The sequence below is a fragment of the Sus scrofa genome, chromosome 18, assembly GCF_054392235.1.
Source record: "Sus scrofa isolate SSC_HxYL_T2T_F1_AM1 chromosome 18, Sscrofa_HxYL_maternal_Yorkshire_Landrace_v2.0, whole genome shotgun sequence".
Classification (NCBI taxonomy): domain Eukaryota; kingdom Metazoa; phylum Chordata; class Mammalia; order Artiodactyla; family Suidae; genus Sus; species Sus scrofa.
The window spans coordinates 29,009,548-29,070,495 of record NC_139400.1 but is presented as its reverse complement, the minus strand read 5'-3'; the positions used below and the strand labels follow the sequence as shown (position 1 = coordinate 29,070,495).

At 51.3% G+C, this 60,948-nt stretch overlaps 1 protein-coding gene and 1 non-coding gene across 2 annotated transcripts; both read left to right on the top strand.

Moving 5' to 3' along the window:
- Positions 1-3,076: 3,076 nt before the first annotated feature.
- LOC110257533 (uncharacterized) lies at positions 3,077-53,666 on the top strand. Its single transcript, XM_085005613.1, has 8 exons — positions 3,077-3,102; positions 3,768-3,942; positions 4,047-4,114; positions 36,896-37,072; positions 37,758-37,964; positions 45,749-46,537; positions 48,131-48,235; positions 51,542-53,666. Exons 1-6 carry the CDS (start codon positions 3,077-3,079, stop codon positions 45,777-45,779), a joined length of 684 nt encoding a protein of 227 aa, XP_084861739.1. The 3' UTR covers positions 45,780-46,537; positions 48,131-48,235; positions 51,542-53,666.
- On the top strand, positions 37,841-37,924 carry MIR129B (microRNA mir-129b). The gene has a single exon (NR_038601.1). It is a non-coding gene; the product is annotated as a microRNA mir-129b (primary transcript).
- Positions 53,667-60,948: the final 7,282 nt, after the last annotated feature.

Here is a 60,948-nt window from a genome sequence, read left to right as displayed (position 1 = left end):
GCTGTGGTTTGCAGCAGCTTGGTGTGGGATCTCATTTCCCAGACCAAGTGTTGAGGGACTGAACCTGGGCTGCAAAATGCCAAAACCTAACCATTAGACCACCAGGGAACTCCCCTGTAGGGTCTTTGTTCTTTTTTTTTTCTTTTTTTTGACATTTTCACTTTCCTCTTTTGGAGGCCTGTTTTTTTAAAAGCTTTATTGAGTATAGTTGATTCTCAAGGAGGTGATCATTTCTCTTGTACGACAAAGTGGTTTGGTTGCACGTGTACACCCATCCATTGTCCTTCAGATTCCCTCTCTACACAGATCTTAATTCTTGACTCCGTTGCCATGTTAGTCACTTGACCTTTGGGGGGCTCAGAACGAGGCCCCAGCTGGGAATGGAAGAACTGGATGCCTCTTCTCCTGGCTGATCTGTGTTCCACAGGAGTCCCAGGTCTTCTCTGGTTGAACCTGTTCTTGCAAACTAAGTGGGGGCTGAGTGGGCCACAGAGCAGCCTCTGGGGAGACAGTCTGGCAGGCTCCTCTCTAGATCATTTCTGGTCCCACTGCCATCAGCAGCCCCCAGTGAGGTCAGCCACTGTTCACTTGGGCCCCCTGGGAGGCCTGGCGTGAAGGTCAGCTCAGCAATGAAAACTGTGGTCCGGTGATGAACAACATGCTGATCTTCCCAGCCTAGGGGTGGCGGGAAGGGTCAAGGTCATGATTGTATTGGACCGGCCAGCCAGAGTGCTCAGCGCATCAAAGGAATCTTTCCAAGAGCCTCAGCATTCCTTTAGCCTGGCTGAGGGCAGCCTCCACCCCCACTGGGTCCTGCTCCAGCCCACTGGGGTAGTCTGAACTCAGGGTCCTGTAAGCCAAAGGTTGTAGATCTCTGGACATCCCAGGGGCCTAGAGGTAGCTGGGGCGGAGGCTCTGGTTGACCAAGGAACCCGGGCCACACCTACCTGGGTCGGTGGGATTCTCCCCTTTTAAGTAATTTAAACAAGGGCCGAGCAAAGGCCAGAAGGAAGCAGGGACAAAGGAGCAGCTGAGACCCTTCAAGGTGACCTTCTAACTTGGGCTCTTGCAGCCCCTGCTGCCTCAGGGCCCAAGCAGCCAGCGAGGCCCCTGGATCCCAACGACCCACCAGGCCCCCCTGTGTTCCAGTGGCCACCATGTATGAATATCCCAACTGCCTTCCCCCCACACGTCTCCTCACAACACAGTGGCCACCTGAGGCAGCCCGAGTGAGAATCCTTGTCACCACATGGCCCCTGAGATGGCAGCAGAGACACACTTGAGGAGAGGTGCATCTTGGAGGCAGAGTGGGTGCCACTGCGTGCGGCTCCCTGCAAGGGGAGCTCCTCGTTCCCCATTTGGGGCGCAGGGAGTGTTCCATTAGGGGACCCTGGAAGTGCTGACTGCTGAGAAGCAGCGCTGGGGAAGCCCTGCAGCCCGGATGGGGTTGGGCCACAGGAAGAGCCAGTCACAGGCCTGCACGTGTGTGCAGGGGGCTGGCAGCGGCCACATTTCCACTGACTAAAAGGCAGAGCCCCTTCCTCACTCACGGTATCCAGTTTACTGCTGTTCGCGGAGCCGTAGATGCTGCTGAGGACCGGGATGAGACTGGGATCTCACCTGCAAGACCCTGGCTTTTCTTTCAAACAGCTGATGGGCAGACTTTGATTTTGACTCCAGTGGGTTCCTCCCTTCTCTGACCCCCCTGTCATACTCCCAGGTTGCCAGACAAACCCCGCACTCTCCCCCAGGGTGGAAGAAAAGCAGGAAAGGTGCCTTCTTCTTCAGGGCTGGATGGGGTGAGGCATGTCCAGACCGAGTCGCTGAGCTTTCTCTCAGTCCAGGTTGGCAGAGCTCTCACCATCAGCGTCACTGTCCATCTCAAGCCAGGCCCTCGGCTGAGAAAGGAGCACAGATGCCATCCTTTAGGGGGGCTAGGGCACTTGATGTTACTGTTAACCCACTGTTCCCGGACCAGATTCCCTTAAAAATGTCACCAGAGAGTGTGCATATATCGGGGTGTGTGCCTTCCACCACTGCTGAAAAAAAAACCACCCACAGAGGGGTCAGGACCAGAAATAGAGTATGTCATTTCTCTAGCACATTCTAGATACCATCTTTTGTCATCTTTACCACAGCCTATGGAGTGAGCTTAATGGCCTGGTTTTACAGATGAGGTCACGGCCCTTCCGGGAGGGAAAGGCATGTACAGAGAGAGAGAACAGGGAGCTCAGCAGGCGTGAGGCCAGCCTGGTCCTCTCCCAAGCTTGCTTTTCGGTCTGGTTCCTGTTTGATAGGTACAGCTGGCTTTGTCCAGCGAGAGCAGTGCCTGGTTGCCTGTGTATCACCACCTGTGGTCAACAGAAACAAAGGCCAAGAGGGGATACGGGGTCAGGGGGCGTTATGTGAGAAGCATCCCTCCCCCCACCCCACCTCCGGGCCTTGCTGCAGGAGCAGGTGCTGCGTGAGCCAAGTCACTGCTGTGAGCTCTGCACACACGCACACAGGGACGGAGTCCTTGGGAGACTTGTCTCCAAATCGCAGCACACACCCCCTTCCCGGCAGGAGAGAGCGGAGGCGAGAGAAGCCCCAGGGGAAAAAGCAGAAAGGAAGGACCTCTCTGCGGCCTCTGGGAGGAAGGGGAAATCTGAACAGTCTCAAAAGATCCTCCCTGCCCCTCTCACCTCCCCTTAGTTGCACTTGGGAGCCCGCCGAGCCCTCTCCGTCCAGCGGGTTCAGCCTTCGCGCTCGGCGTTCCGAGGCCTGGCGCGCCGCCTCCCCGCCTCCGCCCAAGGCTAAACGCCTGCTGTTTTGATCAGAAAGAGCGCTCTCTCAATCTCACAGAGGCTGAGTCAAGGGCCCAGTCACAGGAGGATGGAGAGAGCTCGGTAAGGAGCCTCTGAAGCTGGGTGCTCACGTTTTAGCCACGTCTCCTTCCTGCGTGCCGGGCCCGGCCAAGAGAGCTGGAGCGGGGTGACGATCGAGAAGTCGATCGCTCCCCAGCACCAGCGATTCTGGAGACTGTGACAGCGACCCTGATTCCCCAGTTTTTCCTTCCGAAATCAGTTCTCTCCCAATGCGGGAGAGTACGGGGGCGCCAAAGTGTGGCTCGACAGGGACAGGGTTTGCTCTCGAACACGGGGTCCAAGCGCGGCCAGGGTAGAAAGCGCAGGTTGCCGCCTGCCACCCGAGAGGAACACCTCGAGCTCGGGTCTATATAGGCGGGTGTGGGTGGGTGCGTAGAGGGAGGGCGCCCCCAGCCCCGCCGGGCGGTGCGGGGTCGTAGGGTGGTGGGAGGGAGTTCGTCCTTCAAAGCCAGAGGACAGAAGGCCCTGACCGAAGACCTGTTCTTTTGCCCCCGGGGATCTGGCCACACACACCCCAGCAAGTCCCTGAAAGAGCCCGAATGCTGGGAGTGCCTACCCGAGGTAGACAGACCCAGGTGTGTTGTGCAGCGTGTGTGTGTGTGTGTGTGTGTGTGTGTGTGTGTGTGTGCGCGCGCGCGCGGCAAGAGGGTCTCGGCGTCCCCCGCACTCTCTCCGGGGTTCTATATTTTGCCATCCTTTGTTCTCAAAATAGTAGGCGAGCGCGGTTGGCTCTGCCCTTGGAACGGGTGGGGGCCGTTGCGCGCTAGCTCGCGCGCTCAGAGTTAGCTACAGGGTTACAAACAGTCTCTCCCTGCTCCCCCGGCCTGAATTAATGTGTTACTATTTTGGGCGCGCCAGTGTTTCCAGGGGAAACCTAATGACGCAATGACGTCAATGCAGGTCACCAGCAGACTCTCCGGGAGGGAGGGCGGGCGGGCTCCCGGCTTTCAGGCTCCGCGCAGGCTACCGGGCGGCAGGGCGCAGACGAGGTGGCGAAGGCGGCGAGCGCGGGGGCGCGGGAATCCCGGCCAGGCCCAGGGACCAGAGGGCGCTCCCTCCCAGCGCCTGGACCCGGGTAACTTCCCACCTCCCCGGACGGAGTTTCTCTGCTGCCCACGGACATGAGGCGGCTTGGAGGGCAAGCGGGGTGACCCCTACTCCCACCCCACCTTTCTCCAGGTGGAGCCAGAGGAGCCAGCAAGTCCGGACTCGCTGAGGGGGCTCCACGCGGGTCCTCCTTCACACAGGTACGAGCAGGTCCTCAGGGTGTCCCCAGCATGCGGGAGGGAGACACACACTCTCGCCTGTCCACGTTCCTCGTGTGTTCTGGCACCACGACTGCAAGTCTGGGGAAAGGAGAAGGGGTGTCTGAGACCTCGCGGCTCCTCCTGTCTCCCCCACCTTTCTGAGCGTAGGAGTCTCCTCTGTGCTTCTCTCCAGCACCTTATCAGGTGGCAGGCTAGAACTGGGGCTTCCCACTGGCTGGGCCTCCCTTGGAGGCGCCATCTGAGGCCGGGAAGCTGAGTGGGAGGGACAAGCAGGCCAGACTTGGGGATGTGAGACTGAAGTGGAGCCTCAGTAGCCTGGCCCGGGAGCCGGTTCCCCCGGGCGCAGGGCGTGTGTATGGAACTACTTGTGTGTGCTTGGTGTGTGCCTGTTTTGGGAACAAGCCGTTCGTCCATGAGCTGCATATGTATGCGCTCAGGGGAGTCTGCTGTGTGAGTGTATCTGTGTCATACATATAAGAACACCTTACACACCTCTTCATGACCTGTAGCCGGGGTTCCTGCCTGGAGTGTAGGGGGCCAGCAAGGGACTACCCCAGGTCCAGGGTCTTTTCCTTGCTCATCTGCTGCATCTGGCCCAGATTGCACCCTACCCCCAGTCAGGCTGTGGCCTGCTTTCTCGGAACTGGCTGTAGCTTAGGCTGAATGCTTAGAGCTCAACCTGCCTTCTCGCTCCAACTCACTTGTGCTCTTCTCCCCTTGGAGCGTGAGTAAAAGAGGTGAGGAATCCCTTTCCATCCACCCCTTGTCATTTAGGGCAAGGCTCAGGCTTGCTCACTGCTCTCCATTCCCTTGGCCACTTCTCTTCGTTTTCAGCACCAGGGTCTGGACAGCTCCATGCCCTCTGCCCTGTGCTGCCTCTTGAGCTCCCGCTACTCTGGCCTCTCTGGCTTCTAACTCCTGAACCCAACCCTAGATCTTCCCATCCCACTGCCCCCAAATAAATACACGTGTCAGGACCTTGCCTCCCTCTCCTGGACGTCTGTCTGGAAGCCCGAAGGGGTAAAACCAGTCTGCGAAATCTCCGAAGCTGACTGCCAGGCGTCCCTGCATTGTGGCTTGGCTTCCTTCAAGGGGGTAGTGCCCTGAATGAGACTGCTAAGGCCCTGCCACAAGTTCCTCTTTCCCACTTCAGCTTGTTAAAATAAGCCAATAAAGCCAGATTCCCTCCCCGCCAAACGTGACCCAGCCTTCAGAAAGCAAAGGCAGGGTCCAGGATTTTCTGGATTCTCAAAACACAATTGGTGACCCCTATTACTGCTTTCCAGACAGCTCCAGCCCCGCCCATTCCTCCTTTCCTAAACCTAGGCCTCGCTTAGCCGAGAGGGAGTAAGGATGAATCCTGCCCACCTCTCTACCTCCCCCAGCAGTCAGAGATGCTTTAGCTGAATTATCATAGCTCTAGGGCTCTGGAGGGAGTAACGCCTGTGTGAGTCCTCCCCAGGGTGCCCTGCGCTGCCCGTCAAGCCACCAAAGTAATTGTTGTGGTGGCAGCGCTCTGTGTGGACCACACTCACTGGACTCTGGCCGCCCAGAGACCTCTGAGATGGTCCCCACCTCACACCACACTTGAAGTGGAATTCAGGACTCAGCAGGTGCACCTGTGGCTCTCTCACTCCTGGTTTCCTTTGGCTGATGATAGCACATTGCTAGAATATTGTCCCAGACACCTCTACCTTGCTCAGGTGTCCTCTTATTGTCATCCCAACTCCTCCAGCAAGAAAAGAATGCGTCTGCATGATGTCCCACTGATTCAGCGATGAATGAAGGAAACAAAGGAGAAGTCACCTTTCTCTCGCCTGCTCTCCCCCCGCCCCCATTTCGAAGACCTCGGGCAGCCCAGGAGCCATAAGCTTCTTTCTCCACTTGGGAATCAGAACATTCCTCTTCCTTAAAGGTTCTCTTTGCTCAGGTAGCAGAGATTAGGCCAGCCTTGTCATATCTGACCACCGGGGCAGACCCAGATGCTGCCTTTGTCCTACTGAGCCTAGAGCCCAAGAGGAGGTCTGGGCTTAGGAAGGAGGGTGTCTCTTTACAGAAGCTCTGGGACCTGGAGTGAGGGGTGCACATGGTCAGCAGGAAATGGCCTTCTCTTTGAAGAAGCTGTTGTTCTGCTTGCTTCCGAGCTAGCAGAGTGAGGAGAGAAAAAAACTCCCAGGTGAGGAACAGGGGAAAGAGAGAGAGTTACTTACCCCAGTCCACTGGCAGTACCTTCTCATGGGGTAGAAGCCTAAGCCCAGAATCTACAGCATCCTGAGTTTCCATGGGCCTCAAGAGGGGTCAGAAAATGGCCATTCTCCCAAAGGAATGACTTTTCATGACAGAGCTGTGTCACTTGGTCAGGGAGGTAGCAGTGTGGGCAAAACAGGCAAAGAGCAAAAGGATGTGGCTTCCACTAACAGACAGTGCCCCTACCTTATGCCCCGGGATTTTTGCAGCTAACACTTGGTCCTTTTGGAGTAGCAAAATTGCCACCATCTGCCTAGCCCCACTCTTGGCTACTTTCCAAACATCCCTGGCTCTCTGGCTTCCATGTGTGCTCAGTTAAGTAACATCTGGCCGTGGACTCCGGGGGAAGCTGGTCAAGGTCAGGCAGATAGAGGGATCTGCCCCATGGATCTGAGCCTACCTTGTCCTCTTGTGAGCACAGAAGGGACCTGGGGAGGAGAGTCAGGGAAGGTGAGGGGCCCCACCTGGCCAGAAGCTTGTGTGGGACCTTGCACTGGGTGTACAGGAGAGCCCAGGTCTCTGAGATTGTCCTTGCCTGACCACAGGCATCACGGGCCAGAGGAGCTTCCCTTCCACTCCCCCAGGTTAGGTGCTCGGCAGAGAGCTGGACTGACTCAGCACCATTCCCCGCACAAGGGACCAGATTCTCCTTTTGGCCCCATCCTGATTGTTTAAGCAAGTCTTTATGATGAATGAGTCTCATTTTCTCCATCTGTGAATGGGGATTCGCTGAAGCAGAGATGGTCCCCATAACTTGAAAATTGACTTGTTCTGAGGGTGCCTTGTTCTGAGGGTGCATTAACATCTGAAATCAGAGAGAGCCAGGAAAGCTGTCTTTGAAAATATAGGGGTTCCTGAGAGGCTCAGGGTGCCTTGGAGCATAGGAAAGACTGACCCCACATCCAGCGGTACCTTTCCTGCCTTGTGGCCAGCTTCTCAGCCTCTCCTTATGGATGGAAGCCCAGGCCCCATTATAGCAGAGAGAAATCAGGGACTCACGGCTATGAGAGAGGTGCCCACAGGAAGCATGTGTGAGGAACAGCTCCAGGCTGGCCAGAGTCACCCAGCAATAAGCCCCAGCTCAGGACTCCAGCTGGCAGCCCCCCATTCTTCAAAACAAAGGCCAGGAGACCTAAATGAAGACAGTCCTCAAGTTTCCTCTTAGGGCCGAGAAGCTCCAGGTCTTCCCTTCCATAGGAATCACGTGGAGGCCTCCTGATCACCTCACTGCCCATCGGTGGGACCCCCCAGGCCAGCATGGACTGAGACAAGGCCCCTGCATTCTCCTCCTATGCTGAACTTCCTGGGAAACATGGATCCCATGCTCAAGGCCAACCTTTGGATGCCGCAACCCTGGGAAGTGAGAGTGGGAGGGTCACCAGAGGGGAGCAACCCCCATGCGCAGTGCTTCTGCTTCCCCAGAGGCTGCAGGTCCCAGGGTTGGCACTGACAATGGGTTGGGGGGCAGGGGTTAAGCTCCACGTCTCCTGTCTATATGACCTTGGACTAGTCATTCTCTGCACAGCACGAACACTGAGATAAAGCATCCTCCCTAGCCCGTCACAGGGAAGTAGTTAGTCTGATGAGGACAGTGAAGGCAAGTGTGTTGTGGCGGGGTGTATTAACCCTAAAAGGCTGAGAAGACCTCAGAATGCTGTCTCCCCAAGTACTATCTGGCCAAGTCCTGCTGGCAGGGTCTCAGCCCCTCCCTGTGCATGAGCTGAGCACCACCATTCAGGAATACAAAGAAATACACATGTGCTAAGTGTTATGAGATGGTTGGACATACAACACCTGACAACAGACAGATGAGACTGGCAGCAGTTCATGAGTCACACACTCATAGCCTTGGAGGGGAGAAGGGGGGAAGGGGGGAGGACACAGCATGCCATGAGGGACCACACGACAGCCATATGACAGTTACACTCAGGAGCTGCCCTCAGGCGTGGAGCGAGCCAGCAGGGGCCCTGTAGTATAGGCTTTGCAGTGAGAAGAGGGTGGGTGACCCCGGATTCCTGAGAGGTTGTGATTGGCTCATTGGGAGGTTGTGGTTGGCTCATCTGAATAATTTCTTGGGCTGGCAGGGAAGTGAAACCCATTAGGTTGGAGACCAGGTAGGGTGCAGCTGGGGAAACCAGCTGAGTGGGAGCCTTTCCAGATAGGTGGGGGGCTAGGAAGAGCAGGGAACTCAGGCTTTGGGACACAAAGTCATGGCAGCACTTGAAACTGTAGGCCTTTTAAGCCAATGCCGCAGGTCCTGTGCCCCATCTCATGTCATCTTCACAACGCCCTGTGGGAGAGTTACAGTTCACAGATGAGGCGTCCGAGGCTGAGTAATTAGCCAAGACCATCCAGATCAGGCTTTGTGCCTGTCTCCTGGCTCCAGAGCCGATGCTCTCCTTGTGCTGTCCGTCCGTGAGAACACCTACAAACCACAGCTACTTCTCAAAGCAGGCACAGTGAGTGGGGCTGACTCCAGGCTGCCACTCCAGAGGCCCTGGGAAAACCCTTTCCTTTTCAGGGCAGAATTCTGTGCAGCTTTGCTTCTCCTAGGTGGGTTGTAACTAGACAGAACCAAAAGCCCTCTTTGGCTCCTCTTGATCCTAGATTGTGGGGCTGAGGAGTGGATTTGCACATTGAGTCATTGTCATTTCTATTCTGATGGTCAGGGTGGGGACAAGGTGTGGAGTAGAACTGACCACACTGATGGGAGACCTGGCTCTCAGCCCTGTTTGGCTTTAGACAAACTCATCCTTCTCTAGGCTCAGACTTCTCAGCCAGAGTAACCAGAGCGGGTTGGTTGAACTGGAAGGCTCTTTCAGTTTTGTTGTGTTGTGAACCTCAAAGACTCAAACTGTGGATTATAAGGCTCCATCCTCGCAGGCAGAGGCATTTGAGGGCGGGTGGCAGAAGGGTATTTTTTTGTTTTGTTTTTCTAATTCTTTTTTTTAATTATAGTTCATTTACAATGTAGCATCAATTTCTGTTGTACAGCAAAGTGATGCAGTCATACATTCCCTATCTTGTATTATCTTCCATCATGGTCTATCCTAAGAGACTGGATATAGTCCCTGTGCTATGCAATAGGACTTAATTGTTATTCATTCTAAATGTAATAGCTTGCATCCACTACCCCCAAACTCCCGGTCTGTCCTCTCCCTCCCCCTCCCCCTTGGCAACCACAAGTCTGTTCTCTACTTCTTTGAGTCTGTCTCTGTTTTGCAGATATGTTCATTTGTGCCATATTTGAGATTCCACCTATGTGATATCATGCAGTATTTGTCTTTCTCTTTCTGACTTACTTCACTTAGTATGAGAATCTCTGGTTGTACTCATGTTGCCTCAAATGGCATTATTTTGTTCTTTTTAATGGTTGAGTAGTATTCCATTGTATACATGTACCACATCTTCTAAATCGATTCATCTCTTGATGGACACTTAGGTTGTTTCCATGTCTTGGCTATTGTGAATAGTGCTGCAATGAACATAGGGATGCATGTATCTTTTTGAATTATAGTTTTGTCTGGATATATGCCCTGGAGTGGGATTGCTGGATCATATGGTAGTTCTATATTCAGTTTTCTGAGGAATCACCTTACTGTTCTCCATAGTAATTGTGCCAATTTACATTCCCACCAACAGTGTAGGAGGGTTCAGGAGGGCATTTTAGTTCTCTTAGAGCTGGGGGGAGAGTGATGGTGGCTTAGCTCTTTGGGATGAATAGATGCTGGAATGCTGGCGTGTGAGTCAAGACCCTCCCCAACCCTTAGCCCAGCCAGGGTCTCATGTGCCTCAGGGAATTGGCTGGGCTCTTTCCGGAAGAGGCCAATTTCCAGAAGATACTCTAGGGACTGAGGAGTTTGTGTAATTTGGTTTCCAAGAAAACCAAAAAAGAAATCTGTCCAATTTTCAGAGCCCGGAAAGCCCCAGCTCGGCCAGACGGCCTCCGCATCCAGGCCCGTCTCACAGGAGCTCCTTCCTGTTCCTTTTAACCCTTCCTCCCCTTCCTGGAGGGTTGCTGGATTTATCAAATAAATATGCAGGATGCCCAGTTCAATTTTAAGTTCGGATAAATACAGACAGTTTCAAGAGTCCCTGGTACCAAGGACCCAGAACTTATCCCCTGCCCTTCTTCACACCTTGAGGCTCTGGATTTTCTGCTGCATCCAGAGGCAGGAGTGTGCCGGCTTGGTCTGAGGCCTCTGTATATGTACAGATGACAGTGATGAAATACAAAATAATATTTTCTGAGGAAGCCGAGCCCCCGCTCAAGCAGCCAGGGGTGGGGAGTGAGGTCAGCCTTGAACCTCTTTTTTTGGTGCACCTTTCCTGAGGCAGCAGCATAGATTCACAGAGACAGCTCACGAGAGAGGAGTCTGGTGCAAAGCCGCAGGGTCCTTGCAATGGGTCAGGTGGCAGCGCTGCGGTGTGTGCGGAGGACAGCGGGTGGGCCGTGTCCCTGCGCAGGGCCGGCCAGCCCACTGTGCAGCAGCCAGGCTGCAGGCCAGAACGCTTTGCAGGGGTTGTGTTTGATTCCACCTCTCAGTCTGCCCACGAGTGCAAATCCTCATGACTTCCCCTCTGGTGGCCTGAGCGGCTACGGAACCATCTGCTCCCTAGCTGGGCCTGCAGCTGGGAACTCATGCCTGACAGAGACTTCTCCTGGCCGTGGGCCTCCGTGGCCAAGCGAATAGGGTGGGAGCACAAGCAGTGACCGCAAGTGAGAGAAGGGAACAGACTCATGGGCAGGCCATTTTCCCAATTCTATTTCCCATTCCAGTCCAGAAGCTTTATTAAAGATTGGGATGAGGAGGGCATGTATTTTTAATGTCATTTTAGTGAGAAGACTAAACTAACCTCTCCAAGATTATGATAACGGGAGAGCCAAGCCTGGGCTTTGTCTTCACATCTACCCAAAGCCTGGACTCAGGATCCCTCAAACCCACAGCCATTTCTCAGAGCCAGAGCCCAAAAGCAATGGCTTGCAACTCTGGCTTCATCTTAGAATCACCTGGGGCTTTATTTATTTTTTTCTTTTTTTAGGGCTTCACCCACAGCACATGTAGATTCCCAGGCTAGGGGTCAAATCAGAGCTGTAGGTGCTGGCCTACACCAGAGCCACAGCAACACGAGATCCGAACCGTGTCTGCGACCTATATGACGGCTCTGTGGCAACACCAGATCCTTAACCCACTGAGCAAGGCCAGGGATTCAACCCGCATCCTCATGGATATTAGTTGGGTGCTTAACCCACTGAGCCACAGCAGGAAGTCCCACTAGAGGCTTTAAAAACATTCAGGTCCATGGAGATCCCTGGTGCTTTGTGGGTTAAGGATCTGGCATTGTCACTGCTGTGGCTCAGGTCACTCCTGTGGTATGTTTTTGATCCCTGGCCCAGGAACTTCTGCATGCCATGTGTGCAGCTGAAAAAAATAACATTAATTTTAAAAATTAAAATTAAATTAAAAAAACCGTAAAACATTCAGGTCCAAACCCCAGAGAGTCTCATTTAATTGATCTGGGTGGAGCCCAGGCTTCAGCAAGGGAGTAAAGGCTCTCCAGGTGATTCTAATGAGCGCCCGGGGCTGAGAATCATGGCTGGCAAAGTCAGATCAGGTGTCCCCTGACTTTTCTGTACGTTAGAATCACCTGGGAATCTTGACTAATGCCGCCACCTGGCTCCCTCCCGCAGCCGTTCTGCTTTAGTGTGGCATGGTAACACTCTCTAGGTGATTCTACTATTCAACAGGTTTGGGAGTTCCCATTGTGGCTCAACAGTAATGAACCCAACTAGTATCATTGAGGATGCAGGTTTGATCCCTGGCCTCACTCAGTGGGTTAAGGATCCGGTGTTGCCATGACCTGTGGTGTAGGTTGAAGACACAGATAGGATCCTGTGTTGCTGTGGCTATGGTATAGGCTGGCAGCCACAGCTCTGATTCGACCTTCCATCCCTAGCCTGGGAACTTCCATATGCTGTGGCTCTAAAAAAAAAAAAAAAAAAAAAAAAGACAAAAAACAAGCTTGGAAGCCATTGCCCTGGGGTAGGGCCTGGCTCCTCTAAGTGTGGTCTGTGACAGCAGCATCAAGATCGCCTAGGGAGTTCCCGTTGTGGTGCAGTGGTTAACGAATCCGACTAGGAACCATGAGGTTGCGGGTTCGGTCCCTACCCTTGCTCAGTGGGTTAACGATCCGGCATTGCTGTGAGCTGTGGTGTAGGTTGCAGACGCGACTCGGATCCCGCGTTGCTGTGGCTCTGGCGTAGGCTGGTGGCTACAGCTCTGATTCGACCCCTAGCCTGGGAACCTCCATATGCCGTGGGAGCGGCCCAAGAAATAGCTAAAAAGACCAAAAAAAAAAAAAAATCACCTAGGAGCTCATTAGAAATGCAGAAGCTCAGGCCCCACTCTGGGCCTGCTGACTGAGAATCTGCCTTTTAACAAGGTTTCCAGGTAATTTGCATGCACACTCAGACTTGGCCTAGGGAATGATGTGATGAAGAGGCAGATGGGGCATAATTTTTTAATCAACACATCTGCTCGTTCATTTATTCGGTCATTAAACTGACAGTCATGGAGTGCTTACTGTGTGCTAGCACCGTGCTGGACGCTGCTTATTCAAAGATGAATAAGGCTAGGCGTGCGGTGAGAACAGAGCTATCAGAACCTAAGGAAGCAGAAAGGACCTACTGTGTGAAAGAGAACAAGGAAAGGGGCCCTTGGCTCTCTGGAGAGCAAAGGGCTCATCTTACAGGGGGAGTGTGCTCGGGGGTTATGGAGGCTCAGGCTGACTGCCACAGAGGTGGGCCAGCAGGATGGAGAAGGAGGTTCTGTGTCCCTCCAAGGAGCCTCTGCTTTCCCATGGACACTGAGTTGCCCATGGGGGCTGCAGAGAAGACAGAGAAGGGCGGCATGACTCAGACAGGTCTTCTGCAGAGAGCTGTGAAAGACAAAGTGGGAGAACCAGAGTGATGGGAATCTGGTGGCCATGGAGACCAGCAGGGACGCTTAGAAGGGGGACCCAAAGATGAGGGGGTGGCAGAGGGGATGGAGAGGAGGACCAGGTTTGGGAGAGGGTTCTGAGGGAGCATCCACAGGACTTAGGGGTAGATGGACCTGGGTTGAAAGGGAGAGAGCTTGAGCATGACTCAAGTATGGAGTTCAGGCAGCAGAGTGGAGGTAGGGCGACCATCCTGGGAGGCAGAGCACGTTTGGACAGGCTGAGAGGGGCTCTGTGCTTGGGACTGGAGCTCAGGAGAGAAGCTGAGGCTGGCTGGAGACCTGGGAGTGAACAGCATCCAAGGGCTGTGAAGCCACAGCATGGGTGAGATCATTGAAAGATGGAGAGGAAGGGGAGAGGGCTAGACAGAAACCTAACTATCCGAGGGGAAATTGGAGGGAGAAAAGAAGGGGACTGGAAGAAGGGTAGCCAAGTGGGAAGGATCCAGTAAAGGCAAACACAGTATACCACCTATATGTGGACTCTAAAAAAATACAATAAACTAGAGAATATAGCAAAAAAGAAGCAGACTCACGCTATCGAGAACAAACAAGTGGTTACCAGTGGGGCGAGGGAAAGAGGGGAGGAGTCAGATGGACCAGAAAAGAAAAAACACCGAAATAGAGGATGCCTGAAAATGACAAGACATTCCGGCAAAAGAATCTAGTTCATGGAGTAAAACGCTGCCGAGAATTTTGGAGATGAAGACTGATAACTGGATTTCCCCCTGGCAGGAGTGGTTTGTGGGGAGAGGGACCAGACTGCAATGGATCTAGGGTATTGAGAAAGAGGACACAGAAAGTATAGATTCACCTCTGACACTGGTGGGAAGGGGGTGGGGGCAGACAGAGCAATAGTTTAAAAAGAGAGTAGGACGAAGGGGTTTCTGTTTCCTGTCTAGGGTGGAGAAGATGAGCCTGTTTCTGAGCTGGGAGGAAAGAGTTCAAAGTGGTCTTTAAAGAGGGAGTTCCTGTCGTGGTGCAACGGAAACAAACCTGACTAGGATCCATGAGGATTTGGGTTCAATCCCTGGCCTTGCTCAGTGGGTTAAGGATCCAGCATTGCTGTGAGCTGTGGTGTATGTAGGTCATAGATGTAGCTCAGATCTGATGTTGCTGTGGTTGTGGATGTGGCCAGCAGCTACAGCTACAGTTGGACCCCTAGCCTGGGAACCTCCATATGCTGCAGGTGTGGCCCTAAAAAGCAAAAAAAAAAAAGAGGAATTGTACTTCAGAGCATCACTTTGAGTTGGGTCTTCGTTTGGAAACACCTCTCTGAGGGCAAAGCTCCCACAGCCACTGAGCCACTGAAACAACACACTGGTATCCATCAGCACTGGCATCTCATTCATGCTGCTTCTACACAGCGATGTGAGCATCTCACAATTTCATTCTACCAGCGTCATCATGCATGAGCATTTCTATGTTGAAGCACGTATTCCTAGATTATAATTGTGTTCTTTTGATTTTGATATATCAATTAGGGAATTGTATTGTTTTTTTTTTATTTAATGAAAAGTTTTTGGTTTGTTCTGTTTTTGTCTTTTTAGGGCTGCACCCATGGCATATGGAGGTTCCCAGGCTAGGGTCGAATCAGAGCTATAGCCGCTGGCCTACACCACAGCCACCGCAACTCAGGATCTGAGCCCAGTCTGTGACCTACACCACTGCTCACGGCAACACCAGATCCTTAACCCACTGAGAGAGGCCAGGGATCGAACCTGCGTCCTCATGGATGCTAGTCAGAGTCGTTTCTGCTAAGCGATGGGAACTCCTGGAAGATTCTTTAAATTCCATAATGCTTAATTTTCAAAAATTTCACACACGATTTCATGTAATCCCATCTGACTCCTCCCCTCTTTCCCTCGCCCCACTGGTAACCACTTGTTTGTTCTCGATAGCGTGAGTCTGCTTCTTTTTTGCTATATTCTCTAGTTTATTGTATTTTTTTAGAGTCCACATATAGGTGATATACTGTATTTGTCTTTCTCTGCCTGACTTATTTCACTTAGCATCATGCCCTCCAAGTCCATCCATGTTGCTGCAAATGGCAAAATTTCATTCTTTTCTATGGCTGAGTAGTATTCCAGTGTATATACCACATCTTCTTTATCTAGTCATCTGTTGATGGACATGTAGTTTGCTTCCATACTTTGGTAATTATAAATAATGCTGCTAGGAACATTGGGGTGCATGTATCTTTTCAAATTAGTGTTTTTGTTTTTGTTTTTTTTTTTTCAGATATATTCCCAAGAGTAGAATTGCTGGATCATACAGTAGCTCTATTTTTAGTTTTCTGAAAAACCTCCATACTGTTTTCCTCAGCGGCTGCACCAATTACATTGTATTGATTTTTTTTTTAAATTTTAAGTAGGTTTTACTCTCTATTATTTTATTTCAGCATGATAAAGAGGATATTCCCAACTATTGGCTATAAAAGAGAGTGCTTTAACTCTAGTCGAGTTAGAAAAGAGTCTAGGCTAATCTCTCAGCCAGTGAGTTGAATTCTCTCTACAACTACTCTCAGGGCTGCTTGTCCAGATCTGCCTAAACATCTCTGGGACAAGGAATTCGTCCCCTGTCTGGAGAGTCTGTTCCATAATCAGGCAGTTATCTGAGCTGAGAAATGAAGGGGCGGCTTGCATGTAAGGAGTTGAACCTGGCATTGAACAACTCCCCCGCATCACTCCTCCTGCTTATGTCCTCCAAGGCCACATCAAAAGTGTCAATCCTTCTGCGTAAGATCCCTCTGATGTTTGTATGTGGCCAGAAACCCCACCATATCCCCTTATGTCCCCCTCACTCTCTTCTCTTCTCCAGACAGAACGTCTGCCAGCCCCTCACCATCCTGTACATGACAAAATATTTGTGCCCCTTGGTTATTCTGGCCAAGCCTTTACCATATTAAGCATGCGGGCTTCAGAAGACCAGTCAATTCCATTCTGCTGAGTGGATACTTTACAGACTGCTGCCCTAGGCCGCTCACTGTGCTCGGCTCCGGGGACACAAAGATGATTGAGAAACAGCTGTTGTCCCTGGGAGCTCAGCCAGTGATGAAGCAGTCACATGAAATGGTACATTGGCATCTTCCTATCTCCCTTCTCTCCCAAGACCCCTCTAGACCTATAGGCAGGGGGATATTCTTTTTTTTTTTTTTAATGCAATGATGAAGAGAGGCCATCAGCAGATGAGAGGTTTCCACAAAATTCTAGAAGACTAAGAGCAGGTGCAACAGTCCTGTAGAAGAGTGGTGAAAGCATCTGCTTAAAGAGCTCAAAGAGAAGGGGCTTATTTACTCCTGTGAACCCCTGAAAACTGGTCCCACAGGACCGGGCCTGGCAGAAGGTAAGAATGAGATCAGGTACCGGAGTAGGGAGATTATTTGAAAGTCTGCTTCTGTAACTACTCACTTGTATCACCAAACAGATATTTACAACCAGGACTCTATCCCTCAGCCAGGTGATTAGAGGTGTCTTCTCATGAAAATTGAATGGCTCCAGAAAACAGCCATGTAAAGGTCCCCACATGACAGTCGGCTCCTAGTGAGAACCCAAAAGCCCAAACTCAGCTCCCGAGGAACCCCCCCCCACCCACACACACACAGAGCTCCCAAATGACATTTCGGTGTCTTATTTTTCAATGTGTGAATAGTACAGCCCAGGATAATCCACCCCCAAGGAGACTCGCCAATATAACGAGGCTGAGGGAAACACAGAGAAGGAAGACCCCGAGGAGATAGAAATGACATGAGAAACAGAAAAGAACTCACACAAAACAAACACAGCCTCCAACTGATGTCCATAGAGACAGTGCCCAAAGGGAACACTCAGAGGACCAGAAAGTGCTCTTGGAAATTAACGCATTTTAAGAACGGCTGCCAAAGTACAATGTTCAGCTGAATTAAAGATAAGATGAAGGAAACTTCCTGGAAAGCAGAAGATAAAAATTCGGTAGACTTGGAAGGCGAAGTTGAGGAAATAACCCAGAAAGCAGAATAACAAGATGGAAAAGATAATAGAAATGAAAAGAGAATCAATCTGGTTGGTTCACATGGGACTAATAGGAGTTCCAGAAAGAGAAAACAACGAATACTGAGGGCAGGAAACTATTGCATCAATCATATAGGGAAAATGATCAACCCTGACGTTTAGAGGACTTTTCAGAGTTCCCAAGTCCATGCAGGACAAAGAATAATCAGCAGTGTATGTCAACCTCAAATTTCGGTATGTCTAGAACAAAGCGAATAACCCAAAAATATCCAGAGAGGAAATAGAAAATCCCCGTGAACATTACAGTAGCATGAGAATCCTCAGTGGCGACACTAGACCCTAAAATGTAGACCAGACGTTCAAAATTCAAAGGGAAAATAATTTCAACCCGGGATTCAATTTGCGACACATCATCACCAAACATTGGTAGAGAATGACATCTTTCAGATTATGTAAGAACTCAACACACCATTTAAGGAAGTTATTAATAATGTAGTCCACAGCATGAAGAAGGAAACCACGGCTCAGCAGGTTACCAACCCGACCCGTATCCACGAGGATGCAGGTTTGATCCCTGGCCTCGCTCAGGGGGTTAAGGATCCAGCGTTGCCATGAGCTCTGGTGTAGATCACAGACACAGCTCGGATTCCACGTTGCTATGGCTGTGGTGTAGGCCGGCAGCTACAGCTCCAATTAGACCCCTAGCCTGGGAACCTTCATAGGCTGCGGGTGCGGCCCTAAAAAACAAAAACAAAACAAACAAAAGAAGGAAACCAAGAAAGGTGGACAGAAAACTCTGGAAACAGTGTCTGAGTAGCTGGGAGATATCCCAGGCTGACAACTGAGCCCAGGGAACTGCGGTCCAGTTGGGAGCCTGAGGCTCTGGAGGGGGCTTATGGAAGGGGGTCTCCCCAAAGTAGGGACATTTCATAAAGTACCTCATATGCCAGAGCTTCTGAAGAAAGCACAGGGAATTGTTTCAAGGAGATCATGACAAAAATAAGATGAAGATAATTAGAAATTTCTGGAAAAGCAAAAACCTCCACACCCCAAATTTAAACCTTGTCCCCGGAGTTCCCGTCGTGGCGCAGTGGTTAACGAATCCGACTAGGGACCATGAGGTTGCGGGTTCGATCCCTGGCCTTGCTCAGTGGGTTAACGATCCGGCGTTGCCGTGAGCTGTGGTGTAGGTTGCAGACGCAGCTCGGATCCCGCGTTGCTGTAGCTCTGGCATAGGCTGGCAGCTACAGCTCCGATTAGACCCCTAGCCTGGGAAACTCCATATGCCGCAGGAGCGGCCCAAGAAATGGCAAAAAGACAAAAAACAAACAAACAAAAAAAAAAAAACCTTGTCCCCTAATTGATTCTGCAGTGGTCAAGTTTACATGGTCACAATAATGTAAACGCTATTTAACCAAAGATGAGGATAAAATAGGAGAGGCAGGTGTGGGCAGTGTAACATAAGCAAACCCTCATCTGTAATATAAGAAGTAAAAATGATGTACAAATTTGACAAAGAAATATATATATGCTTATATATATAAGCATATGCAAACATGTGAAAGCAAATACCAGGTGAAATGGTTGAAAAAGCTAAAAGCGGTTGCCCCTAGGAAGTGGGACTGGGAAGGGAGAGGAGGTCCTGGGTTGGTTTTTATTCATGATCAGCCTTTTTATACACTTTGTGATTTTTTTTTGTTTTGGTTTGGTTTTTAGGGCCACACCTGCAGCATATGGAAGTTCCCAGATTAGGGTTTCCAATCAGAGCTGCGGCTGCCGGCCTCTGCCACAGCCACAGCAATGCCAGATCAGAGCCTTGTGTGCAACCTATGCCGCAGCTCGCAGCAATGTGGGGTCCTTAACCTACTGAGCGAGGGCAGGGATGCTAGTCGGGTGGGTTCTTAACCCACTGAGCCACAATGGGAACTCCACAGTTTATATCAGTTTGATAAGCATACAAACATACACATACACACGTTTTTGTTTATTTTGAAGCCTGAAATCAAAATGTGTAAGTGGTGAGCAGCGTACTTTGAGTGCAGGTGCCTGACAGGTGGAGGAGTTTGGGGGGTGGTTGGGATGACCAGCACAGGCTGGTCACGAGAGCAGAGTCCGAGATGGGCTGCGGGGAGGTTGGGGAAGGCTGGGTGGAGCCAGGCCCCTGTCGCCCTGTCAACCCTGGCAGGAGCTTGGGCTTCAGCCTGGTGTCTGTGGGGAGCCATTCATTTTAAGAAGGAAAATGACACGGTCGAATTCGTGTTATGAAAATACACCTGGACTGCAATAAGTCTGGAAACTGGGTCTAAAAAGAGGCATGAAGAAGATGGAGTTCCCGTCGTGGCGCAGTGGTTAACGAATCCGACTAGGAACCATGAGGTTGCGGGTTCGGTCCCTGCCCTTGCTCAGTGGGTTAAGGGTCTGGCGTTGCCGTGAGCTGTGGTGTAGGTCGCAGATGCAGCTCCGATCCTGAGTTGCTTGTGGCTGTGGCGTAGGCCGGCAGCGGTAGCTCTGATCCAGCCCCTAGCCTGGGAACCTCCATATGCCACGGGTTTGGCCCTAAAAGACCAAAAAAAAAAAAAAAAAAAAAAAAAAAAAAAAGTTAAATAAGAGAAAAATAAAACACTACATTAGAAAACAGGAAGTAAAATTGTATCATTGTTGTAATATGATTGCATACCTTGAAGACCCAAGAGAATCAATGGAAAGAAAGGTGCAAGTAGTAAAAATTCGGTAAGATTGCCGATACAAAATTATTATGGCAAATTAACAGCGTTATTATATAAAACAACCAGAAGTTTCAAAATACAATGGAAAGGTAAACCCCTTGTAACAGCAATAAAGGGCAAGGTCCATCCTCAAGTGTTTTAAACATTGTTGAGGAACCCAATAGAAGAAATCGCGAAATGGGGAAAACCTCCTTCTTGGGTTGCAAAATGTTGATCCCAAGTATTACAATGATGTTAGTTCATCCTAAATTAGCTTTTACGCTTAAATATCTAGATAATCCCTAGATAATGTTTTTCCTTAGAACCAGGCAAGCTCTTTCTTTCTTTCTTTTTTTCCTTCCTTCCTTCCTTCCTTCCTTCCTTCCTTCCTTCCTTCTTTCTTTCTTGCTTTCTTGCTTTCTTGCTTTTTAGGGCCGCACCCATGGCATATGGAGGTTCCCAGGCTAGGGGTCAAATCAGAGCTGTAGCCCATGGCCTACACCACAGCCACAGCAACGCTGGATTGCTGACCCACTGAGCGAGGCCTAGGATCTAATCTGCGTCCTCATGGATACTCATCAGATTCATTTCCTCTGAGCCATGACGGAACTCCCAGACAAGCTTACATATAATATGCATGTGTGTGTGTATATATATATATATATATATATAGTATATATACAACAAAACAAAAAAGACTGGTTGGAGTTCCCGCTGTGGCACAGTGGGTTAAGCATCTGACTGCCTCAGCTCAGGTGGCTGTGGAGATGTAGATTCGATCTACCACTGACGCAGCTGTGTGGACTCAGATTTGATTCCTGGCCTGGGAATGCCCATATGCCATGGATGCGGCCATTAAAAACAACAACAACAACAAAAGACTAGTTAAATCAACTATTTAAACATATACCAGAGTTCCCCTTGTGGCTCAGTGGAAACGAATCCAACTAGGAACCATGAGGTTGTGGGTTTGATCCCTGGCCTCGCTCCGAGGGTTAAGGATCCAGCATTGCCATGAGCTGTGGTGTAGGTTGCAGACTCGGCTCAGATCTGATGTGGCTGTGGCTGTAGCATAGGCCAGCAGCTGTAGCTCCGACTGGACCCCTAGCCTGGGAACCTCCATATGCCGCGAGTGCGGCTCTGAAAAGTGCAGAAAAACCCCAAATCAAAACACAAAACAAAATAAACATATATCTCTGCACTGGAAAAAAGCACATATAAGCAAGAACAAAAAACAAATGATAAATTACTAAAAGATATTTGCAAACATAGGAGTTCTTGTCGTGGCTCAGCGGTTAGCGAACTGGCATCCATGGAGACGCAAGTTTAATCCCTGGCCTCGCCCAGTGGGTTAAGGATCTGACGTTGCTGTGAGCTGTGGTGTAGGTCGCAGACATAGCTCGGATCCCGAGTTGCTGTGGCTCTGGCGTAGGCCGGCAACTACAGCTCTGACTGGACCCCTGGCCTGGGACCCTCCATATGCATTTTTAGGTGTGGCCCTAAAAAGACAGAAAGACCACACACACACACACAAAGATATTTGCAAATGTACATGGCAGACAAGTGCTGGCTTTTTTCTATAGAAAGAACCACTACCAAAGTAAAAGATGAAAAATCCAGTTGAAAAATGATCAAAGGATTTGAATAAAGTTCATAAAGAAAAATCCATGGTTCCTGTACAGATAAAAAGATGTTCAACCTCATGTATGATGAGGGACCTGAAAATGAAGAGCACAATGAGATGTCATTTTTCATCCATCAAAACTCAACGAAGATAAAAAAGAGCATAGTGTACTGGCAAGGATGGGGGCCATTCATGCGTTGTTGGTAGAAGAGATTGGTGTAACCAAGATTCACGGTCAAGTGGAAAAGGAAAGGAAAGAGCAACGTGTCTACACCTACCATCTGCGTTTTAGAAAGTAAACACCTATATTTGGTATAGGTTTAGTGTAGCTTTGGAAGAATACAAAAGATACAGGTCTCCTCTCTTTCTTCCTCCCTCCTATCCTCCTTCCCTCCCTTTTTTCTGTCCCTTCCTTCCTTCCACCATTTTTTTTTTTTTTTTTTAATGGCTGCATCCATGGCATGTGGAAGTTCCTGGGCCAGGGATCAAATCTGAGCCATAACTGTGGTAAGGCCCGATTCTTCATTTTATTTTGTTTTTTTCAAGTACTTTAATTCTTAGTTTTATTTTAATTAAAAATTTTTTTATTAAAGTATAGTTGACTTAGCAATGCTGTGCCAGTTTCTGCTGTACAGCAGAGTGACCCAGTTATACATATATATACATTCCCCTTCTTATGTCATCTTCCATCATGATCTTTTACCCACTGTGCCAGCCCAAGGATCAAACCCATGCCTCCATAGGGACCTGAGCCCCCTGCAGTCAGGTTCTTAACCACTGTGCCACAGCGGGAACTCTTCTTCCTTTTTACAAAATAGGAATAATTTAATTTTTTCTAATTATAAAAGTAATATTTGTTCCTCATTTTAAAAAAAAAGAATCTGAAAAATACAGAAAGGTTAAAAAGAGAGTGAACCACTTTCAGTCTTAGCACTCAGAAAAAGCAAGGGTTGGAGTTCCCGTCATGGCACAGTGGTTAACAAATCTGACTAGGAACCATGAGGTTGCAGGTTCGATCCCTGCCCTTGCTCAGTGGGTTAAGGATCTGGCATTGCCACGAGCTGTGGTGTAGGTCGCAGATGCTGCTTGGATCCCAAGTTGCTGTGGCTCTGGCTCCGATTCGACCCCTAGCCTGGGAACCTCCATAGGCTGCGGGAAGTGGCCCTAGAAAAAGCAAAAAGAAAAAAGAAAAAGCAAGGGTTAACACTTTGGTGTATATTCTTTTAGATGGTTTTTCTTGATATGCTTTTTGAAATGGTATCCTACCTTGCACCCTATGTTAAATCTGATTTTCCTCACTCAACTGCATCCCTTTCCTCCTATTGGAGTGGTCAAAATTTGTATCGCTTTCTAAGAGAAGTGTGTGTTAAGGACATTTTTCCTAGTATGGATTTTTAATTTGTATAAAGTCTACAACTTTTTATTTTGGAAATATCACACATATATAAAAGAAGGCAAGATGGTGTCTTCTGTCTATCCATTACCCAGCTTCAGCTGTTACCAAAATATAGCCAATTTTGTTTAATCTATATCCCTCCCAGCTTCTTTCTATTATTTTGAAGCCAATCCCAGATATCATATAATTTTATCTGAAAATATTTTGACAATATAGTGTCTTTGACATATGGAAAATTTCAATGTTTCAGTAAATCAAATCAAATTAGAAGAAAACAGTCTTTATGAAATCCCAGCATGATTTCTTAAACAGCATATTCTTCCCCCACTGACTCGAAATGCCAGTTGGATTTTCTCTTCTGTTCCTTTGATCTGTCTGTTTATTCTGACATCCGTACCTTCCTGCTGCAATTACTATAGGCTTAAAATATATTTGTTCATATTTGATCCAACGAGCATCAGGGGAGGCTCTAATTCAGTCTCCCCCCACCAATTTTCTTGCGCATTTCTTCACATTTATTCATCCAGATTAATGTCAGATTTATTTTATCAGCTTCAACTCAAAAACTCAATTGAGATTTTGATTGCACTTACGAGAAATGTATAGATGAATTTGGGGAAGATTGACGTATTTATAATATCAAGCCTTCTTATCTTAAAGCCAAGTATGGCCCTCTTTTTACGTGAGTTGTTCAGTAAAGTGTGAGAGCTTTTCTTTATGAGGTCCTGCACTCTTCTTGTTAAGATTTTTTCCCCTGATATTTTGTATTTTGGTTGCTATTATGACTGCAACCCTTTTTTTCCCCTCTTGTATTTCCTAGCTGGTTGTTACTATTATATAGAAAATCTGATAAATTTTTCTATATTTCTTTTGTAACTACTTGCCGTAATAAGCTTATTAATGATAATAATTTTCACTTGATCCTTTTATTTTTCTATGAACTTTTTATCAAGTTTTTGACTCTCCCTTTATTTTTTTTTTATTATTATTATTCTAATGGCTGCACCCATGGCATATGGTGTTCTTTGGCCAGGGATTGAATCCCAGCTGCAACTGCAGCCTACTCTCAGCTTGCAGCAATGCCAGATACTTAACCCACTAGTGAGGCCAGGGATTGAACCCGCGTCCTCACAGAGACAACATCTGGTCCTTAAGCTGCTGAGCCACAATTGGAACTCAGTAAGGGGCCTTTTAAAAATATATACCATATTTCATCAAATGCCTTTTTAGCCTCTATCAAATAATCATATTAATTTTCTCCTTTAACCTATTTCTGAGATAAGTTGCATTGATGGATTTGTTAAGGTCGAAAATCTTCCAATTCCTGGAATAAGTTCACTCTGTCATTTATACTATTATATTTGTTACTCTTATGCTGGATTCTATTTGTAATATATATTTTTTTCCCATTAATGTTGGCATAGGAGACTCCAAATCACTCTTTCAAAATGCTTAGCTGAGAAGGGGAGGAAGAGAGAATGAAGCTGTAGAACTCAGAAGGAAGGAAGTATGTGTTCCGAGCCTCTGAATAGGTTTGGGGGGACGTGGCCGGGGGAGAGGGAACTCTTGAGGCTGCAAGAGAAAGAGGAACTAGAACCAGAGCCGACGGAGAGAGCAGACAGTTTGTACCGGCGCGCCAGGGGCCAGGTGGCCCTGAGCAGGAGGAGTGGCAGTCTGTGTTGAGACAGGAGAGCAGGAGCCCAGGGTGGGTGACAGAGGCGGTCCCAGTTGTCATGGGGTCAAGGAAGCATGGTTGTCCTCCAGGGTTGGAGGGTGAGGGCTGGAGGCACAGGGTGGAAGCTGAGCACAGCTCCTGAGAGAAACAGGGCAAAACGAAGGATCGCTCTGGATGCTGGGGGCCCGGCTGAGGTTAGAGAGCTTGACTTTGGAGGGGCTTCAGTTTGCAAGATGATGGAATTATTCTTCCTCGGAGCAGTGTGGGAGTGGAAGGGGACTGCAAGGTCCATACGAGGTTGGGTTCTCTCACCCGCAGCACATGGAGGTTCCCAGGCTAGGGGTCGAATCAGAGATGTAGCCACCAGCCTACGGCCTACGCCAGAGCCACAGCAACGTGGGATCCAAGCCGTGCCTGTGACCCACACCACAGCTCACGGCAAGGCCGGATCCTTAACCCACTGAGCAAGGCCAGGGATCGAACCCACAACCTCATGGTTCCTAGTCAGGTTTGTTAACCACGGAGCCACAGCGGGAATGCCCCGAGGTTGGGAGGTCTGCTGGGTGACTGAGGAAGGCAGCTGGTGGGGCCATGGAGCCGAGCAGCCTCCACAGGTTGGCAGGGGATTGTCAGGCGCTAGGAGGACACACGCGGCGCGGCAGGCCTCTCCACGGGATGGCTAGCCTAGGTTGTCTTTTTTAAAATTTCCACCTTGAGGCAAAATTTTCCATTTTTGCCCTGTCACAAAACACACAGAATGCACCATGGCTTAAGCCAGATAACTTATGTAACTGATTTCATGCTCTGCCACGTTTCTGACAGTTACAGAACGTCGGTGCAGTTGGGACATTGTGTTGGGACCACAGGACATGTGTTGTACTTCCGGGGGCGGGCGGATGCTGAGACTGGGAAGTGGTTCAGGTGGTCTAGAAGAAAGGCCTCGGTGGGGACAGGGCAGCTGGGAGCCGGCCAAGGGTGTGAGTCCCTGAGGTGACAGACCTGGAGAGTGGCCCCGGGCCTTGAGGCCGAGCTGTGGAACGCGCCTCCTACAAGGATCTTGAGGTTCCCCCCCCACATGAGGGAGCAGCTGGCCTGGGTCTCAGTGAGTGTGGGGGGGTGTCCAGGGAGTTGGGGGGTGAACAACACCGAGGAAGAGAGGCGGGTGTGACTGGAAGGCAGACCCTGCAGAGCAAGAGCGGGGGCGTTGGGAACATGGCACCCTGACTCACCCCGGGCCCTGCGGTTGAGCCCGGGAGGCCCTCGGAGGGGAAGGAGGCCGCCCAGAGAGGGGAGCGACCCACGCAAGACCATCCCCCACCCCCACCCACACCCACCCAGCTCGTAAGCCGCAGACCTGGGGTACACAGCAGGGTCTGTGGCTCCCTACGGGTCGGCAGGCAGGTACCGCCCCCCACTCCTGCAAGAACCCATCAGAGCTGAGCCCAGGGCCTCCACCAGCCCCCCGAGGGTGGCCTCTGGGTGGCTCGGTTAAATGTCCAGCCCTGAATGTGCCCGTGCAGATGGGGAGCACAGGGAGAGAGCATCCTTCTAGGACCCAGGCGCTCTGCCTCAGTATGGCCCAGCCGGTCTCCTTTCCTGGCAGGTTCTTTGGGGGCTGCCCCTGCCCCTCCCGGATGGAAGAGGTGCCCTGAGTGTGGGGTTTGGCTCTGGATGGACCGCGTTCACATTTGACTGGAGCTCTTGCCAGCTCCGGAAGCTTGGGCAAGCAGCCACCTTCGTTTCAGACCTACCTGCAGAAAGAAGATGGAAGATTTAATCTAGAATCTGTATTTCCCTCCCCTTGACCCATAAACTTCTAAATAATAAAATAAAATACCTCGGGCTGTTGCCTTCCAGCTTTCCCCCTCCCCTGCCCCTCGTCAGGTGCTGAGGGCTCTGCTGGTTCCTCTGCCTGAAGCTGCTCCGGGACTGAGGGACTGAGGCAGGCCGCCGGGCTGCTAAGAGTGGGGGCTGGTCGTGGGGGTGCTCACCCTCCCGCCCCTCCTGCTCCCCCCGCCCCACATCACACTCTCCTAGCCGGACACCCCCCCATCACCAGCCTTCCTCAGCTCTCTAGCCTGATCCCCTCATCTCAGCCTCAAGTCGGGGCCCTGCTCTTCAATCTGTAGCTTCTTAGATCTGTAGGTGGGTGTTTTTCACCAAACTTGGGGAATTTTTAGCTTTTATTTCTGAAAATATACTTTTCTGCTCATTTCTCTCCCTCCTTTCCTTCTGATTCTTTTTATGTTAAATTATCTGACCTCATCCGCCCATGGGTCAGTGAGTCTCTGTTCCCTTTTTAAAATTGTTTTTCTCTCTGGTCTTCGATGGGATAATTTCATTTGATCTATGTTCAAGTCCAACAGCCCTTTCTTCTATAGACTGCAAGCTGCTGTTTTAAGTTTACCCAGCGGATTTTTAATTTTAGGTCTTGTAGCTTTCAGTCCTAAAATTTCCATTTGGATCTCTGTTTATAGTTTCATTTTCTGCTGAAATTTCTACATCTGTTCACTCATTATAAGTATCTTTTCCTTTTAAATGCCCGAACATATTTGTGACAGTTATTTAAAAGGTCCTATCTAATAATTCTAACATCTCTATTATTCCAAGACCTGCTTGTATGGGGTCTATTTTTTTTTCTTTCGTCTTTATTTTTCTTTTTAGGACCGCATCCAAAGCATATGGAGGTTCCCAGGCTAGGGGTCCAGTCGGAGCTGTAGCCGCCAGCCTACGCCACAGCCACAGCAACGCCAGATCTGAGCTACATCTGTGACCCACACCACAGCTCACGGCAATACAAGATCCTTAACCCACCAAACAAGGCCAGGAATCAAACCTGCGTCCTCATGGATGCTAGTCAGATTCATTTCCGCTGAGCCACGACAGGAGCTCCAGGCCTCTTTTTCTTGATTATGGATCTCATTTTCCTGCTTCTTCTCATGTCTAAAATGTTTTCATATTGTACTGCTGGCCATTATGAATAAGACATTGCAGGGAGTCTAGCTTATGTTGTCTTCCTTCAAAGGGCATGGGTTTGGTTATGGAAGACATTAAATTGCGGGGGACCCTCTGGATCCTGGCAGGCCAATGTATTTTTTTTTTCCCAGACAAACCAAAACTTGAAATTTAATGCCCCTGACATCTTATGTTTGGTGTATTTTACCAGAAATTTTTATTTATTTATTTTTTATTACTCAATGAATTTATTACATTTATCGTTGTACAATGATCATCACAATCCAGTTTTATAGAATTTCCATCCCACACCCCCAGCATATTTTTTTTTCTTTTTTTTTTGAGTCATCTCCTCCAGGTCCATGGCTCTGAGTATCCGGTTCTGAACCTCTAACCACCACCCTGGTATCAGAAGTTCAGCTGGGGAGTTCCCTTCGTGGCACAGTGGTTAACGAATCCGACTAGGGACCATGAGGTTGCAGGTTCGATCCCTGCCCTTAATGATCCGGCGTTGCTGTGAGCTATGGTGTAGGTTGCAGACGCTGCTTGGATCCCTCGTTGTTGTGGCTCTGGCGTAGGCCGGTGGCTACAGCTCCGATTGGACCCCTAGCCTGGGAACCTCCATATGCCGCGGGAGCGGCCCAAGAAATGGCAAAAAGACAAAAAAAAAAAAAAAAAAAGTTCAGCTGGGTGCTAAAGCTCAGGGAAAAACTTTGGTCTAAGTTTCTCTTTTGTTTAAAATGTTTTCCGGCACCAGGCCGTGCCTCCCTCAAGCTGAGTTCTTCACCTCCCAGTTCTCTCAGAATCTCTCACCTTGTTTGATCACCACTTAAAACCTTGTTTTTGTTTTTGTTTTGTTTTTTTATCTTTTGCTAGCTTGGTCTTAGACTTTGGCCCTTACTCTGAGTCGTGATCGTTAGCCCTCAGGTGCTGCCTTTCAGGGATCACTCCTGTCCACTCCAAGTACTTGCTGAGGTCTTGTGACTTTGGGCTGGACTGGAATTTGGTCTCTGAGCCCTGCCTGACCTCTAGGAACGGTACGGCAGCCACTCTCTGCCGGGCTTGCTGGGGGTTCATCCTGTGCCGAGCAGCGCAGCCCTGGGTCAGGCACCCAGGGGAGACACGGTCTCCTTGAGCACAGCTCCCTTCTCATCACCAGGGCTGCCGTAGCACCAAGTGCCACAGACCGAGTGGCTTAGACAGCCATCCCTCACAGTGACGGAGGCTGGAAGTGTGACACCGAGGTGTCCCTCTCTGTCTTCAAATTTCCTCTTCTTCTAAGGACTCCAGTCAGGTTGGGTGAGGACCCGCCCGAAGGGCCTCACTGCAACTTCATCATGTCTTTTAAGGCCCTGTCTCCAAATACCGTCGCATTCTGAGGTCCTGGGGGTTAGAGCTTCAAGGTGTGAACTGGGGGAGGGGGCACAGTTCATCCCATAACAGCTTTCGTGCCCCTCAGATCCTGGCCCCTTCAGCATCCCTGAGCTCTGATCTCCGCCAGGTGGAGAGGGTCTGGATAGAAATCTGAATCCAGTGGGGGCCTCAGCTCATGCCCTTCCCGTCACGATAATCGTGGTCTTGGCGCTGCCTGCAACCTGATGGTTAAAAGCAGTCGCTTCGCGTGTTCTGGTCCTAGCGGCTCTGCTGTGGCCGGAGTCAGAGTCTGACAGCTGCTTTTACCTCCTGTGCCCCAGCTCAGGAGACAGGGTTACTCATGATGCCAAACAGACTTTCCTCTCCCACATCCGGGAGGGTCACAGTCACGCCACAACGCTCAGCAGGTGGGTGGTGTTATGCTGGCACACTCATCCTGAGTGTCCCTCCCAGTGCCGCCCTGGTCTCCACACCCCGTGGACCTTGGATGGGGATCGGGTGCCAAACACCCCCTTACTCTTCTCACTGCCTTTTCCTCTCATGGCTTTATTTGTCATCCCAGGAAGAAGAAAGCCAAATTTCCACAGGAGGTTGTTTGGGGGGGGCAGACAGGCAAGGAAATAGAGAGAGGCAGGGGCAGGAGGAAGACAGAGATCTAGAGAAAGGCTCCGTTGTGGCTCAGCGGTTATGAAGCCGACGAGTATCCATGAGGATGCAGGTTCAATCCCTGGCCTCTCTCAGTGGGTTAGGATCTGGCCAGCATTGCTGTGGCTGTGGCGTAGGCCCTGGCCTGGGAACTGCCGTATGCCACAGGTGCAGCCCTAAAAAGAAAAGAAAAGGAAAGGAAAGGAAGGGAGGGAGGGAGGAGGGAAGGAGAGAAGGAAGGAAGGAGGGAAGGCAAGGTCTCCTCCTGGGAGAGAGCAAGGCAGGGGGCAGGCAGGGCTGGTAGGAGGGCAGCACTGGCTTCTCTTTGGGGCTCCACACGGGCCTGTGCTTTGGGCCCCAGGTTTGAATGACTCTGCAGCCTCATGACTTTTCATTCATTCTCCCAGAGTGGTGCCAGGGCCTAGGGGCTGACTCACAAATAGTGGAGAAAGCCTGAAAGCGGGTTTATCCCTTGACTGTGGGTGGGAAGGTCCAGGGTTGTTTTCCAGGGCCTGACACACCCTGGTCCTGCACTGCCCACATCCTAGAAACCTGTGCCGGTCACCAGAGGATGTCTGGGCAGCCGGGGACTGGAGCGGAGGGCAGGCTGCGACCTCCCTCCTCTCGACGCCCCCTCCCCCTCTCCCCCCACCCCCGCTAGCTCTCTCCCCCACAGTGGAAAATCTGCCCCAAGCCTCTGCTCCCATTTCCCCAACCCCAGACTCCCTTCAGACCAGCTCCCCTGTATTTGCTGAGAACCAGCTCCCAGCTACTTGGATGTGTCCTTGGTCACAGCTCTGAGCCCTGGACGCTCTCCGAGGACTCTTGCACTGCACAGCTCCCTGAACCACTCCCTGGGGTTCAGCATGCTCCCCTGCTGTGCCACTTGTGGTGTTTCTTGCTCCCTCAAAATCCAGAGTGATGCTTCCAGGCCTGGTCTCCACTCTAAATGGAGAGGAGCGTTCCCTCTGCACATGCAAGTATCTGACCTTGGGGAGAAGTTCTTTCTCCCCAAGGTCAGAGTCTGGAAACTCCTAAGGAACCGAGGCAGCTTTCAGATTTTGAGGTCCTCTTTTCAAAAACCAGCCGCCCAGATCCAGGGGTGGGAGGGGGAGGTTCCGTTTCTATTAACATCAGAAAGAAACAAATCAGGAAACGCTAAGATTATTAATAGAATGAAATTCTATAAACTGCAGTACCTTGATTCACCGGCCAGAGTATACAATAGTTATTTTTATCTGAATTATTTCCTGAACAAGAATAAGATTCAGATGTTAAATTAAACAACTGTTACTCCATTTAGTTTCATTTTATGGTTAATGAAACTGTGAGGACAATAGGATCTTACAATAAATCCGGAAAATATTATTACTGAGTGTCTATAAATGAATGGGTAAAACTGGAATAAGGAATGTTTCTATTTTAACACGAAAAAAACCATAGACGTGAAATGGAGACGATGACAAGAGACAACCTGTAACCAAGAAGGTGATGAATCAAAAAATAGGAAACTTGGAGTTCCCACTGTGGCACAGTGGGTTAAGAATCTGGCATTACTGCAGCTCTGGCACACGTAGGTTACAGCTATAGCTTGGATTTGATCCCTGGCCTGGGATTGCCATGTGATGTGGGTGGAGCCAAAAAAGAAAAACGAAAGAAAGAAAGAGAACTATGAAGCTAAAATGAAGAAAGAGGAGTTTGCGTCGTGGCGCGGTGGTTAACGAATCTGACTAGGAACCATGAGGTTGCAGGTTCGATCCCTGGCCTTGCCCAGTGGGTTAAGGATCTGGCATTGCCGTGAGCTGTGGTGTAGGTCAGATGTGGCTCAGATCCCGCATTGCTGTGGCTGTGGCATAGGCCGGTAGCTGCAGCTCCAATTAGACCCCTAGCCTGGGAACCTCCATACACCGTGGAAGCAGCCCTAGAAAACGCAGAAAGACAAAATAAATAAATAAATAGAAAGATACAGAAAACGTGATTCAGCAAGCATTGAAATCACAAAGTAAAAATGCCTGATTTTACCAGGAATTCTATTACACAGGGATAGATTGGAGGCACTGTTGGAGCCCTTTGGGAAGGGAGGGTCAGAGGAGGTAGCAGCGGTTATAACAGGAAAACACGGCCCCGCCCTCCACACCTTCCTCCTCCCCCTCCCTCTCCATCTTCCTTCCTTCATCCCATCAACACCGCAGTTGACAAAGATAGACAAAATTTCTGTCTTCATGGGTTTACAGTCCAGTGGGATAGACAGATATTAAACAAGCAAACCCAAAAAAATCACACCGGTAAATACACACTTGCAAAAGGAGATGAAGTGCTGGCGAGAAGTGTGGGGTGCTATGCAACAGACTGAGTGGATTTCAGCTGGGTGCTCGGGAAGGTCTCTTAGAGTGAAGCCAGCCCCGCAGGCTGAGTGGGAGTCAGCCAAGTGGAGCAGGAGGGATGGCAGAGGGGACAGCAAGGGCAAAGGCCCCAAGGCAAGCTTGGCGTGTTCAAGGAGCTGGAAGGGTGCCCATGTGGCTGGAGCCCCGGAAGACGGGGAAATGGACGCAGGAGTAGCCCGGGGAGCTGGGCTGGGCAGGTGATCATGTGTGAATTTTATGTTAAGTGTGGTAAGAAACCATTTAGGGATTTTTTTTTTTTTTTTTTTTTAAGGTGGGGAAGGACATGAGCAGACTTGCACTTTAAAAAAAATTGCAGGAGTTCCCATCGTGGCTCAGTGGTTAATGAATCTGACTAGGAACCATGAGGTTGTGGGTTCGATCCCTGGCCTCTCTCACTGGGGTAAGGATCCAGCGTTGCCGTGAGCTGTGGTGTAGGTCGCAGACATGGCTCGGATCTGGTGTTGCTGTGGCTCTGGCGTAGGCCGGCAGCTGTAGCTCCGAATAGACCCCTAGCCTGGGAACCTCCATAGGCCGCAGGTGTGGCCCTAGAAAGGGCAAAAAGACAAAAAAAAAGAAAGAAAGAAAGAAAAAGAAAAAAGAAAAAAAAAGAAATTAAAAAAAACTGCAGAGGAGTGAGTGGACATGGAGTGACCAGGCAGGATTTTACTGTGGTCAACGAGGTCACCAGTGCAGGGGGTCTTCCTAGGGCAGGAGCGGTAGAATGGGTGGATCCAAAATACATTCAGGAGTTTGAACTTAAGACATCTTAGAGATAAGGAGTGAAGAAGTGGAAGTGCCTGCCATGGTGGCCTCTACATTTTGGGCAGAACAGCTGCGCGTAGAGGGGGCACCGTCTCCCTTGTGTGTCTGAAACTGTCCTGATTTATAATGAAGGGCTGTGAGCACTGGCCTTGGAGAGGGGCACAGGAGGCCTCCAAGGTCGTGCAGAGCTGGGACTGGAACCCAGGGGCTCTGCTTCTGCCCAGTGAACGGTGCCCTGTGCAGCCCCACCTCCCTCCCCGGCTGGGCATCCATCCCCCCCATCCTCCACCCCGCTGCCTGCCGGGAAGCACTCCTGCAGGAGCATTCTGCTGCTGCTCCTCCTCCCAGCCAGGGCTGCAGGGACAGTGCCAGGGAGGCCTCCACGCTCCAGCCTGGAGCACAGTGGCCGTGTCCACGTGCCCGCCTCCCTTCCTCCTGCTTTGTTTCTCCTCTCTGGGCGGCCTCCAGCTTCTATTTCTGCCTCGCTCTGTCCCTTCCGCCCTTCATATATCATGGTCATTATCAAGCCCTGCCTGCACCTCGAGAGCTGAAAGTGTCCCTCGACGCGGTGGGTCTTCGACTTCTGTTTATTAAATTGGACTGCAGGTCCCCTCCCCCTGAATGTGCCCCTCTGGCTTCACCGCTTTGAACCCCTGCCCCCCGGCCCCTGCCTCCAAACGACCTGGATGCTGTCTGCTCCTGACTGTCGCATCCCCATCAATTTGCTGCAGCCGGCCCGCCTTCCATCTTCTGGGTCAGATCCCCCCATTACCTCCTATCAGAATTGTTGCAAAGCCTCGAGCTGTGCCCCCACCTGCAGCACCTCCCTCCTCTAATCAATTTCATAAGTTTTTCAAAAACCTTCGGAAGCTGCCCATTGCCCGCTGGCAGAAATGCCTGGCACCAAGGCCAAGCTTTGTCCATGGCTCATACCTTTTCTCGCTTCTCCCCATCCTGCCCCAACAAACCACCCCCATCCTCCACCCCCAGCCTGTTTCCACTGGGAGCCTTTGCTTCTCCCGGTATCTCTCTCTGCCTCGAGGTCCCAGGAGTTTGAACCCTCCTACTCTCCCGAGGGCAGCTCCCATAAGGCTCCTTGGTGAAGCCCCCCAGTCTCCGTGTGCTCACCCCCACCCTGCCTGAAGGATTCTCCTCTTCCTGGGCACCCGCAGCACTGGCACCTTCTCGGGCACCCATTGCTGCCTACCTAGCCTGTCCCCGTTCGTGCTGGTGCATTGGCAGAGCGGGTCCCCTGGGAGATGGGCTCCCGCGGGGGCTGAGGAGCTCAGTGGAGGATGAGTTTTGTCGGAGGGGCTCAGGGCATCCAGGAAGCCATGTCTACACCTCTTTTCTAAGTTGAGAGCCCCTGACAGACAAGGACCGTGCCAGGCTCATCTCTCCATCCCCAGCACCCCGCATGGGTATGGCATGGGGCAGGCACTCAGCCAACATCTGCCATATGAACAGCCAGGGGGCAAGGGAGTGGCCCTGAAGCACAGGCAGCAGGAACTGGGGACAGGGATTAGGGAACCCGGGGAAGGGCCAGGAGGGAGGTGGAACTGATGGAGAGTGAGCAGGGAGAAGGAGGAGGAGGGAGGTATCCTGGGGGCGGGGGGCAGCTTCCTCGGGATGGGCTGGGGTTGGGCTTGGACAGGGTGTCTGGATCTGGTGAGGCTGGTCCTGTCTCTAGACAGTGAGGAAACAGAGGGGACTACCTCCCCGCTCCACCCCGCACTGGACCAAGGGTGCTGGACGGGCCCCTCTCCCTTCCATCAGCAGGGGCGTGGCCTGAGGAAAGCACTCTGAGAAGCTGGGCCAGCCTGGGTGGGAAGAGCTGGAGCAGGAGGGCCACCAGAGGCCCTCTTCCCATGCGTCACCCCACGTGTGACACTTTCCAATCCCAAGGGGCACATTGGGAAGGTGAGGATTTCAGCAAAGTACACAGCTTACTGCCAGGGAGTGAGGGGCCAGGATCAGAACAGCCGGGCCAATCCTGGGGCCTTGGGGGACTGGGGTGTGTGCAGGGGATGCACAGAGTCAGCATCAGAGAGGTCTTTGGAGGCAGAACCTGGAAGTGTCTGGAAGGGGGGCGCAGAGGGGAGTCACAGCCAAGATGGAGGAGATCACTGAGGGCTGAGTGTGGATGAGAGGAGGGAGATGCAGGGTCCACACCCCGGGTGAGTCTGGCACAGGGGGGCGAGAGGTGAGGGGCCCGCTCTCAGGATGCTGCCAGCACAGGAGTGGCCAATGGGTTAGGACAGGCCGGGGAGGTGCGGCCCTGGAGCCAAGGGAAGATGTTTCCAGGAGGGCCAGGCAAACAGTTGGGTCCAAGGCTATTGACAGGTCATTTGAGACAAGTGTGGAGGATCAGCCTCTGGCCCCCCAGCATGGCCATGATGGTGACCTTGATGGGAGTGGTCTCAGGGATGCAAGTGACTGCAAGTGGGAGGAGGTCAAGTAAAGTAGCAGATAGCTTTTCTGGCAAGGTGGGCGGTCACAGGGGTGGGGGGCATTTGACCAGGGGAGGGCTTTTATTCGGAGGGGAACTCTGACCAGTCGGGGCAGAGTGGGTGATGTCAGGTGGCCAGAGGGGTGGGCTCCAGGCACAGGGGAGGGGAGGGCCTTGGGTGGGAGCAGGACAGCTCACCATAGGTCAGAAGGGGAAGAGGTCAAGGGGCTCAGGTGCACTCAGGTGAGGAGACCAGGCAGCAGGAGCATGAGGGGTTTCTGTCCCACCCACACACAGGACACTCTGCCCACTTTATTTATTTATTTACTTACTTACTTATTTTTGTCTTTTTAGGGCCACACCCGCTGCATTGGAAGTTCCCAGACTAGGGGTCGAATTGGAGCTATAGCTGCCTGCCTGCACCACAGCCACAGCAACGCAGGATCAGAGCTGCCTCGGCAACCTACACCACAGCTCACAGCAATGCCGGATCCTTAACCCACTGAGCGAGGCCAGGGGTTGAACCCACAACCTCATGGATACCAGTCAGGTTGGTTTCTGCTGCACCACGATGGGAACTCCTCTGCCCACTTTAGAGATGGGGGAGCCGAGGTGTAGAAAGTCTAGGTACCACTATTAGGCAGTGGAACTAGAACTTGACCTGAGATTCAAAGACTGCAGCTGCTCCCCAGACAGGAAGTGGGAGAAGGGAAGGGGCAGGGCAGGGGCTGTCGGTGATGGTCTAGCTCCTGTCGTGTCCTAGGCCAAGGGCAGAGGGTCTTTAGGGCATGGACTTTAGGGTCCCAGCTCGGTTCCAGCTGCGTCTCAGCCACACAGTGGCTGCGGCTGGACAGGCCAGCTTCCTCCCCTGGGAGGGGGTGTTAAGAGTACTCACTCAGGGCGTGGCTATGAGGATCGGGTGAGCGGCTGGCTTGTAGGGAGCCCTCCACAGTGGAGCATTGAGTGCTGACATCAGAGGGAGGAGCCTGGGAGAGGCGGCCTCAGTTGATGCCCTGGAGAGGGCCCGGTGGGGGCAGAGGGGCCATGCAAGCTGGGAGGGCCTGCCTTACTCCCTGGTGGCCCCTGGGAGCCCTGCCTCACCAAGGCTTGGGTGGCTCAGCCCAAACCCTCCAAGTGTGCCTCCCCCACTCTGTCAGTGTCGCCCAGGCTGCACCAGCGGAAGTGGTGCTGGAGGGTCAGGTGGGAACCATGCCCATGGGGTAGAACAGGGTGTGGGGGTCCCTGGGAGCAGCCCAGAGCTCAGAGCTGGCTTTGGGTGAGCCCCCCATCCTGAAGCAGCCACAGGCCCTGGTCCTCACATCGCAGCTGAGTCATCACCAGATGTGGAGTCTCCAGGGGGAGCTGAGCACCGGGGAAGGGGAGGCCTGCTCTCTGGGCAGGGAAGGGCTTCCTCCTCTTCCTCCCGAGAAAGCAGGCTCCGGTCTGGGGCTGCAGTGAGCCAGGCCCAGGCCCACCCACGCAGACACCTGTCCTCACCGGCTCAGGCACCCTGTGCTTTCCACCGTAGCCTGACCAGGGGCCCACTCTCTCTGGCAGGGCCCCCAGGTCTCTTAGACTCATTCAGGAAAAGCACAAGACAAAGCATCGCATCCCGAGCTCTGCCGTGGACCGCAAGGCCGAAGCTGCGTCTCTGCAGACCTGCGGTGTTGACCTGCATGCGACTTCCTCCATTCACCTCAGCACCTGTGGCCTTTGCGGGGGGCGATTCTCCAGGTAAAGCGGGTAAATCCCTGGCCAGGCTAGCTCAGGGGCTTCTGGAAAGCTCTGCGGACTCCCCTCATTAGGGAAGCAGGAGGGCACTGAGATGTGGGGGCTTAGCTGCCACCTTCAGGAAGCAGCTCATTTGACACGAGCAGGGGAGGTTTATCAGGTTAAACCTGCTGGCACTTGACACCTGACTTCACCATAACAATCTCATCTGCTGAAACCGAGCACGCCGGCAGAACAGACCCGAGGCCCACGCCTGCAAATTCAAAGGTGTCTGGCCTCAGAGGTCTCAGCCAACAACATTGTCTTGGGGCTCTTGGTGTTTTGAAGCTTCGGGAGAGTTCCCAGCAGGGCCTGGGTGCGCCGATGCTGCAGTGCCCCCCGCACCCCCCCACACACCAGCCAGACTTTCTAACTGAACCCCAACCACAGCAGGAGACTAAAATCCTCCAAGGTCAAAGAGAATAGAGGGAGGCGTGGTCCATGAAGGGAAGACGTGCAGGTGCAAACAGTCCCCTGCCTGGGGATGCACAACTCCCCTCCCAGCGCTGCCAGCCTCCCCCCCAGATGGAGCAGGTGAGGACTAGATTGTGACCTTGGGTGGGTGGAGTGAAGGATTACTCGGATTCCAGCTGCTGGCTGCTTCCTGGGGCTCTCAGCTCTCTCCTCCCTTCTCCCCTCTTCCCCCCAGGTCCTGGATCAGCCCCCTTAACAGAAGGCCAGCCCAGCCCTGGAGGGGGGCGCGTCCCCTCCCGCCCCAGCAGAGCTGCCGGCCCCTTTGGATCTTTTTGCGGTCTGGGCTTGCTGTTCCTCTCTACAGTAGTCAGGAAGCCCTTACCCCAAAAAGTATCTGCGGGAGGCCTTGTCTACAGAGAGGACACCACCCCATGGGCTCCAGGTAGGTCACACACCAAACCCACAAGACAGCAAGCGGAGCGTTTAACCTGGCCATCCCTTGGAGCTGCTGGGTGACCCTAGGAAAAGTGCGGAGCCTCTCTGTGCCTCAGTGCTCAGCCACGCCTTCTGTCCTTTACCTGTGGGCAGAGTCTATGGGAGATTCCACAAGGTAAGAAAAAACAGGAGCAGCTCAGTTAAGGGTGGTGAAGGTTACGTGGTGGCTCGGCTCTGGCCTCCTGTCCTGTCTGGAGGCCGCCTCCCTCTGGGCTCCTTTTGGGGAGTTATCTCCCCCACCCTGTGGGCACTCCTGGTGGGGCTGTCACTCGAGGCACTCACTTTCCCCTGCCCACACCACAGGCCTGGGGATTGGAATCCCGTGGGGAGGGATTCGAGATTGGGATTCAAAAGGGTCTACACAGATTTGAGTAGCAGCTGTGCTGATGGGAAGAGTGGGAGCCACCTGTGTCCCCCGAAATGCCTGGTACCTGCCCTTCCCTAGCCTGGACCTTCAACTGCCCCCTTCATCTCGCGAACCGCCCCAAATCCTTCCTGGACAATCCTTTATTGCTTTAGTTAAGCGCGCAGTGGCGCCGCTTGCCTCCAGATGCAGGGACCTCTAGAGGCGGGAGGTGGCCTTGCTCGCCCTGGAGAAGAGGAGGGGCGGGGCCTGAGGGAGGCCCACCTGGTGTCAGCCCCGGGGACAGAATGGAGGACAGGGGTCACAGACAAGGAAGGCTTGGGTTAGCGCCTGAGGAAACGTTCCCAAAGGTTGGGGTGAAGGACAGAGGAGGACCTGTGTAATAGGACAAAAGCGAAATAAAGAATCCTCAGTATCTAAATGGAGGAGAGGGTAGGTTATGACCACTGCAGGTGGCTGTGGATCGTTGTCCCTCCTGCCAGCTGCTGGGTGTCTGGAGACCGTTGCTGTGGTTGCAGTGAGCCCACAGCAGGCCGGGGATGGCCACACAGGCCTTTGTCTCACGTCCCACCACTGAGCGGAAGGCCCCCTGCGAGCTGATGCTGTTCCAGGAAAGCCACCCCCCCCACCCCACCCCGTTCCTCCTTATCCGGGATCCTCCCACCCGCCCTGCGTGGCTGCTGTGCGTGGGCAGCCCAAGGTGAGGGGCATGGTGTCAGCCCCTCCCCAAGCCCATTACCCATTTCAGGCCACACCAGAGCCACAGCCTGCAAGAAACAGGTGGCTGGAGGCGTCCTTGCCCATGCAGAAACTGCTGGAGACCAGTCTAAGCCAACACGTGAACTGGTGTGTGGCCCTAAGTTCAAAGGTGCTGAGGGATCCCAAGTGGGGCTGGGGGTCACAGGGTGGGGGCAGGTTCAGGGAGGGGGGCTGGGTGTGTAGGTTTTCCAGGGCAATTGCTGTAGGTGTGTGAGGTCAACTGAGCCCCCACCCAGACCAGTCAGACATCGGTGGGGGGGATGGTAGGATGGTGACAAAGGCTACAGAGCTGACTAGTGTTGTGACTGCCGGAGCCCCTGTCCCTGGTGTCACCCCGACCTCCAGATCCCACCCAGCTGCAAAGCAGGTCATGCCCTGTCACCTGCCCACCGGCCAGCACGTGGGGAATGCATATGCGGCTCAAGGGTGGCACTGTGTGGTCATAATGGGGTAGTGCGCCCCACAGCCTCCAAAGCTCCATCTATTGAGCCACTCCCGTTACTTTGGTTAGTGGTGCTGAGTCCCACACTGCAGCAGGAGGGCAAGGCCTGCAGAGCTTACCCATGTAAGTGGAGTTTCTTTGCTGCACAGTCCTGAGGGCCTCAGAGCCCGAGAGGGGTAGTAGAGAGAAAGCGAGAGATGGAGGACGAGATGGGGAGGGAAAGGTTGCTGGTGTAAATCAATCAATCATCTATCTACCTATCATCTATCTGTCTATCTATCTATCATCTCTCTATTTATTTGCTTTTAAGGCCACACCCTTGGCATATGGAGGTTCCCAGGCTCGGGGACTAATCAGAGCTACAGCCGCTAGCGTACGCCACAGCCATAGTAATGTGGGATCCAAGCCACGTCTGCGACCTACACCACAGCTCACAGCGACGCTGGATCCTTAACACACTGAGCGAGGCCAGGGATTGAACCTGCGTCCTCATGGATCCTAGTCAGATTCATTTTCACTGAGCCACGACGGGAACTCCCATAGGCCTGGAACTTTCAACATGAGTTTCTGGGTCCATGTCCTGGCATTTGTCTGTCCCTGGTCCTTCATCTGAGCCCCCCAGGCTGCAACTCAGATCCCTGCCCCCTAGGGAAGCTGTTCCCAGGAAAGGGATTGACCCCTGCGCCAGTCCCTTTCCTTCTCCAGGGCCTGGGGAGAGGGAGGATTCAGACGGGGCTCTTGTTCCCGATGTTAATGGAAAGAACCTGAATTTCAGAATCAATCAGATCTGGATTCAGCTCTCAGATCCTTCCTGTATGAGCTGTGTGACCTCAGGAAAGCCCTTTATCCTCTCTGTGAACCCCTCAGTGTCCTCACCTGTAACCTGGGGTTATGATGCCCGTCTTGCGGGTGTGGAGAGGAGTCACCGTGGGCACAGTGAGCGATCAGGGCCCTGGAGGAGAAGGCGCCCAGCTCTGAGTCTAGGGGTGTCAGCTCTGGGAACTATCTGCTTGGCTGCCTGGACAGTGCCGTGTGTGTATGTACTCACTTGGCAGTGAGCTGTTTGATGGAAACCAGCCGCGGTGCACACCCCCTACCCTAACAGACAGGAGGTGTGCAGAGCCTGGGTATGGTGGCCCAGATTGTGAGGGGGTTGAAGCTATGGGGAGGAACACAGCTGCTTCCAGAGCCGGCGGGGCAAAAGCTGAGTCTTAGGGAGAGGGAGGAGGGGGAGGGTAGATGGCAAGAAAGGAAGGGAAGGAGTTCCCTGGTGGCCCATCAGGTTAAGGGTCCAGCATTGTCACTGCTGTGGCTCTGGTTACAACTGTGGTGCGAGTTCGATCCCTGGCCGTCTCTCCAGGCAGCCAGTGTTCCCCTCTCTGGCTATTCAAGGTGCCCCAGCAGCACCTGGGCAAGGCGCCCCAGGGTGATGGAGTGTCCCTGCACCAGTCCCCATCCTCCTTCGGACCTCGGCTTCTCCATCCAAAAGAGGAAAGAAAGCAGGATTTCTCCTCTCTGGTCCCCACCCCTCCCCTCCAGGCCCAGCCACACCTGCTGTCCTGAAATGTGGGAGCTGTGAGAGTGCAGGAGGGGCGTGGGGACCAGGCTGAGACAGAACACCGAGCTCTGGAGGGAAAGAGTCAGAGAAATTACCAGCAATGAAACCTATAGGTTGACCCAAAGCACAGTTTGAATAGAAATGTCAAGCGCACCTGAAGTTGTTACACCCTGTAATCCTGATGACATATAATCCTGTATACCGACTTGATAACATCGGGCGAGAGTGTGTGGCAACACCGCTGCGTGTTAATCCTGCCTTTCTCCCCCGGGGATGAGCTTTCTCCTCCCAGCAGAGCCTACAGAGCCTCTCTTGTTCTCCCCAGGGGTGGCCTCATCGAGGCTGGGCCTGGGGGAGTGACAGCCGGAGGACCACGGCGCTCCCAGAGGAGAGCCGTCCTTTCACCCGGAGGGGGTGGACACTCGTCATTTGGGGCTTTCATTTGTGCTTAGACTGGGTGTAGCCCGAGCCCCGGGGAGTTGCTGAGCCCCCACCATCAGCCTCTCTTCTCTCCACCTCCCTCTCTCTGTCCTTTTCTTTTCTTATTCCTCCTTTCCCATTTCCTCCCCTTCTTTCTTTCCCAGCATCTAAGGCTTCTTCTGCTAAGGACACCCCGAGACACCCCCTTCAAGAGCCGCCAGGGACTAGCATGCACCCACCCCGTGGTTCTCTGTTCCTTAGCTGTAGGGCCTGGGGCTGGGGAGGGGCAGCAGGCTGTTGCAGGAGCTGGGAGCCACATGGTTAGCGGTCTCTGGGCAGGGGGCTTTCAGGGTAGGGGGTCAGGACATCCAGGCCATAGCACCTCCTCACACTGCTCCCTGGGCTTGTTTTATCTGCAGTGCAGCCCAAGCAAGTCCCCAGGGCATAAAGCTGCCTTTCGCTGGGAGCAGGAAATCTCATCTGCGGCTCCATGTAAGGAGATGGGATTTTTTTTTTTTTTTTTTTTCTGCACCTGCAGCATATGGAAGTCCTTGGTCCAGGGATCAAATCTGAGCCGCAGCTTCAACCTACGCCACAGCTGTGGCAACTCGGGATCCTTAACCCATGGCACCACAGAGGCAACTCCAGGAGGTGGGATTTTTAAGGTGAAAGTTGCAGAGTCATTCACACCCCCACAGTCCTGTGCTCACCTGTCCAGGTCTGTGGTTCTGGAAGCATGGGCCCTGGGCCAGCAGCTTCAGCATTACCTGGGATCTTTTTTTTTTTTCTTAATTTTTAGGGCCACACCTGCAGCATATGGAAGATCCCAAGCTAGGGGTCGAATCAGCGTTGTAGCTGCTGGCCACAGCCACAGCCACAGCCACAGCAACTAGGGCATCTGAGCTGAGTCTGCGACCTACATCACAGCTCATAGCAATGCCAGATCCTTAACCCACCGAGTGAGGCCAGGGATCGAACCCGCATCCTCATGGATACCAGTCAGGTTTGTTTCCACTGAGCCCCAATCGGAACTCCCTGGGATCTTATCAGAAATGCACGTTTTCGGGTTCCAGCACCAAGGGTGTGCTGAGATGGTTTGCATCCCCTTGGGCAAACCTGAAGTGCACATCTCCCCAACTCCACTTAGTGAAGTCACACGGGGGCCTGAAATCAGCCAAGGTGGGGATATTTACACCGGCAAACACAACAAATCAGTGCCTATTTTCCTTTCAGAGAACAGCTTCCAGCACACCACGGAGCCCCATCCAGACCTACTGAATCAGAAACTCTGGGGATGGGGCCCAGCAGTCTGGGTTTTACTAAGCTTTCCAGGCGATGCTCAGGCACGCTCAGGTTTGAGAAGTATCCAGTGGGTCAGCGCAGGTGGAATCACAAATCTTGGGACTGCGATAGAGAAGGGGTGGCCGAGGAGCAGGGTTTCACTAGGAGACTTCGGGAAAGGTAAAGAAGGAGAGAGAAAGGAAACCAGACTCCAGGCAGAGGGGCAGCAGGCATTTAGCAGGAAGCCCTCCGGGGCGGAGGTGAGACTCCAGCCCCCAGACTGAAGAGGTGCCAAGGAGGTTGAGTGCAATCTGCTTGGAGAGTCGTGGTTTCTCCAGGTCGCTGAATGAGATCAGGAGGCTCAGAATAACTGGCTGGAAAAAGGCCCCTTTTAACGCTACTTCCACAACAACAGCAAATGCACAAGCACTTAGTTAGAGACACAAGGAAGGGACATCCCAAAAAGTTTCTTTTAAAGACCAGATGAAAATGGAAAATCAGGAGTTCCCTTGATTAAGGAACAGTGGGTTAAGGATCTGGTGTTGTCACTGCTGTGGCTCAGGTTTGCTCCCTGGCCCAGGAACTCCCACATGCCATGGGCATGACCAAAAAAAAAAAAAAAAAAAAAAAATGGAAAATCACAGTACCATACCCACCTTAGCTCATGTAAATGGGTGCAAAACGCCACAGGAATTTTCTTTGTCCAATTTTGACATATTTCAAATACACAGAAAAATACAAGGTGTAATATAACAAAAGCCTGCGTCTACTCCAAGGAATAGCAAATGTTAACGTTCTGCCACATTCATATCAGATTCGTGGAATAAACTTTACAAATTCGGCAAAGTCCCCTCTGCACCCCTTTTCCTTCCTCCAGCACTGACACGCCCCTCCTGAAATGGATGGATGTTCTTTTCATACATGTGGTCCTACTTTACTTCATATGAATTACTCATAAATTATACCTCACAAGGCTTTGAGTGCCTCTTAATTCACATAAGTATTGTCACACCGAACCTAGCATTCTGGAAATTGCATTTTTTTTTTTCCACCTAACATTATGTTTCCAGGATCTACTCATGCTGATGGGGGGAGATCTAGTGCCCTCATTTTAACTGATGAATAACCTTAAACTTTGCAGATAGACCACAGTTCATTCACTCACCTACTCTTGGGCATTCAAGTTTGTTTCCAATTTTTCACTGTCACAAATGATTCTGCAGTGAACAGATTTGAACTTATTCCTCCAGGGCACATCCCTAGAAATGGTGCTGCCACCCTTGAGAGCGTGCCTTCCCAGTGGTACTCGTGTTGCTGAATTGCTCAGTAGCTTGGCTGAAGCTACTTCCACAGGTGTGGATGTGATATGCCCTGGAATAGTCACACTTCCACAGGTGTGGATGTGATATGCCCTGGAATAGTCTTTATGCGGATGCTCTGGGAGTGAGTTCTTTTCCAAACATAAGACCAGTTCTAAGGGATTTCCCTAGTTCATTCCTGATCTTTCTTTTCCTAACTCTCGTCTCCATTTAAGACTTTAAGTCTTTTTTTCTAAATTTATTTATTTATTTATTTCCTTTTTATTTATTTATTTATTTTTCCTGCTCTACAGCTTGGGGACCAAGTTACACATACATGTATACATACTTTTTCCTCCCATTGTTGTGTTTCAATGTAAGTATCAAGACATAGTTCCCAAGACTACATGGCAGGATCTCATTGTAAATCCATCTCTTAAAGTCTTAAATTCTCCAGCCATTAAGTCTTCTCCCAATAGGGTGTTCCGGAATCTGAACCTAGTGGCCCAGAAGGAACGCCCAGTATGTGTGTTATAAGGTGGAGTGATGTGTGTGTCTGCAGGTTTGTACCAGAGCCAGCAGTAAGGACTGGAAAGGGCAAGACTTTGCACGACGTCTTTTCAACAATCCAGCGAAACCAGGAGAGGGAGTTCCAGTTGTGGCTCAGTGGTAACGAACCGGACTAGTACCCATGAGGATGCAAGTTTGATCCTTGGCCCCATTCAGTGGGTTAAGGATCTGGTGTTCCCATGAGTGGTGTGGGTCGCAGATGTGGCTGGGATCCCGAGTTGCTGTGGCTCTGGTGTAGGCCAGTGGCTACTGCTCTGATTAGACCCCTAGCCTGGGAACCTCCATATGCCATGAGTGGGGCCCTAAAAAGCAAAAAATGAAACAAAACAAAACAAAAACCAAACCAAAACAAACGAACAGAACAGGAGAGAAGGGGGTACCTGCTGTGACCCAGAATCCCTCTCATGCTGTGGTCCTCTTCCTCCACCTCTTATGTGGTGTGGGTTAAGGGGAGAATTGTCACAGGATATCACCCTACTGTCCCATCTTCCCTGTGCTCCTATCCCCACCCAACTCCAAATACTTCTCTAAGCCACTCAAACCCACAGGAGTAGGAAAGGGGTGCGTTGTTTGGGGGAGGGGCAGTCCCACGTGCCCCATCTGGGGGAAAGGGCTGACTTTTTGGACCTGAGCCTAAGCGCTTTCTGTCCATGCCAAGGGCTGCCTCCTGCATCTGGGCCTGTGGGGTTAGAAGAGCTGCCAAAATCCTGAACTGGGCAATGACAGTGGACAGCCTAGATCTTGGCCACTGACTCTGCCTCAGCCCTAGGGTCATTCGGGACGTCTCTGGAGTTCCTTCCCCCCGCCAGGCCCTGGAACAGCCATCCAGGCTCTGAAGTAGACTTGAGAAAGGCATAAAGAAACCCCACAAGTCCCCTGTTTCAACCTAAAAGCCCTTCCAGGGGCAGGAACCCCAAGTGAGTGAAAAAGTACAATTCACCATTAAGCGGGAGTGTGGAGAATCCGATCCAGGGCTGTTTCTGGATGGGACTTGCCCCCAACACTTGCAGTGCAGCCAACAGGAGTTGTTTGTTTGCAGGTGGTATTTGTCCTTAAAAGACGAAGCCTGAAACCCTTTGCCTCCTTGTTCCAGAGATCCATTCGGCCCTAAACAGCCAGCCTTCCTTCCAGGATTGCCTGTAGCCCTGAGCAACAGGTGGCTTATTTCAGGCTGAAGGACAAGAGGCCTACTACCCCTGTGCCAAGGACGTCCCGCGGGGTCCTCACCTTTGAGCCCCGCCCACCAACCAATGAGGACTCACAGAGGTGACGTCACTACATCCTGTTTCCCAGCCCAGCCGGGAGCATGGGACCCGGTGGGGAAAAGAGCCAATGTAAATGACGGATGCCACGACCATGTTGGTAAAGACGTGGAAGGCAAATGAGTCAGCAGCAAGTTTAAGCAACGAACAATTGCACCACGGGGTGTTTCTCAAATTCTTGTCTACTTTTAGAAAGTATGCAATGCCATCCGGTTGAGCGTCTTGGTTCTGAAATAGCTACAGAAAATGTTAAAAATGCTGTGGGTGAAGATGTGCCCACATGTATCGCTCTTCTAAAACAATAGTTAACAATGGCACAGCGTGTCCTCGGCACATCTTTTCATCTTGCTGTACCTTAGTTTCCTCACCCGGAACATGAGCGGAATGTGTGCACATTGTCTTGGGAGATTCCTTTCGGTCTGACGGTCCATGTTATGGTATCATGCTCACAGTCTTAATACTCAGACTGGGTCTACACAGTGCCAAGACCACTAGCCAGTTCAGTGAGTGTGGACAAAATGTTCTCTCCAATCAATTCCTTGGCACCATGTGGCTAAAACAGCCAGGTAATTGACACGATTTTTCATTTCACAAGGTGTTGGTCTGACATCATCTTGACCAGCAGTTCTTCCACGGTGGCGTCCCGACACGCTGCATGTCTAGAGCAGTTGTGAGGTGTGTCATTGGCATTTACTATTAATGATGAACTATTGAGGTTCTCAAGTGATTGATGCATTTTTTTTTTATTAGAACAGATTCAATGTATCTCTACGATGAGACCTCTGTCACTTACTTGCATTCAGATATGCCTCCCTGTGTGGAAGAAGGGGTGGAGTTACAGCTGCCAGCCAGGGATAGCTTGTAGCCCTGAGCTACATGGTGGCTGCCCATGGAAGGGTGTCGTGTGTCATGCCTTTGAGTGTCGTCTGTCACCTGCAGCATGGCATTTGAGCTTGACTGGTGGAGACTCTTGATACATAGTCAGATATCAAGTCACTAGAGACCCAGGTCCCAGAACAATCTGATCCAGATGCGGATTGCTGCCAGCCTCCTATGATTCAGCTGCCGCCCAATAAAGAAAGTATTGAAGAAAGCCCTAAAGGAAGGGCCTGTTCATCTCGCCAGTCTCTTAATCCAAAAAAGGGCATCATTTCACCATAATCTGTTCGTGGTTGGGGAAGGGGGGGGTGCAAAGTAATGGTTATTGAGCATGCAGGTGCCAAGTCCTGTGCCGGACACTTGCAGCAGGTTTTAATGCGACTTGCTATGTACTTTTCGTTCTCTGCTGTCCAGTGGGTCAGCACATCCTCCCCCTTGTGCTTTGGACTCTTCATGTGATATTCTGGCCAGTAAGTTGTGAATAGAAGGGACACGTGTCACTTCAACGCCGGGCCATTGAATTGCCGGTTTTGGATCCTGCAGAACGCCTCTCCCTCTACCATGGGAACTGGCATCAGTCCCGTGGCTGTTCTGTCTGCAGCCTGGGTCCTTGGGGACGATGAGGCAGAGCCCCTAGCCAACTGTGATGCATGTCAATAAGGCATCACATGCGAGGATAAAGTAAAACTTGGTTGGTAGAAGCCATTAAGATGAGAGTTGCTCATGACTGCAACACAACCTAATTTTGTGCTGGCTGGTGCAGTGTTTTATATAACATGGCACGGCTTTAGAGTCAAAAAGACCCAGGCTGGACTCTTAACACTGACTGACCTTGAGCAAACCCATAACTTTTCTAGCTTCAGTAAAATGGTAGCTGTGATTTCTATCTCATGCTCTTATCCTGAGGTTTGGAAATAGTTTTGTTTTTGTTTTTTGTTTTTTTGTCTTTTTGCCTTTTCTAGGGCCACTCTTGTGGCATATGGAGATTCCCAGGCTAGGGGTCTAATCGGAGCCATAGCCACTGGCCTACACCAGAGCCACAGCAATGCAGGATCCGAGCCGTGTCTGCCACCTACACCACAGCTCACGGCAATGCTGGATCCTTAACCCACTGAGCAAGGCTAGGGATCAAACGCGCAAACCTCATGGTTCCTAGTCAGGTTCGTTAACCACTGTGCCATGACACGACGGGAACTCCTGGAAATAGTATTTATAAAATATCTAACCCAGGATTTGGCATATGTTCAACAGCAATTAATTTCATTTCTTCCCCCAAATAGGCCTATGTGTGACTAGAGATGGTGGGAGTATAAGAAAAAGGACAACTCATTATTGATGTTTCAGATGCCGTCATGTTATGGATGACACTGGCAGGGACCCCAAGGGTAAGTGGACATGTGGCGTCATCTGTCCCTCCCCTCCCCTGAGCTCAGAGAAGCTCTAGAAAGGAGAGGAGGACCCAGGGGTACTGTTTACAATTCAGTCTTTCTATTGCCCCAGGAAAGGTAGGTTCCACTTACAGAAGTGATTGTCCATACAGTCAGCATATAAAAGAAAAATAGGGCAGTAGAGGAGTTTCCACTGTGGCTCGGAGGGTTACAAACCTGACGACTATCCATGAGGATGCAGGTTAGGTCCCTGGTCCCGCTCTGTGGGTTAAGGATCCTGCATTGCCACAAGTTCGGTGTAAGTCACAGATGCGGTTTAGATCCCATGTTACTATGGCTGTGGCGTAGGCCGGCAGCTGCAGCCCTGATTGGTCCCCTAGCCTGAGAACGTCCATATGCCTCGGGTATAGCCCTAAAAAGCAAACAGTCTGGAGAGCAGAGTACAGAGGGAGGGAGAGGAGGAGACCCTGCCTGGGGCAGGGGATGGAGAGGCCCTTTGGCTCTTCCTTCTTCCCTCCCCACCAAGCCTGCCCTGACAGAGCCGCAGAGGCACATCCCTTCCTCCCCAGGCGGGTCGCTCTGGAAGCTGTCAGGTCGCAGGGCCAAAGCTTGCTGCAATTCTCATTATATTTAATTTGGTGGAGTGTGTTACCTCCAAGCCCAGTTGCTCCCAGATCTGTTTTCCTCTGAAATGCCACTTCATGACCATGAACTTGGAATTACAAACATTCAGTGGCTACCACGTGCTGGGGCTGCCCTTACGCCTGCCATCAATCTGGCCCTGAATTGCTCTTGGTGAACTTTTGACTTTTCCCAGGCAGAGCAAGGGCCCATGAGAACTCCCATGGCCAGTGGGGTGACTGATCTCCAGCAAACGGGTGATTCTTCTAAGTTGGGAAGGTTCAGCAGAAGCATGTATTAGATGGATGTGGGTCTGTGCTCAGGGGTTTACAGCATGATGACACTGGAAATGATTGTGGAATTGGGTCCTAGAGGGGCCAGGCAACCTCACCTTGACCAAGAGTTCAGAGGTACTTCTGATTAAAATCTACAAAACAGCAGCTTCTGGGGCCAGGAACAGAGAAAGCTGTGGTGTGCTGGAGCAGACTCACACTGGCTCCTGTTGGCCAAGTGTGAACTACTCAGGAGCTTTGTGAGCTGCTTTTTATTTTTTTAAGTTTTTTTATGAAAACACTTTTTTTTTTTTAGAGCCACACCCATGGCATATGGAAGTTCTCAGGCTAGGGGTCAAAACAGAGTTATACCTGCCAGCTTACCCCACAGCCATGGCAATGCCAGATCCAAGCCTCACCTGCGACCTACACCACAGCTTACAGCAACACTGGATCCTTAAGCCACTGAGCGAAGCCAGGGATCAAGCCTGCATCCTCATGGATACTAGTCAGATTCATTTCTGCTGCACCACAACGGGAACTCCCTGAGCTGCTTTTTAAACCACTGATAGCGTGAAACCTGTTAGGGTGGGAATATTTACACCATGGAAACTGGCACACTCTTCAAATCAGGGCACTTTTTTTTTTTTTTTTAAGGAGCCTGTTTACCAAGATATACATGGCTTCTTGCAAAGCCATTCTTTTTGTTGGAAAAACTCTTCCAGGGATAATGTCAGTTTCATATATGGGAAGAACATAGCCCTCTGGAACCCTAGACAGCCATGAGGACTCAAAAAAAAACCAATGTTGATAGAAACGTTGACCAGGTAAGGGGCTGGGGCTTCAGTCTCCGGAAATGGTAAAGGTAAACCCTTTAGCTGCAGTGAAAACTGTACATAAATGTTGGGTTTTATAGAGCTGCGGGACTCTGTAGCAATATTCTATAAAAAGCCTTTATTGGATTCTCAGTGGGGCAGTGATCTCTCGGGGTTGTAGTTTCCAGGGAGCAGTCTCTGGTCCCCAAGTCATGCAAAGAGGGGCTGACACCTGGCCTTCAGCTGACTGTGTCCCACACTGTGGGAGCTGCTGAAGGAGTGACCAAGAGCTTTGAATAATCTATGTTTAGTCTGGATTGCAGCCTCTCGAAATTCATATGTTAAAGCCCCAACCCCTAATGTGACTGTCTTTGGAGACTGGACCTTTAAGTAGGTTATTCAAGTTAAATAAGGTCATAAGAGCGAGGCCCTGAGCCAACAGAATGGGTGTCCTTATAGGAGGGAGAGACACCAGAATACAGGCACACAGAGAAGAGGCCACCTGAGGACACAGCCAGAAGGCGCCCGTCTGTAGTTCTTGCCAGACATCTACCCTGCCAGCACCTTGCTCTTAGACGTCCAGCCTCCAGAACTGTGAGAATATAAATTTCTGTATTTAACCCACCCAGGCCTTGGTACTTCTGTTTTGGCAACTCTCGCTGACTCATATAATCTACAACGCTTGTCGATTTCTTATTTTCTGCTTTTGTCCGTTTCTTGATCAATTCTGCAGAATGAGACACCGTCCCACAATTCTTCAGACCCTCTTAGCCCTGCCTGAGATTCTCAGTGGTCTCAGGCACCCAACTGTGAAGCCAGAGGGTAACACCGTGTGGAATGAGTCAGAACCATGGCAGGTGGCTGTATTAGGGAGACCGAGATTGAGTGTGGGGAGCACTTGCTTCTGTCAGCCTCTAGCTGTGGGATCCTGGGCAAATCCTCATCCCTTCTGTGCCTCTGGGTCCCCATCTGTAAAATGGGAGCAAAAGTACTAACCTCTGCTCATAGGATTAAGATGCAGAGTAAACGGGGTAGAGTGAGGCTGAACACATAGCACGGTGCTCAGCAAGGATTCCTCCTAAAGCACAGGCAGCCAGGACACAGCCTGGGCGAGACATGCACCTGCTTGCCCTGGCACTGGGGGTGGAGGAGCCCAAGAGGGAAGGGTGAGGACGCTGAGAGAGCGGGTTTTGGCTCCTCAAGAGACCTGCCCTGTCAAGGAGTTAAGTCACCTCACCAGGACAGCAACTCCTTTTTTTTTTTTTTTTTTTTTTGTCTCTCTGTCTTTTAGCCTTTTCTAGGGCTGCTCCTGTGGCATATGGAGGTTCCCAGGCTAGGGGTCTAATTGGAGCTGTATCCTCCGGCCTACTTTAGAGCCACAGCAACGCAGGAGCCGAGCCACGTCTGCAACCTATACCACAGCTCACGGCAACGCCGGATCCTTGACCCACTGAGCAAGGCCAGGGATCGAACCTGCAACCTCATGGTCCCTAGTCAGATTCGTTAACCACTGAGCCACGACAGGAACTCCAGGACAGCAACTCTTGACACCAAGTCCAGTTAAATTCTTCTCTCTCCTGATTATTCCCAAACAGGATGAGACCTATCTCTGCTGGAGAACGTTGGGCATCTTAATAGATAAGATAATGAAGCGAAGCCTTAACAGCAAACACTCATTAAACTTTAACGATTTCTATCTACCCTCGTCCCACAAGCAGCTTCCACACATGCCTCTGCGCAGCTGTGGCCTCAGGACTGAGGCGCAGTGTAGACCGTGTTCATCGGAACGGCGTTGGATGACTTTATTGACCAACTCGGCTCAGCTTTTCTAAGGGGAAAAGCTCTGTTCGTACCAAAGGCTTCTCCAGGCCCTTCCCCAACACCTCTGATTAAACAGGCTGAGCTCCCCAGAGAACAATCCGCACCAGGATGCAGCGAAGCCCAGCAGTGGTCTTTCCTGATGCTCTGGTCCTCCTCGCCCTGCCCGCTGACGGATGACTCCGCTCCGTGACTTTACTGAACTCCAGTTCGCCCACCTCCCCACACTCGTGTCCTCAGCTGTAAGCAGGCGCACTTGTGACCTGGGAGAGAACCCAAACCAACACCGACCCTGACCCCTGACAGGAGTGTTAGACTCGCAGCAGAGTCAGATGGGAGCTGCAGGGCAAGGCTCCCCTTACATGTGGTCTGAACCCAGGGGAGTTCACCTCGCTGAGTTAAACTCGATGCGCTGTGACTGCCGGGCCATGGTGCTTCGTATCTGACTCCCAAGGGACTCTTCCTCAAGTGACTGCAAGCTCCTTGGGCACTTTTCTATTTTGGCATCCCCTGGGATCATGCAGAGCACAGAGGGATGCTCAGGCAGAAAGCACCTTGTGTCTCTGTGTCACCTTTTGGTTAAAAGGACTTTAAAAGTCATGTTCTGGGATGGCCTGCTTTGTACCTACCAGAGAGCAGGGTTTGCAGAGTCAGGCAACTTTAGGGGTCTGCTTACACTCTAACCTGATCAGGGACCTGGTTGCTAAGCGACCTTTCAATGGAGATTAGTGATAACAAACTCAGCAAAGAGCTGAGGCTTGAGAAAGGAATTCAGGTGATGAAAATTCTCCTGCTGATTCAGAAAAAGGCAGTCGCAAGTTTTGAACCTCCTGGAAACCTCATACCGCTGTCTAATTTTCTCTCTCTCTGCAAGGCAGCAGGGATGAGGCAAAGAAACCCAGAAAAAAAGTGAATTCTTCTTTTGAGAAGTTGTAAGGGGTCAGGAGGCGGTCCTTAATTAAATATCAGAGATCAAGCCTGGAGAAAATCAGCTGACCAGGACTCTCGGAAAATCTGACCAGATTTGGCCAACACCTGAGAAGGTTAAAAGATTCAGAGCCAACGAATTGCACTCCTTAAGGAGGACCGAGATTAAGTAAATAAAGGGTGGAGTTCCCGTCGTGGCGCAGTGGTTAGTGAATCCGACTAGGGACCATGAGGTTGCGGGTTCGATCCCTGGCCTTGCTCAGCGGGTTAAGGATCCAGCAGTGCTGTGAGCTGTGGAGTAGGTTGCAGACACGGCTCGGATCCCGAATTGCTGTGGCTGTGGCGTAGGCCAGCGGCTACAGCTCCAATTCGACCCCTAATCTAGGAATCTTGCTGAGGGAAGTGGCCCTAGAAAAGGCAAAAACACAAATAAAATAAATAAATGGTGACAGTACTAGCAATGAAGACACTGGTTTATGCTTAGTATTTGCATTTCTTTGGGTCTAACTCCAACTACAGATCCTTTTTTTTTTTGCTTTTTAGGGCCTCACTCTCAGTTCCCAGGCTAGGGGTTGAATCAGAGCTTACAGCTGCCAGCCTGCGCCACAGCCACAGCAACTCTGGATCCTTCACGCACTGAGCGAGGCCAGGGATCAAACCTGCATCCTCACGGATACTAGTCAGATTCATTTCCGCTGCGCCACAGTGGGAACGCCCCAGATCCTATTTGTAATGAATACGCTTTATTCTTTGTTCTTGGTTATTTTAATAAAAAGCTCTTTTAATTTATGTCAAGTACACCTATGCCACTCGAAAAGCATGCTGCAGTTACTAATGCCTTTGGGCAACTAAGCAATTCAAACCCAGCTGACTCTTTGGTGTAGTGTGTTCTAAGCATGGGGAAGGAATCTCAAAGGGCAGAAATTCTCTCTAGGGCACTCGTGATGTGAATCTATAAAGTTCTTATAATTATCATAATGCTTGATCAGTATTTATTCAACCTCCCCCCACCAAGGGACAAAATTTAACACCCTGCGATAGCCAATAGCCAGTGTCCTAAGGATGCGTGAATAAAAGGAATGGGAATCCCTGCATTTCCCTGGGGTGCTGCTCCCGTGCTTCAGGCAACAGTGGTTGTAAAGGTTCAGGCTGTTTGGCCCAAGGGAGGCCCAGGGCTTCGCCAGACCCTGCCCCTCTGACTCCATGTGTTTAGGTGAAAGCAATGAAAAGAACGTTCCCCCAAAAGCTCACACATACAAAATGCACTGGGAGTCCTGCCATAGCGAAGGCACAAGTATCCGTAAAATATAAAGTCAGAACCCTTGGACATTCCAAGAGCCCGGGGGCGCTCCTTGGGCTTCTGAGATATTTCAGGGCACCTGCTTTGGCTTAGAGGCGTAGAAAAGGAAACATGGGGATCCCAACAAAGAGATGGCAGAGTACCTTGGGGCGGAGACGCTTAGTTTCTCACCACAGGTCCAGCTTCCCCACAGCCCCAGCCCTCTCATCAGTTAGTGATACTGGAAAGGCGTTACCAGAATCCAGGTTCTTGTTCACGGAGCTGAGGAATATATTTGGCGAACACACAGGCGGCAAGCCCGCAAAAGTCTTTATTATGGGAAGGCAGACAGCTCCCAGCACAGACACGGGGAGGGGCAGGAAGAGTCCCCTCCTCTCATCCTCTAAGGTGGTTTTCTCTCTTAAAGACACAGGTACCAACGTGGGATCCTGCTATGGCCTCTTCTCCATGTCGGCCTTGCCCAGCGCCTGTATCAGGCCTTGTCCAAGAGGGGCTTAGAGTTAGCATACGCCCCGTGAGCTTTATGGTCCTTCTGCTCTTCTTTCCCTTAGACTTAAAGTCGCCATTCTTTACATTCCTTTTCTTTTCTTTTTTTTCTTTTTTTGGTCTTTTCGTGTTTTTGTCTTTTGAGGGCCGCACCCACAGCATACGGAAGTTCCCAGGCTAGGGGTCCAATTGGAACTGCAGCCGCCCGCCTACCCAGAGCCACAGAAATGCAGGATCCGAGCCGTGTCTGCGACCCACACCACAGCTCACGGCAAGGCCGGATCCTTAACCCACTGAGCGAGGCCAGGGATTGAACCCACATCCTCATGGATCCTAGTCAGGCTCGTTGACCACTGAGCCATGAAGGGAACTCCTACAGATGTACTTTTAATAGTTAATCTGCCAACAGGCAAGGCCTCTTTATCTTGATTTGTTTTTACAAATTTTAAACCATGGCCATTAATCAGGGAATATATCAAAGCCCATGTTCCTACACTAACTACCTGAATTATTATTCTGCCTCATTAGAGGCCATGTGGCTGACAGCAGAAGTGACAGGTGTGGCTTCTGGGATGACGTATGGAAGAGCTGGCTTCCAGAGCGCCAAATCTCCTTTGTCAGGGGCCATGGAGGCTGCAGTTGAGATGTCAGGGCGGGCCGTGGAGGAGACTCCCTCCCCTAAACCAAGCTGGCCGCATCGCGTGAGCTCAGGTAGCCTTGGAGGCGCGAGCCCTGAGGTTCCAAGTCGATTTGCTCCTCTGTTCAGCCTTTCTGGCTTCAGCATGTTCCTTTGTCAGCCGGGCAATCAGACTAGGAGCCCACAGACTCTCTGCCGACAACTCAGGCGTGACCTTGAGGAAGTGGCTTTTCTTCTCCAGGCATCGTTTTCCTCCGGCGACTGGATAATGTTGTGGTTTCTGCACGTGGTTGGAAAAAGAATTCTCTGGGTTTAAACCAAGGTGTAGAAAAGACAAGTTGAATGAGGCAACAGACACTGTTAACACAGTGGACCCGACTTCCCGATAACCAGGGAGAGCTGACTCTGGGCACACAGTCCGGTCTGTTTGCAGAGCCCAAGACAAAGGAGGGCTGCGGGGAGTGGTCTTGTCATACACCTGCTGACCTGCTGCTTGGCTGGGGAAGAATGGGGTCTTCTGATATGCTTACTGGTTGGTTGCGGCAGGGTGGGGTTTTCGGGTTGGGGTTTTCAGATATACTTGCTGGTTGGTTGGGGGCATGTGTTGCCCCTATAGGGGAGGGGCAAGGAGTGGGCTACATACCTTTTCTAGTGGGGGGCAGGAAGAAGTAGCCCAAGTTGCTGGGGGGGAAGGTCCTTGGGAACATGGTAACAGTTACTGTAAGACAGGTGGGTTGATAAGGGTTTGGCAAGTCGTCCCTCAGCTGGAGGCTTTTTGAGTCTTATCTCCTTGGAGAAGCCTTGAAGTCCCACCGATCCATTGACCTTTCGGCTCTGTTATTCTCTAGTTTCGTATTTGGGAAGACTTCAGAATACATCAGCTCAAAAGTTACTTGTTATCAATGCTGGCGACTATCTATCCCTATGTACTTCTCCACCTTTCTGCCTCTCTGTCTACTTGTCAATGCATCCTTCCTCCCATGTCACGCATATGTCATTGTAAAGGGAGTCAGGACAGTTGACATAGTGTTTGGGACTCAGCAGGCAGCCTCTCCTTCCCCCCATCCTGAAGGGAAACGAGGGATTCTAACAGGGTGTGGAGAGTGCCCTGTAAGGGACACATCCAGGGAGAGACTGGAGCCCAAGAGGGGGACTCCCTCCTCATCCCAGAGGGGTGGGGATGGCGTCCTGCAGGAGGTGACATCCCTGGAGAATGAGCAGGAAGTAGGCGAAGAAAGAGGGGGACGGTGTTCCAGGCAAAGGTTTGGAGGCGTGAGAGTTTCCACATTTGGAGCGAGGGTCTGCAGCCACCTGTCGGGCCAGGAGAATGTGGAGCAGAGGAGCAGGTGCAGCCCAGAGCAGGTGGGGAGGCAGGTGGAGCCTGGGCCCTGGTTCCATGAGGTCCAGGCTCTGTCCACTCACATCTTCCCATCATCAGCGCCCCTCCCTCTCTGCCGACACTGCCTAGAACCAAGAAACTGCCTGACTTGTCCCCGGCCACAGCTGGAAAGTCGGGATCCCGTGGAAATGTCTCCCCCTCTGCACCAAGAGCGAGAACATGTACACACATGCGACAGAGAGAGATGCACAGCAAAACTTGCTCAGAGACACAAGAAATCTAAGATCCTGCCCTGAATTTTCTAGCATAAATATAAGAGGCCGCAAACTCACAAAAACATCCTAAAGATGCAAAGTCCTGCTCAGAATGTGCCAACACCAAACAAGCCCTGTCATAGCATCTGCACCTCAGAACGATCTCTCCCCTCACCTGTACCCCAACCTGCCCAGGGCCACCCAATACCCCCTCAGCCCGTCAGCTCTCCCTGCATCGGCCCCCACAGCTTCCCCACCCCCACCTCCCACTCCGGGATGTTTCTGGGATTATTTGCAATATGAACACTCAGAGCTTGGGAAGCCTGAGCAGCAACTGTATTGTGCTTTGCAACCTACCCCCGACTCCTCACGTCTCTTTTTCTGGAGAACACTTAGCAGTAAAGGCTACTTTATGAAGTCCCTAAAGATCTGAACTTTCCGCAGAATTGGCTGCAGCTTCTAGTAGGTTAGAGTCCAATTGGACTGAAGAAGAAGCCAGGAGCTGTGCTGGGGAGGAGGAGGGAGGGATGGAGCCACAGCCGGGGATCCATGCCAGGCTGGGGTCCCCTCACCGCCTTCCTGCCTGGCAGGGAGCAGAGAGAAAGCAGAATGTGGTGGGGGTTGGGAAGCAGACACAGCACGCCCCGGACAGGTCAGGGGACCTGAAGTCCCTGTGACACCTATTATCACTAACATCCTAGCCGGATCTGAAACGCCCCAAGAGCTGGAGGCCCCAGCTTCCCTTGCTCCCAGATGGTGAGACCCAATCAACTTCAGTCTACACCGCCCCTCAGATTGTGTCAGGCCGATGGATACTGCCCCAGGGTGGGGGTGGGGGGCAAACATTCACTTCCCTCCGCCGCAGACCCTACGGGAGGGGCAAAGCCGAGTTCTGTAAGGGAGTGGGGGGTTAGTAGATGCAAACTCTTACGTTGGGAATGGACGGACTGCAAGGTCCTGCCCTGCCGCACAGGGAACCGTATCCAATCACCTGCATCAGGACATGATGGAAGATCACATGAGAAAAAGAAGGTGTGTTGCAACAGAAGAAAGGGTGGGGGAAAAATGTAATTGTAATGTATACATGTAAGGATAACCTGACCCCCTCGCTGTACAGTGGGAAAATAAAAAAAATTATTAAAAAAAAAAAAAAGGTGTATCTGAAAGGATGAAAATGCAGCCTAACCCTCCAAGACCCCAAGAAGGTAGTAAAGAGCCCTAACTCCAGCTTCCTAAAAAGCCCTAGATGCCCCGAATTCCAGACCCTGCTCGCTGCCAGTAAATAGGTAGAAGGTCACACTTCTTGCTGTTCCAGGGCCTGCTATCCTGGCCTAAGTAAGATAACAGGAAATGAGTTGACTAATCGCTTATCTGGATTCTGTAAAACTGACTAGCGCAATAGAAGAATTGATTACACATTGAAAGCCCTAGTGACCTATCTCAACTGCAATCTGTCACTCTGCCCAGGAGCCCGCGCAAATGCGGACCTCCGGAACTGTAGGAAAAATGATTGGTCCACGGAGCGCGGGCTCTCGATGTTTTAAAACGATTGGTCCACGGAGCGCGGGCTCTCGATGTTTTAAAACGATTGGTCCACGGAGCGCGGGCTCTCGATGTTTTAAAACGATTGGTCCACGGAGCGCGGGCTCTCGATGTTTTAAAACGATTGGTCCACGGAGCGCGGGCTCTCGATGTTTTAAAACGATTGGTCCACGGAGCGCGGGCTCTCGATGTTTTAAAACGATTGGTCCACGGAGCGCGGGCTCTCGATGTTTTAAAATGATTGGTCCACGGAGCGCGGGCTCTCGATGTTTTAAAATGATTGGTTTGCTACGCGCAGGCTTTGTTGTGAACCCCATAAAAGCTGTCCCCATTCCGCACTCGCGGCCGCAGTCCTCTACCCCTTCATGGCGTACGACTGTGGGCCCCAGTGCGCTTGGAATAAAAATCCTCTTGCTGTTTGCATTAAGACCAATTCTCGTGAGTGATTTGGGGTGTCGCCTCTTCCGAGTCCGGACGAGGGGGATTTTCCTTCTACTGGTGTTTTTATATCTACACATGACTGGGTCACTTTGCTGTACAGCAGAAATTGACAGAACCCTGTAAATCAACCATACTTTAATTAAAAAAAAAAAAAAAAAAAAAGATGAGAAGCTTAACTCTCCCAGGTGAAAAAAAAAAAAAACAGAAGAGGCTCGCCCAGTCCACCTCAATCCCCTCTCTGAGAGCATTTTCTTCAGAAAACTTGTAATTGGAAGCAATTTCTCTGTCTCCTTGAAATGTATGTAAATCTTTTCAAAAGCCAAATAAGCCTCCTGCCAGCTTTATGACCCTGGCATCTTTTTCAAGGACTCGAAAACCATTTCTATGAAATGTCATCATCAGAGAAGACAGCACCCCATCTCCAGCTTTTGTTGGGAGAGTAGGATCCCAACTCCTGGTTGCAGTTACAAAACTGGCCCTGGTCAGAGTTCCCGTCACGGCTCAGCAGTTAAGGAACCCGACTAGGAACCATGAGGTTGTGGGTTCAATCCCTGGCCTGGCTCAGTGGATTAAGGAGCTGGCATTGCCGTGAGCTCTGGTGTAGGTCACAGGTGCTGCTTGGATCCTGCGTTGCAGTGGCTGTGGTGTAGGCCAGTAGCTACAGCTCCGATTCCATCCCTAGCCTGGGAACCTCCATACGAACTAGCCCCGGTCTTAAAGAGATGAGTTTATTTTTCTTTTGGCTAAAGACCGTTAGCTAACACAGATGGCCATGCCAATCACCAGGCGAATCTTGGAAGAACTGTTTGTGGCCAAGAGTGCTCTCAACTTCTCCTGCCTCCTGGGCAATAGTGGCTTGTCTCTAGAAAGAGGGGTGCTCTCTTTCCAACTTTGCCCTCTCTGAGCAGATTGCCTGTGACCCTCAGGCAATTGTGGTTTAATGCCTATTCGCTAATAAAATGGTTTTCTTTCCTCTGTGGAGAGATTTGCTGGGCTGGGAGGAGAGTTTGTTTTAAATTCTATTTCCCCGGCAATTCCCACACTAAAGGGAGTTCACGGCAGTGTTCCGCCCAGGCCATGAGGTGGGGGTCGGGTGGACACGGCAGGAAGCCTGTGGGCCCCGTCAAGGTCATATCCTGCCTGCGGGAATAACGGAGCCTGGATGTCATCTGTAAGGGGGGCGGGAGGAGCTCAAGCCCAGCTGCTAGCCTTGGTTTCCCAGCCCCCACCCAGCACTCACCACCCCCAGGGCTCTTGGCCCTGGGTTCACCTTGCTCTTTCAAGCATTGATCGTTCAACTTCTTTTGTTTTCCTCTTTGGCACAGTAATCCTATTTAGCAGTTCTTTTCTGCTTTGCATACAAAGCCGGTGTATAATAGATGCACAGCGGGCGGCTCACAGATTCAGTTTCTGTCTGCTGGGTCCCCTTTGTTCCCCCAGTCAACCTCATTCATCTGGACCCCATTCATGACAATTTTTTTTTTTTTTTATCACTTTTCTGGGCAAAGACCAAAGCGCACTTTGCTTCCTCTGTGGAAAAAAAGATTATGTCAAGTAAATTTGTCAACACATTTGCTGGGAAGCATTTAATTGACTTGAGAGCAGCAATTCTTTTGGAGCCTTTCCGGGCATCTTTGCATGCTGCACTGCTGCAGCTGATTCTTCTCTTCCTCCTCCCTCCCCACAGCTAGCTGGGAAGCCCACAGAGGACAGGCCCCTGGTCACCTGGTCTCTGCCCTGGTCAGGCTGGAGCTGGTCGGCTCTGGCCTGGAGAGGCCTTTTTGTTCGAGCTTTTAGGATCCAATTCTCAGCACTGCCTGCACTTTTATCGCCTGGGGAGCTTTAAAAATATAGATGCTGATATGCACATCCCACCACAGCGTTTCTGCCTTCATTGATCTGTGGTGGCACCAGGGCAGTATCCGTCAGGGCTCCCAGGTGATTCTAAGGTGAATGGAATGGGATCTCTGTCCCTTAGGTCAGGTCCCTCCCTCCCAGTGAGTTACGTAAGTAAATAAGTGAGTTAAGACGTAGCTCAGCCCGGGTCCCCACTTCCCTACTCTGGCTGCTCATTAAAGCACCTGAGGAGATTTCCAGACGCCTGGCACCAAGCCTAGCGATGCTGACTTTATTGGGCTGGATGGAGCCCAGGGAACCAAGAGCGTCTGGTGTGCACCCAGGTGTGAGAACCACCCAGACAGGGGAAAGAGCCCTGGCTTCTTGTCAGACTGACCAGAACTAGAATCGGGGCTCTGCTG

Bases quoted from the DNA above. Each gene is read 5' to 3' on its own strand.
- LOC110257533 (XM_085005613.1), top strand. From the start codon at position 3,077: ATGCGGGAGAGTACGGGGGCGCCAAA. The intron at 3,943-4,046 runs GTAACTTCCCAC...ACCTTTCTCCAG, and splicing joins CTCCCAGCGCCTGGACCCGG to GTGGAGCCAGAGGAGCCAGC. The intron at 4,115-36,895 runs GTACGAGCAGGT...TCTCTCTGGCAG, and splicing joins GCGGGTCCTCCTTCACACAG to GGCCCCCAGGTCTCTTAGAC.